Source organism: Falco peregrinus, chromosome 2, assembly GCF_023634155.1.
Source record: "Falco peregrinus isolate bFalPer1 chromosome 2, bFalPer1.pri, whole genome shotgun sequence".
NCBI classification, from domain to species: Eukaryota; Metazoa; Chordata; class Aves; order Falconiformes; family Falconidae; genus Falco; species Falco peregrinus.
The window spans coordinates 81,365,464-81,437,552 of record NC_073722.1 but is presented as its reverse complement, the minus strand read 5'-3'; the positions used below and the strand labels follow the sequence as shown (position 1 = coordinate 81,437,552).

The following is a 72,089-nucleotide window of genomic DNA, read 5'->3' as shown; positions in this document are numbered from 1 at the left end:
TCCCTGGCTACTGTGTGTTCAGTGTGTCAATAAGGAGAGCTAATATCTGTATGTCAGTTTTTCTTCCTCTTTTCTCCTTTATTTGTAGACCCACACAGAACCTTTTCCTTTTTTTTCTGTGAAACTATAGGTTTCATGATACTGACAGATGCCATTAGAGAACAAGGAAGCTGATAGCTCAGTGTGGTGAAAATAATTGCTTATGAGTCCATCAGGCCCATTTAGGGGAATAATTGTGTTTTCTCTGTTTATCAGTGCAGAATTCAGATGGGAAATATTCAGATACTCTTTGATTTTTTTAACTGAAAAGAAATGATTGATCTGATTATGAACACCAGGAACTTTCCCAAAGTTAACCACCCAAAATCAATATTTTGCACTGGTTTTGACAGAATGACACACTGTTTTTTAAAGTCTAAATAAAATAGCCATTGCTTTTCTTTCAAGGTTGATATTTCCATTTATTATTCTGTACCATAATCATATAGATAATTTCCTCACAAATCTTTTACTACTTAAACATACACACACACCCACAAAACCCTCTGAATGGAAAGCAACAAGAAGTTCATGACAGATACATGGGAAGTAGTAAATTGATAGCTGATCAGAGTTTAAAGAGAAGTTAAGATTTTGATCTAATAATGCATACCTTTTCTGTTTTCCCTAATTAATTTTCATTTAACATAAATTCCAATTAGAGTATTCAAGTAGTAAATTCAAAATCTTACATTTTTTAATTAATGGATTTATTAACATTCAGTTAGGAAAGGGTAGGAAAGTATACTCCCAATAATTTAATATAAAACCCCAAACAACCCCAGCTCTTTCACAGGGATTCCTTCCTACTTTAAGTTACAACTTTTCTAAGCTTGAATAACTTATAGGAAAGAGCAAAGCTGAATTTATGAAGGTAACATAACTGTCTCACCTACTTCCATCATAAATAGATTGCATTTATCTTAGCTGTCCTCTCTTTGATTACATTTCCTATTCGGAATTGTTATTATCCTTAATTATTTTCTATTTGAAGTATAGATCTTTCAAGTCATTCTGACAGGCATGCAACTCACTGAGGTGCCTGATTACTTTTTATACTGGAAGATACTGCTTGAAAAACATGTGCTTTCTAAACGTGGACTCATTCATACATAAGGAAACATCTTGACAAGATTATTTTTCAGAATGCAGCACAAGGTATGTAAGTGGTATGAGATCCGAGGGTTATGGAAGTGAAATCCCTGAGCACCCAACAATCTCCTGTTAGTCCTGTAGGAAAAAGCCTTCTATATTAGGACTGAGAATAAGTACTAGGTGTTTCAGAAAAAAGGGTAAGGATTTTATGTGCTGAGAGTGTGTTTTGCATGATCACCCCAGCTGGGACTGCAACCAACGCAGCTGAAGAGCCCACCAGACAACAATCCAAGGCAGTCTGAATAGAAACTACGTGGGAAGTATTATCCTTTGTATGTGCCTGTTCTACGAATGAAAACGAGAGTTCAGGTCCAGGACAGAAATATTTTTCAAGCATTTAGTTCATTTAACTCTGTTCACTGTTCCTGTTATCACTGAAAACCAGCCACTTGCCATTCAAAGTAAATGCTACAATAAATCTCGGTACCACCCCCTTCCTTTGCTGTTTGGAATAATTGTTTATAACAGCACAGCAAAATTAAAAGATGTGGTACATGCAGCCTTTTCTGTCATGCCTGTAGGCTAACATCAGAGAGGGCTGAGGTGCAAAATACATCAGCCCAAAAGCGGAGTTAAGCACAGGTTATTTATACCTCTGACGGATTTTTTTTTCTCATTCCCACATATGGAAGGGGCAAAAGGACCCAAAGAAGAGTGGGTCCAGAGCAACACAGGTTAGCCTGGGAAAGGCAGTGTATCTCCGGAAAAGAGCAGGCAGCCTTGACACAGATGCATCAGGTTCTTGTATTCTCTTGCAAAGAATCTTTAGTTCAAATCTCAGTCTTGTGTAATACCAAGAAAAATAAGTCTTAGTGATAATCGCTAGGAACACACTCCAGGTTATCTTTTACTCCAGCATGACCTAAATACCTTGTTAAACAGTATGTGTTTGTGGAATTAATTATATGAAACTCCTGATAACTTGCTTAAAAAAAGAAAAAAAGTTTTTGTTCTCTAAGCCTGTTCCCTTCTCATCACTAAACATCTTTGCACATTTGGTTTCTCATTAGAGTTTCTAGCATCCTAGTGGAAATAAATGTCATAAGATTGTTTTTCACGCTAAGTTAATATGCTGGTTTTGCAGACTGAAGGATGTTTTCTCAGCAGGGAAATAATTATTCTTAAAACAATGGATTTTTCTTAATGACATCTAAATCTTCATACAATACCCAGGGCTTCAAGCCAAACCATCCACAGCACGATTCTGCCTCTGTTTCGTCAGTGATTGTGTTAGTAACTATGCATTGACAATGATCTTCATTTTACTTACAGGTGTATAATTAGATACATCCAAGAGCTAGCACAATTAGTGTGTTGAAATTAACCCTTCCAGACACCTGTACCATACCCAGCACCAAGACATGCCAGTTCTAATAAATTCTCAAGATATTCTCACTATATTTTCACAAATTACAGTGTAACACTGTAACACTGCAGACTTTTGGTAGAATGAAAAGCTGCACAATTTTGTTGAATTTGTGAATAAAGGCTACATTAGTTTCCCCATTCAATAACTTTTTTTCCTCAAAATAAGCAGTTTCAGTATCAGAATGGCTGTTATAAACTTTCCTTGATTTAATTCCTCACCTCCACCCCTGCCCCACCCAATCTATCTTTACTGAGGTTTTAAGCAACTGCAAATGCACTAGCAAGGACATGAGGCTAACCCTACATCAGTCTCACTTAGGGAAGCCTGGTTTTTTGGGATGTGCTGATCTTCAGCAACTTGGTTCAAACCAAATTTGACCTGCATCAGTAGTTCAAACTAAGCTGCTGAAAACTTTGCAGTCTCGGATAACCAGCAGAATTGCACAAGTCTGTACCACTTGTGTGTGGGCCGCTCAGGCTGTGTGTGAGCCATGGCATCACTGCCTGGTAAGACTTGTGATGCAAGCCGTAGTGAACACGGCATTTTTCAGGTAGGAAAGTCATGTGGTGCTCTTACCTGTCATGCCTGCAGTTGTGAAGCTCACTGTGGATTAAGGCAGCGCCATCATCTGCACATCTCTTTGACTCAAGAAGCTGTGCTGTATGCCAGGAGACAAAACAAGTCAGAAAAATGCTATCTGACATTATAATTCTAGAAAATATACAACACGTAATAAATAGGGACTTTCAGTGAATTCTTCCCAACCTTTACAAATGCAAATAAATAACAGAAGTCTGTAATACAATTTAGCATTTTCTGTATAGAAGCTACTTCTGATCTCAGTCTTGCCTCATTTTAGCTTTCGGATGCTTCAACACCATTAACCAAAATGAGGTTGTGGTTTAATCCCAGCCAGTAACTAAGCACCACACAGCTGTTCACTCACCCCCCCCCCCCACCCCCCCAACCCGCACCCCCCGTCCCCCCACCCCCCACCCCCCCCCGTCCCCCACCCCCCCTGCTGCCAGTGGGGTGGGGAGGAGAATCGGAAAAAGGTAAGTCCTGTGCGTTGAGATAACAGTTTAATAATCGAAATAAAGTAAATGTGATACTAATACTGATACTGATAGTGAAACAGATCAAGGTCTTGAAAAGATTAGTCAGGATGAGTTTGGTACAATGCTCTGGGTGATGCTCAGTTTGTGTTGAGAAAGGAATGTACTCGGAATAATTAAAAAAGGTTCCACTGATGGTGTTAAAGGAATGTACCACTGACAATGTTAAAATAAAGGAATGTACTTGGAATAATTAGAAAAGATAGATGGGCACCTGAAGGAGATAAGGAGACCATGAGTCACGAAATCGTTGAACAAAGCAAGCTGAAAGGTTTACTCCACCTAGATCCCACCTATTATGAATGGAATGATTGGGTGTCAAAATCAAATGAATATGTATGTAAAGATGATGTAACTTCTCACGAAAACTGTATAAATTACCTGACTTTTCACTGAAAACTTTGGAGCTAGTTTGTCCGGTGCAAACCGGCCAGCTCCCCAACGTTGCACAAAAACGTTTAAGCACATTTGCTGCTTAAAGACAAAATTGGTCTCTGGGCAGTTACTCTGTGCCGTTTTGGCATCAATACTAATACTAATACTAATACTAATACTAATACTAATACTAATACTAATACTAATACTAATACTAATACTAATACTAATACTAATACTAATAATTGTAATGAAAAGGGAGATAGCAAAAAGAGAAAAATAAAACTCAAGGAAAAAAAGATAAAAAGAAAAAACCCCAAGCGATGCACAGTACAATTGCTCACCACCTGCTGACTGACACCCTGAGCAGCATTCCCCCCCTGGCCAGATCCCCCCAGTTTATATACTGAGCACGACATTGTATGATATGGAATATCCCTTTGGCCAGTTTGGGTCAGCTGTCCTGGCTGTGTCCTCTCCCAACTTATTGTGCTCCTCCAGCTTTCTTGCTGGCAGGGCATGAGAAGATGAAAAGTCCTTGATTTAGCATAAACACCACTTAGGAACAACTGAAAATATCAGTGTGTTACTGTCATGAATAAGTGGTTTAGGTTAAGTTGCTTAAAGAATAAAGTTGCCATCAAAGGTATGAGCAAAATAGTTTTAACAGGAATTTGTGGGGGTGTGACTTCACAGAGGTTGGTGGCAAGCTTCAGTCTTACTACATAGATAAATCACACAAAGAAGAATCAAATTAAAATTAATCTGGAATGATTTACACATAGATTAAAAATGTAAAAGGGGAAGGAAGACTTTCCCATTGAGCTATGAACTTCAGAGTGAACCCCGTTGTTTTCTAAACTCTTAATAGAGGTTAGGTGCGGCTAGATCCAGTCTTAGTCTCAGACTTGGTCAATGATTTATGTCTAAAGGAAATAAGGAATATTCACAGTTTAAGGCTGATCATAGGGTTTTACCAGCACTTAATCATTGATTAATTTATCATTTTCAAAGTGAAAAATTAAAGATAGTTTTTAATTGTTCTAAAATTTTACTTGATTTTTCTTATTCTACAGACTTCTGCTTTCTCCTTCACTCTCCGCTTGTTTTCCAAAGAAAGCTCAGAGAACTGTAATTCTTTATGAAAAACATAGAATTTGCAAAACTCCTTTTATTTCAGACTGTATTTTCTGCTAAGTCTTTCCTAAAAGTGGGCCCTTTGTTTCTTGAAAGGATCTATAATCAATATTTTGATAGCGTCTCATTGAACTGTTTCATTTAATAAGAAAAAGAATTGCTGAAAGCAAAGTAAATTGATTTTCAGGGGCCAAGGTTCCACAAAGAAATCTTATTTCATGTGAAAAATATTTTCCTGTGTACCTTGCTTGACAACAGAGAGCTCCCAGATAGGAATTGAAACAGACAATTAATTTAATTTAGGTTTATGTTATTTTAATTATGTAAAATTTATATAAAATACAAATAAATTTGAGAGTATTCCTCATTCTTCCATGGTTGCTAAACTGTGCTTTTCTGAAACAGCCGGCATATAGACAGAAGAATATAAAAGCATCCAGCTTTTTTATGCCCCTGTGAGCAAGCTGTTGCTTTTAACGCAGTTTAGCCTCACAAACATCTGGAAGTTTGGGTTCACGCTTAGCACAGCACAGTGTACCTAGCTAGTCTGTTTTGCAAAATGCCTTTAACTCAAGGTAGTGTGCACTTTTAACAGGTAGAAGGTAGAAAAACTTTTTAATATTATGTGCAATATACATCTGTAGAAAACCAATAATTTGACTGATGTACTGATGACTCATTTTAATTCGGTGTTTCAAAGTATCTGATGTCCCTGGACATTGTTGGTGTTCTGATGTGAGGCTCCAGAAAATAAGAATTTTTCAAGATTATGGAATCTCATGCCTTACCTCGCAGTCACTTATTCAAAGGGAATTCACCTTTTAAAGTTGGTCTAAGAAAATGTGTCTAATTTAATGCCACGGTCGACTAGATGAGTGTATATGTTCAAAGTTTTGGCATATTAATAGTAATCTCCACACAAAGAACTTTCTGAGCTGCACTTTTTTGGTTTTTTTGTTGTTCCTTAGTGCTAGAACACAGGTTAAGACACCTTTAGCTGTATTTCTGCCAAAGTCCAAGTTCCAGAACTGGAAGTAATAGTCACCTATTTAAATGGATATCTCTGTCATCATGTTTCCCTAGAAATCCCCCTCACCTGGTTTTTATGTTCATGGTATAAAGCACAGTAACAAAACCACAGCATACACAACAGAACAACAAAGCATAGCATTATCAATAGAAAATGTGCAAAAAAAACCCCAAACACACTTCTGAGGGTTTCAAAGAACCCTGCAGAGACAGCTTGTTGTAGGAAGCAACATAACAAACATAACGTAATTTACTGTTCAGAAAAGTTCCTCTTTTCCCTTCCTGCCTTTATCCAAGATGCAAATTCTTCCCAAATTGGATAACAGTGCAACATCTGGAAGCATTAATCTCTCTGTATTGCTTGAAATGATTGATAGTTGAGTTGTTTGGGGTTTTTTATATGCTCCTTATTTTACAGCGATGATGCTTCTAGAAGAACTGATAAAATATTGATGGGATTTGGGTCATATAAATCACAAGTGTCAAGCAATGCAATGTTTTTTCTCTAAACAAGGCAGCAGTGTTGCATATAGAGTAGTATCTCTAAATGTCTCTCTGGGGAAACTTCCAGGTTTTAAGATCTTACAGCTGAGCAATATTGCAACCTGCCAAAGAGATCTGCTGAGAAGTCTAATGTTTCAAATCTTGGACAATATGTCACACTAGTCCTTAGAGCATCTGCAGTGAGGTAGTCATCTTTAACAATGAAATACCTTTGCATCTGTCTTCTGGTTTCCCCAAACCTCGAAACTCAGAAGCCTTGTTAGTTTTTATTCAAAGATAGTCAACAGTTTCCCAATCCTGCTTAATTGATAGATGGCACTTTAAATGCAGTATGTCATCTGAATAATAGAATATATTCTGTAAAGTTATGCACCTTAAGTCTGTCTGGGAAGGGGAACTTTTCTCTCCATTAATCCCTCAAAATGCTTTTCAAGTTTGATGACTGTGGTGTCGATCTTACCTGAAAGTCTCTATGCGATACCACTGATCATCCATGGATAATGAGATCCGCAGTTCCCTGTTATTTGTAACATGCTGCTGGCTGATCTGTGCTCACTCTTCCAATAGCCTTATTGGACAGCATAGGAGAAAATGATGAAAACAGATCTATGTAAGAATCTAAAAACTGGACTTTTGGTAAGAGCTGCTTTTCCCTACCATTACTTTCTCTTGAAAAGGAATGAGAAGTGTAGCTGGGCAAATAATATACCGGCATGTCAGCATGCACCTATTTGAAATGTGTAATGAATTTCCTCATTTTGTACTTATCACTTTCACTTAAAATGACATTTGCAGGAACAAAGCCATGGTTTGAACCCAGAAGTTGAATGGTAGGCATTTAATGCTTGAAATAATAGAAACATACCTCAGTCTGGAGTGTTATAATCGCCTAGGCAGTTTGTGTTCATGAAAACTTTCAGTTGATGCTTATGAGAAAGAACATTTAAATTGTGTGTAGAACATTAAAATTTGTGTAACAAAGTGCCCACCCATTTTGTCTTTCTAACATAGCTTTACAGTGATGATCATGTCTATTCAAAGACTAAGTGGATCAAACTTTTGGTGGGTTTTTTTGTCCAGTCTACACACAGAATTTTTGTCATAAAGATTCCTGCAGAACTGACAGGAGGGTTCACTGAAACTTTTCTCTAAAATAGGTTTTACCTTAGTGTATGCAATTTTTCTTATGTAAAATAAAAGCCCCATGCCAAAATGCCAAGTCCTGAAATCCATGGCACTCCACAGTTATTTGCCTTTTCCCAGTATCTCGGGTAGCCTCCTACTAGTTTATCTGACTTTCGTTTATTAAACCAGAAATAGGACCAGCCAAATAACATGAACCCTCTCACACCAGTGGAGGCAACAGCCTCCTGCCAGGAACATGTATGAGAGGACTGGGTCTTGGTCTTTTTGCAGGTATTTTCACTTAAACACCATATTTCTCTTCTTCGTAGTATAAGAAGATGAAGTGAGGAAGTAAGTATACTGTGATTTTGAGGGGGAACATTGGGAGAGGAAACTTCAAGCCTCTCTTCACTCCCAATTCTTTTGGGAAAGAAGGCAGTCAGAATATCAAAACAGATAAAAATTCTCTGTGCTCTTCTCTGACACACTGCCAGAGAAGCCAGCAGAATTTCACGTTTTGGTAACTCAGCACATTTTCATGTCATAAAAGAAAGAGGCAGGTCCACTGCACTGGCTACATGTGTATCAACTGTTCAACCCCATTTTGAAAGAAACTTGAAAATCTGAAAAGTCAAGCAACTAAAGCATTCTGGGAGTGGCTGCTGAACCAGCATTTCCCATTATGTTATCATTCAGATCAGATTTGGCTTATAAATTGCCATATGAGACCGTATCACACTATATTATAAACTGATATTACAATCATATCATGTTATTAGGTATAATGCTTTCCTTAAATTTCAGACTTCACTTCTGAGTGTGAAGTATGACTCTGTATCTATCTATGTGGAATTTAGCAATCCATTATGTCTATGCTGACATGAAGTATCAATGTCATTACTTTGCTTAAGAAAAGATGAGATTCTCTTTCACAAAGCCAAAGATCAGTTCTTTTCTCGAGGGCTTTCCATGAGTCCTTCTACTCAGGAATAATTTCTTTGGTATCTAACATCTCACTCCTTTCTTCGTTTCTGTGATTTGACCACAAGTAGATGTCTAAAGACTGTGCACAGTGCAGTGTCATAAATTGTAGAGGAATGAAAGCAGTGGGTTGATCAGCATTGATAATCTGCAGCTGTGGCCTTGCCTCGGAGGCAGTGGGTTGGTTGACATGGACGATGTGCAGCTGTAGCTCATTCCTACTAAGTGGTTAAATAGCCCTGAGTATGGTGGGAGAGGGGGTTAGATGGAGGGAGTGTGAGGTGGTCTAGCCTCTGGAGGAAGGAGAAGCAGCTGGACAGCAGAATCTGACGGATGGTAAAAGCCTTGTTGCAGCCTACAAGTTTGATTATGCTGCAACAATTGGTGCCCCGTGTGAGGCCAGCTGAGTTGGGCTCTGACTACAAGTGGTGCCCAGCGTAGCTGAGACAAGTGGGAGAGCCTGCAGCCCATAACAGACACAGTGAGAGGTGAGCTGTTGACAACTAATCAATATGGGTATATTGCAATATTTGTTGTCCATCTTAACTCAAATTGCAACTATAATAGACAGAAGATTTTTTCATCTTGAGCAATGTGATTCTCTCAGGGCAAGCTCCATCAGCAAGGCTTGTTTAAAGCTGTGGGTATTTGAAATTCCACAGCAAGGAGCAAAGTGTAAGGCTTAGTCATACATTGTGGCAACTGCACAAAAACTAGCAGGTTATGCTGTTTCCAGGAATGAGAGGAAGGACAGGGGATAATATGTCAAAATTGTACCAACAGCAGCAGATGATTATCCCAGAATCCTCAGAATTTGTGAAGCCCTGCTTTCTTTTGTGCTATGAAAAATTAGGATATGAAAACATGTAAACAGTGGGTCTTCACTTCTCATATCAGCTGACATGCAAAATAAAATTCTAAGTTTCCTCTAATGAGTATTGTAGGAACAGAGACATTACCCCCTATTCATATTCACAAAAGAAAAGCAAGCGGAGCTGCATCTTCATGGAAGGTCTCTAACCTTCCACTTTCTATATCGCTTTAGGCCGTTTATACATCTCTTTTTACAAATGCACAGCTAAATCAGTCCAAAATGGAAATCTTGGGGCAAAAGCATCTATAAATGTTTCAGATTAGACACCCTGACAAGTGAAGGAAGTATGTGTATATTTGTGGTTGTAACAAAGAAACAAGGAATAACACATACCCTGCCACCCAGGGTGCCATGGTACTGGGAGGGTGGCAACCTCCCTCTGACAGCCCTTCCCCAGGACACCCCTGTGCTTGGCAGCTGGAGCCCCTCTCCCAGTGAAGGCCCTGCCCTCACCTGATCGCTGTACTTGTTTCAAAAAGGACAGCACCCTGGTGCACTTCTTTCCTTCTCCCAGTTTCAACTCCCCTCCTCACTTCCTACTAATTATAAAGTTTAATATCAAAATAAAGAAACCTTCACACATTTGATTTTTTTATGACTTAGGCAAAGACAGGGAAGACTTCTGAACTTAGTCTGTTACATAAAATATGTTAGGTGGTATGGGATTAAGATATTATATTCTCAGAGGTCATGAAAAGGAAGTTCTTTTTTTTTTTTAGTTTTACAAGTGAAAATGTAACACCTGTAAAACTTAAGACAAGCTCCATCTTCTCCTTGAATATGAATTAACTTAATGAGAATGAAATAATTTTATTTGCTAATTCAATAACCTCTAGTGAAATCAACCCACCTTGTGAAAATTTGCAAAATAACAAATAGCGTGTTTATCCCAGCAATCTCAGATCAAAGGAGAATTTGCAATTTCTTTGACAGATGTTATAGCTCATGAGTGGATTTTTGTACATTTGTTACTGTACCTTTATGAATTTGTGGCAATTCAAGCTTGGGTGAGGTCTGCTGTGGTGTCTGGGAGCACTTCAGCTACAAATGGCCCTTCTCAGCCCAGTTAGGCAGAGGAAAAGGGTGTGAAGTAGCCAGCAAGGTGTTAAGTGTCTCCAGTAACTTTCAAAAATTCACCCGTATTAATATTTCATATCACTTTCATATCACAGTTGCACCATACCTTCAATCTCAACACTGCCCGCTATGCTGCACCTAACAGTCTTCTACGAAACTGTCAGATTTTCATCCACCCACACTATAAGACCATCCTACTTTCCATACTGCATCTCAAAGACAAGCTATCAAAAAAACCAGCTGAAACCACCACTCCTACAGCAAAAATCCACTGCCAGCAGATTCCTGCACGAAAAATTCCAAACACTTTGTTAGAAACAAACTGCTGACAACTTCCAAAATACTCCTGAGAAAACAAGCACCACTACCTAGAAACAAAGACACCCTAAACCTACAGCAGTCAAAAAATGCCAGTGGTTGGGTCAAAGTTAAATTTAAATGTGAAGTGCAGTTCTGATGGCTAAATTAAAGGAGCATTAGGTCTGAAAGTTACTAGGTTACAAATTACTTTGCCATTTATTGAGGAATGAGTGTTCTCTTTGAAAACGAAGGGTAGACAGAGGTGATTTTCCAGTATTTTGATGTTAATGGTAGTCTCTGGTATATGTTTCAATGGGAAACATCTACTGGTTCTTTTAACTTCCAATGCTGAAAGAAGAAATTTAAGCTGGATTAAGATCTAGGGATTTCAGGACATGGTGAACTCAAGCCAGCACAGGGTCTGGAATTCTGATCCAGAAATTTGCCAAACTTTCCCTTTGAATGAGATGCTCGGTTCCCCAAAGCCAGTGCAGCAACCTAACTGCACAGGGGAAACCTCCTGAGGCAGAGTTCAGAAATGTGGTCTTTAAACTTAAGCAAGTACAAAAAACCTTAAAAGTTATTGATCCTGAAGAGCTGGAAGTCAGGAATTTGCATATGATTTCATGGAGGGATAGGAAGTTCCTAAATTTAGCAGACAAAAAAAGCAGGCACAGCTCTGCTACAGATCATGAAGAGACAGGTGCTTCTCGAGACACACAAAAAATCCACTCATACCCAGGCCTTTCACCACAGAAGTGATGACCTGAGGATGCCCACCCCACCTACCTCCCAATTGTGAGGCATATCTGTCAAAACTCACCAAATCCCCTGCTACCGAGTCATCTGTCCCTGGTGTAGGTGTTCCAGCATCCTGACTGAAGCTTGCACAGCACAGGGCCTGCAGGAGCTCTGGTGCTCTGGGCAGGTGGAGCTGGGCTTGGCAAGCAGTGGTGCCAGAGGCTTCTCCCTTGCTTTTGGGGGTCCCAATCCATGGCCTTCACATCATGATGCCAGCTACCCAGGGCTCAGCGAGGCCCCCACTTACAGGGTGGCTCTGGCACCCAGCAGCAAACCAGGCTGCTTCGCTCACAGCCAGGGGTGCTCTCTAAGGTGCACCCTGGCTATGGGCTGCTTACCCAAGCGGGTTGCCAGGGGACCTAGTGGCTGTGAAAGCTGCTCCCTGATGCCAGACAGGGTGACATCTAGGTGGGAAGCCTGAGCTCAGCCTCCACAGCAGCAGGAACAATTCTCAACAGCCAGGCAGTGGAGCACAATGGCAGAAGGTCCACTAGAGCCCGTGCTGCAGGGAGGGCCCTGCCTGTTCCACGCTCCTGGGATCCACACTTCTGACAGTCCGGGGCAGGAGGCACCCACCTGCCTGCAGGGCGTGTCTCCGAGCATGGAGGACATGTGGAGCTCTACCAACAGGCCAGCCCCCTGGCTACTCAGCATAAGAACCGAACAACCTCAAAGCGGGCAACACTGACTGACACCCTGCTTATGGGCTGGTCATGCTGCCTGGAGAACACCTGCTCTTTAGGAGCCCGTCCAGAGACCTCAACCCAAATGGTGGGGCAGGCCTGCCAGGGGGAAACCATAGCGAACAATCAACTGCCCCTTCAAGCAGAGCAGTTCCTCAACCTACCCTGGGGACAAGGAGCAGGGAGACATCATTCCTGTTTGCTGCCTAAAGCAGCAGCCTGCAGGAGCACAGGCACCTGAGCCCTGCTTACAGGGTGGCCTACCTGCTCCAGGTTACAAAGGGAACCACAGCTTGCGACACGCACCTGACTACTGGCTTATCATGCTGAGTGGGCTCCTTCAAGGACAGATAGCCAGGCCAGCAGCAGCCCAAGCCTTGCCTACCAGGGGGCCACACTGCCAGCCTTCCTTCCAAGCGGGCTAATGCTGTCTCAAAGTGAGAAGGAGCAAGTCTGAACGCTCCTTGGCGCTGGATAGGAGGCAGAATCTATCTGCAGGCATGTACAAGATTCGACTTCCAGGCCTGGGAAGTCCAACTAATATATACTGCAGTGATTTTGTTATAAGCCCCTCCCTCCAAAAAATCAACATGCATACCCACAGACACATCACACACAAGTGCAAAGACAAAAAAGGGAATTCCCAGAAGAGGAAGACCACCCCAGGTGCCAGCAATACATGTCCAAGCCGCCCAGACAGGCTGATGGAGGCCAGAGTTCTCAACATGCAAAGGGCCATCAGTTGCAGCAAGAGGCCACTGCTGGGACAAATCCCAATTACAGGCTTGTCACAGTGGCCATGGGACTAGCTAGTTGACAGAAAGCTGCCAGGTGAAGGGGGCCCTCCACTGCTTACATGGTGGGGCAAGGGCTTGGGGTGAGCCCAGGTTTCCCCACAAGTGAGGGGAGAGGGACTCTCATTCTCCTTACAGGGTCATCACGCTCCCCATGCAGCCAAAGGAGCAATGTGGTAAACAGCTCCCAATCCCCAGACCTCAGCCCTGTTTACAGGGAGGTCTCCCAGCTCTGAGGAAGAAAGGGGACCAAGAAGCCCCCTCTATAGGGATGCTCATGTGGGGCTGGAGCCCTCTGCCTAGAGTGCCTCTCCTCTTCCACCCTTCTCTGCTCTTCGTTGCCCATCCTTCTTCCTCACTATCTTCCCTCAGCCTTCCCAATCGTTATTCCTTCTTCTTGCTTCCCCAGTCTGCTCAAAGATACAAGGCATCAGTTAGGGATGGAGACACATGGACTTCCAGTGGGTAAACCAGTGGGTTTCCAGAGGGTAAACCTCTTTTTTCCTCTGAAATCCTCAAATTGCCACATCTAGGATACCTCAGCATTTCCCACCATAACTTTCTGCTGTCCCTGAGACAAACCTTGGCACTTCCCAACTCAGACTTGACAACCTCTCACCTGAATCAAGTCAGGTTTTACTACCCAAAACTGTTCATTCCACTTTCTGAGTCCTATTAGCACTTTTAACAAAATCCCACACTGTTCCTTCTCAGGTACCTCAGTGTTTCCCACTCACACATGAACATCACACTCTTCAGATATTTGGGGGTGGTTCTCGCACTCCCAAATTGCACTTCCACCTTGACCCATCTCAGCACTTCTTAGCCAGTTCCCCTTAAAATAGCTGAGTGCTCTTCACCCTCAAGAACCTCCTGTGTTCCCTCTGAGATACCTCAGCTTTTCTCCCCAAGATGGTCTCACCCTGATATACCTCAGCATTTCCTGCCACAAATCTCTACTGCCCAGCTCAGATGTACTGGGTTGGGTTGTGTCCCACCCCCACCACACACTGTTCCCTCTGAGGAAAATGTGTGACAAATCTCGCCCGAGACCTTCACCATCACAGCTTGCGTTTCCCACCCAAATTCTCCATTGCCTCTGCTGATGTGGAGCATTTCTTGCCCAAGTCCTCTGAAATACCGCAGTGTTTCCCACAGAATAACCTCTGCTCTCCCCAAAGATACACACCAGTTCTTCTGCCACCACTCAGGTACCTCAGCCTTTCCCACCCACAGACAGCCCGGTGCTGGTGGCTCAGAGGTACGCCCTTCCTTCCCGTCCTGCAGTGCTCTCCTCCCCTGAGGGAACTCGGTGCTTCTGTCTGACAGCCCCATGCTTTCTGCCCAAATACCTCCTCCAACCCCCCACCAACCACAGATAGAGGGGTATTGCGGACTTACTGAATTTTGATTAATAGAATTTTAATTAAATTCTTTTCGGCACTGCAAAATGAGCACCTGCTGAGGTACCTCAGTACATCCTGCACTGCTGCACCTCAGAGGCGTGTTGGAACATAATCTATACAAAATATAGTTAAGACATCTATAATGGCCAATAAGATCAACTCTAAAGCTTGTCTGGATCCTCTGTAAAATCAGCCCCATCAGAACTGTTGTTCCAAATTGCCAGTTTGCTTACCAAGCAGTCATGGCTGATCTGAAGTAGATCGTACCCAGAGAATCATCACAAATTCTGAGAAGCACTGGAAGAAAATGTTCCATCAGAGAAACTTTGTCCACAAATTATTTTTAAAAAAAGGTATGGGGTTGAGTAGGTGCCTTTGATGCATAATATCAACACTTCTGATGGCAAAGAGATCAAGAAGCCTGTTTACAGAGATTAAGATGCCATTTACATTCTTTGAGGGTTCAGGATGTAAAATTTTAGAAGTAGATATTAACATTCTTGGTCTAACCCATTTTCTGCGACATATAACAAGAGGAATATTGAACTTTGAAACAAATAGGCGAGTTTTCTCATTGTAACACATAAAAGACCTCCTACAGATATCAGTGAGTCTAACATTATACTCACGTGCTTGTGTAGAAATTCCTAGTATTTATGCTTATCCTAAGTATGAGTATTCTGCTTAAAAACAATCAACTGTTAGGACCACCAAATCCTCCTGTGCCAGTGTAAAACATCCAGAAGGATTTGGATCTGCTGTTTGTGTAACTGGACAGGAGGTAATGGATCTCCAGTCCACAACTGACTCCAAAGACAACTCCATACTGGGGCATAAGCAGACTAGGAATTGCTCGCCTCGTTACTTCACCTTTTATTTTCAGCTGAATGGCAATGAATATGTGACTGAAGTATACATTTTGATTTCTTGGACACTGAGAAGACTTCTTGGCCAGTTTTCATATCTCTCAAACTGAAATGTCCAGGAAACACAGTATTTGAAAAATCTGGAAAATATATCAATATATAAATATTGCCTTTCTTCAAAAGGAGATGAGCTGGTGCAAATTTATTTAGATTATACATTAAATAAATGGAGATCAGAAAATGAAACACTTTATCTGTGAAAACATTTTTATTCAGAACAAGTAAATGTAATTGGTGAACTTGTCTTCTGAACATGATTCAGATAGGACTGTACCATCTGGAATTATCAGCAATTTGATGAAATGCCAAATTTCCAGTTTTTAATTCACTGATATTACTGTGATATATTTGATTTTTTTTTTATTTTGGATCCATGACTAACATCACAATGTAGTTTTTGCAGAACAAAAATTAAAAATTGCCTAACAAAACCACCTAGCTATTTCTATTTTTTATATTCTTATTTTGTAATTAAGAAGCATCTAGGAATATTTAGCTGAGTAATCACTGCATTACCTAAACAAACTCTTTTGCAACATAGTAAGGGCTTTGTTAATATTATTTCTGGTCCTGGTCAGCTTCAAGGAAGGACACTAGCCCCCAGAAACGCATTTTATTGAATACGTAATAAAAATATACAAATAAATACAAATCACTGAGTAGTTTTACTAAATTGCATAACAACAGATGACAAAGAAGGAGTTGAGTGAAGATTACATGCATGTGCCAATAAATAAAGCAAAGAAAGAGCATGCTTTTTATTTGTTTTAGTAATTGTCCTTCAAGCACATTGTATTTGATTTTCTTATTTGCGTACAAGCTACTAAGAGTAAGTGCAATAGAAATAGATTTTTAAAAGATTAAAAAAGGGGATAAACACTCAAATAATGTAGTTGCAGAATTTCTGCTTTACCTCCATACTTCAAACCCTGCCCCCATACTCAGGCTAGCTTTGATGTTTTAAATTTGACATTACTATGGCTGTGTGAACCACTAAAAATCATTCTACTGCTTGATCATTACCCTCCTAAATACTCTAATATTATTCTCCTCTTCTCTTGTATATTATGTTTTCAAAAATAGTTTATTAGATAGCTTGCAGTTAGTTTGTCCAGAAATTAGGGCTTGTCAATATCACACACTTCACAACATCACAGTCTAACCACTAACACTCCTGGATTACCTTCTCGTTCACAGTTACTGCTTCTCTTTCAACTTCTATGGGTAGCCAGATTTCCTCTTGCTACCATAGGCATTGTCTTGTTCCAGTGTTAGATGTTCTAGCATCACAAGGCTAATGTTTTTCTCTATGGAAATAATTGTTGTTTTGCCGTTTCATTTCTCTCAATCTTCTTAAATCAGTGTTTTCACCAGCTTGTTTGCCACAAAGGCTGACTTGTGCCTTATCAGTAATTCCTCTCATTACAATTCAATCAGTTCTCTCTGGCACTACATTAATCGATTTCTTGATGATAGTGTGACCTCTGGTCTGATATAATTTGTACTTACCATTTGTACTTTCCCACTTTTGTATTGAACTCTTCAAAGTACAATGGGATTCCTACGACATTGCCAGACAGAAAAGATGTGTCAATACCACTACTAAGTTAAGGTACTCTGTTTTAGAGAATGGAAAGATAAGAAATCAAATCAGAAAAACTGTCTGCCTGAATGAATAAGATGTAAGTTGAAGATACAAGGAAGTGAATCTGAGGAAATGGCTTCACTTATAAACTTGCCATCTGAAGTTTCTATTCTTTTTCATCTGCAACTCTGTCTTCTACTTTGACACTGAACAAACAGGATGGTTACCCCAGAAGGCTAAAAAAGCAGGGATGCACAGCTGGCTTATTTTGTGTGTGCTTATGTAGCCATTTTGTGTATACATGATTTCAGTTTTGTGGGAATAAGGAGCTAAATCATTTACGACAAACAGGCATTTTCAGATGAATGGAGAACAAATGAGGATCTCTGGATTGTATTTCTTTTTAATATATTGAGTTGCCTGAGTAAGCAAATCGATCTTACTTTCACCAGAAAGTGCCATGATGGTTTAAAGTTCTAGAGTAATTTTCTGGACACAAGATGAAGGATGCCTTTCTCACTGATTAAATTAAGCTCCAATTATTTATCAAGGAGTTCACCACAGGGTGCGAAATCAGATGTCAAGTCTCTCTAATGTTTTGCTAATATTTTGTTTCTGTACTCCAAATGTTTGGTTTTTTTACAGTGTTCTGCTTTTGGAGCAGCTTCTTCCTCATTTCTTTCTTTTCTTGCCCCCAAAGAAAACAGGACAAAGTCGTCCAGTTTCTAATATGCAGCAAAATATGATCTTGGATAGGGGCAGTACACATTGGTTTGCAATGAACTCATTGCTTCTGAGTGGGAATTCTAGCGAATTTTTGCTGCCTTTTCCACACTGCCTCAGGACTGTGTTTCTGATGAAGTATGCCAGCTTATATGGAGGTATGGAGGCTTTCATCCCTAAAATAAGGTGATGATAGAAGATGTATTTATATCTATAAGGAAGACAAAGTCCTAGAATATCTACATTCACAATAACAGCTTGGTAGAAAACAGAATATGAAGAAAAAAGACATGGCCTGAAAGTATGAAATCTCCCAGCTGCAGACTTACTGCATACAGATGGTAGATGAGAATAAATCTGTTCAATTGTAACTTTTTCTAGCATATGACCTTTTTTCTTAGCTTAATCAGTAAAGTACCCAATACTTCTCCAGTTTTCTCTGAATCCATCTTGAACAGTAAAAACAATTTGTGTACTGCATATCTCCAAAATTCAGAAAGCAAACCTCAAATACTGACTGACAAATAGGATTCTGAGATATTTTAATTAATCTAAGCAATTAGAAAAATAAGATTATTAAGGGGCATATGACAATTTCTGAAATAAACTGAAATCCAATCTGAACGTACTAGTTAATGTGTCTCATAGCACACTTGGTTTTTGTGAGAGCATCCATTAATTATCATCATGAAAATATAACATGGAATGCAGATACTGCATTCCTTTTTTCAGTAAAATTGCTTTGTGCTTTAGAGTGCCATATTGTGATTGAAATCAACTTTTTGACTAGGAATAGTAAACCATTTCTGAAATGCATGATTTTATTTTTATTGTCGGCTAAGATGCCAATATGCCTCTTGGGAAAATTCTGTGCGGAAATAAGAGTAAATACACCATGCAGCACATGTATTATGTCTGTCTCCTAGGCAACAGCAAACCAATTGTGTATATATTAATAAGTAGGCTGATAAGTAGTGTGCACAATAACTCAGAGCATCCATTCTGTGTGTGACTTAGAGTATGTAAGCAGATCGGGCAGAGAGTTCCTACACAGTTGCCATTGTTTCAGGAGTTCTGAATGTTAGGATGTCTCAGGGCAATCAGGCACTCAGGAATTACTGCTCTGAGAAAACACAAAAACATCTGCATTGGTTTAGGCCAAAGACTCATCTAGCTGAACATCCTGTCTGCAGCAATAGATGATGGTGCTTGTCATAATTAACAAAGCTAGCGTAGGTGCTCCTAGCCTGCAGCAATCTGTGGCTCAGGAACCTTCTGAGGCAGTGATGTTTTCTTTACAATTAACAAAAATTTCTGATATCCAAAACGTTATCTGGAAAGGAGTTCCATAGCTCAATTATATGTGTTGTATAAGGACCATCTTTCTCTTTTTTTCATTTTGACCTGCCTCATGAAGGTTTTAATGTTTTAATGCCTCTTGTTCTTGTCAAGTGTTGTTTCTTATATATGCCTCATAAATATCTCTGTCAGTATATTTTTGCAGACTGAGGAAGGCTGTCTATCTAGTACAGAATCTTCCCTACACTTGTTCCAATTCTACTATATCCTCTGACACGAGGGACTGCATACAGTATTCAACATGCAGAAGCACAGTCGATTTATTCTGCAGCATAATATTTTTTCTGGTTTCTTCTCTGTTGATTTTTTCCTTTTTTTCTTTCTCCTTCCATCTTTGTTCTTCTCTTTTTCATTTTCTGGATCCTTAGTGAGTGCTCAGGTGCTCAGATAATGTTTATATAGACCTATTGGTTACAGTCCTAAGGCGTCTTTCAAGATTTGTAGTAAACAGGTCAGAATCTATTATAGTATCCTTTATAGTATCTATTATATTATCCATTTTGTGATGTGGAGACTGGATATTTTTCTAGTGCTTCTTTACCAAACATGAATCTCATGATTGTCTGAGATTGCAGAAGACTGGATATGATGAGACATATCTCTTCCAAATCTCTGTTCCTCGGTTCTCAAGAACCTTGTATTTACAACAACAGATTACTACTAAAAAAAGAGGCAAGATTAAGTCAAACAAACAAAAAAGAAACAGAAAGGAACATGGCATGGTAAGAAAAAAAAGGGCATTTAAAACTCCTTGGACAGACAGAGGGGTAGTGTGAAACACAAGTTCCCTGGATGGGAAACTGGAAGTTGAGAGGGAAATCAGAGGCAAGGAGTTTTAGGAAGTCCTGTGTAACATATTCAGTCTAGTCTTTCGTTCCACTTTCTTTAGATCATTTTGGCACACTGGGTACAATTCTGCATGTAATGTGAAATGTGCTTGCCTTGTCTTTCTAATGACTATTATTTCAGAATAATTAAGTCATCTCAACTGTGTTTATTTCCATGTGCGTCTTGCTGGTGATGTTATGAGAGGCCTCAATCTACCAGATTCTCACTGAGCTCATAGTCACTATACCTCTCAGGACTGAATGTCATATTTCATCAGGTGGGTTTCCAAAAAGAACCCTTTCTGCAGATATAAGTTTTACTTGTGAGGATTGCGATTCACTTGTAGTGTGATGCAGATCTTGCATATCAGTGAGGAATCAGTAACAAGGGTTGAGCACTAGGGCAATGTGCTTTCAGTAGCTATTTTTTCTAGGAGAAAAACTTCTGTTTACTGAGATATTTTCATTTTTGTAAAGTTTTGCTGTTGTTTTGTTTGTTTGTGCTTTTTTTAGGGGCAGAAAATTATAGTCGAGGTAGAAGTCAAATGTACATTGACTCCCTGTGGTTAAGTCTGAATTCAATGGAAATATCACCATGTTCCAGCCAAACAAATGAAAAAAATCAGTGTATTTTGTGGGAGGAACTCCCTGAGTACCAAAAGAAATGCGAAGACCAAATGAGTATGCATAAAATTACTGAGGATATAAGGATTTCCCAAAAGCTATTCAACAATGAGTGTAAATATTCAACTTTCTCACATGTTAGTCTCCTAAACCTTCTTGTTAGGTTAGACTTAGGTATTCTTCAGATACTTCAAAGAAATGGTTTCCCATACAAACCAGTTTTTGTTTCAAAGCGACTTCTTAAGATTTTTCATAGCCCTTTTGTTATTCTGTTTCTTAGCACTGGTCTTTTGGAAAAAGAATTAAAAAACCCCGACTAGTTCTTCCTCATGACTGAGAGGTAAAACTTTCAGTGCTAGGAGCTTCTGTCATAGAATCATAGAATGGTTTGGGTTGGGAGGTTCCTAAAGATCATCTAGTTCTAACTCCCTAACTCTGAAACACCTTAGCTCCTGGGTCTTGACATCTCACACCCTACAGCCCATTTATGCTGGTGCTAGCATTTGCAGGGCTACACAGTGAAATGTGGGATCTGGGACTGATCTGGCTAAAAACTAACCTGGAGGGGGGTAGCGGTGATTTGATTTTTACTGGATTTCCCTAGCCTGACTCACTTATGTCTCCATGAACACTACTGCTGGCACAAGGAACAGGAGAGAAAATGAGGAGTGAGGGAATGGCAAAACTGTCTATTTTTCTGGCAGTGCCAGTTTACACTGCATTGAAGTTATGAAACTACGATGTAAGAAATACAATCTGAGATGTCAAGTGTGAAGAAGTCTACAGCAAAGCATCTGATTACAGGGAGAAAGATCTTTTAGATTCAATTATTATGTAAGTGGATTAAAAATTACATTCTTTAATTTCTTCACGGATTTCATGCCTAATGCCTGTCATATATTGACACTTTAATGAGTGCCTGTCTACCCAAAACATTATTGCAAGCACAGAAAGAATGCTAGGCTGTGCAGCCAAAATGAGATGGGTTTGTTGAAAGCATGTGTCAGGACGGAAAGAAAGGTCTTCCAGGTTCCAGAGGCAGTTGGTAAAGTGCTCTGATAGCCACAAAAGCTTCACACAAGGTTGTGGGAGAAATGTCTGAACCACAAGGATTTTATGATAATCAAATGATCAGTTTATTGAAACTTACTCTTTTTATTATATTGAGATCATCGTAGGGAAGCCACACTCAATTTTACAGAGTATATTACTCTCTCCAAGCGTGACTCCCTACAAACTCCAATACACTGATTTCAGCTATGCAGACATTTGAAATTTCTGAGATATTTATACTTACCAGAATAATTCACATTTGTAGGTACAGCTTGGACGCAGTTGGTTTGCCAACTAACCAAATTATGCTTATATTGGTGTAATTTAAAATATTGGACTGAAATCATATCTAGAAAAATAATATAATAGACTCTAATAAAATAGTTACTAAATTAATTGTACAAACTCTTACAATAACTGGAGGTGAACCAGTCCGTCCATCAGTGAAAGGGTTTAGATTCCTATTGATGAAATTGGCTATGGGCAGCTCAATTATCAGAAAATTACTGGCTATATTTAGAAGAATAAAGTAAAAGAAGAATATGGGACTATAAGATAAATTTGTGTATTTTTCCATATTTAAAAATATTTTAGGGGGAAAAGTCTTTTTCCTTAGAAGTCATATTGCTTCTTTTCATCTTGTGTAAATTGCCAAACTCTTTATACAAAGAAAGATCTAAGCAATTTGTGTAATTTAACTCTGTACAGTAATCTGAAGCTTTGAAATGAGTAAAACATTCTGTATTGTAGCTACTTTAATCTTGTTTCAGAACTAGATAACTTAGCAGTGCAAGATACAATATTGATTCATCTGGGTGGCATGAAATATGACTAGCAATAGCGATACAGGAAATTATGTTGATCTGATTTCCTCTCCCTCCCACTGCTCCTGACCATGAATACCTTAAACTCCAATAGTTCAGTTGATGAGTGGGGAAAAAAAAGTCTCGGAAATAGAAGCATTAATTTCAAAACTGTTGCAAATTTAATTCCATATTTTCCCCTTAAGACTGGACTAAATGTAAGGAACGAAAGAAATTTATAATATCAGGGGAAACCACAGTCATCACCACCACTGTACGATGCATATCCCACCTACCATATGAGCATCCAAGCATCCTTGGACAAATTGGCATACAGGCGTATTAATATGGATGTATCACCAAGGATTGTCTAATACAAGAGAAGCGTTGATAATTTTCATTTTTTCCTGACCTTGTTTAGTAAGGGATGTGATAAGGCAGTCTCTTTCTATTCTATTTCTATTTCAATGGGTAGCGCTGACATGCAGTTTTAGGCTACCTTGCATACAGCAAAAAATTGGTTTTCTGAAGAGATTTTTTGAGTCTGCAAATGGAACCCAACATTCAAAGAAAGTTGCAAAGTGATTTGTTCAATTCCTTGGAGTAATTATGTTAGAGTGACAGTTCAGATGTCAGCATTCTAACATTGCTGGTCGTTTTAGAAGACACATTCAGCTCATGTACTTATCGATTTTTGTAGGTCAAAATGAAAGCAATTTGGGGGACCATAACAGAAACTTTCTTTCCTTCATCAATTTAAAAAGTGAAGTATTGTGAGGAGTGATGTGAATTGCCATCCTTTTGCTCTGTGTCTCTTGTAGCAAGTCTACACTAGAAACTTGAAGCAAGCAAAGGCACATAGGGTGTTGTGATTTAACCCCAGATGGCAATTAAAATACCACATCAGCCACTCATTCCCCCCCCTGCTGTGGTGGGATGGGGAGGAGAATCAGAAAAGGTTACCCTCCATGGGCTGAGATAAGAACAGTTTAAGATGAAGTAAAATACTAATACTAATGATAATGATAAGGAAAAGAGAGAGCAGAATAAAACCCAAGAAAGACAAGTGATGCACAGTACAGTTGCTCACCACCCACTGACTGATGCCCAGCCAGTCCCCAAGCAGTGATCAGCAGCCCCCAGCCAACTTCCCCTCAGTTTATATACTAAGCATGATGTTCTAATGTATGGAATATCCCTCTGGCTTGTTTAGGTCAGCTGTCCTGCCTCTGCTTCCTCCCGGCTTCTTGTGTACCTCCTCCCTGGAAGGGCATGGGAAAGTGAAAAGTCTTTGATTTAGAGTAAGCACTGCTCAGCAACAACTAAAACATCAGTGTGTTATCAACATTATTCTCATCCTAAATCCAAACCACAGCATTGTACCAGCTACTAGGAAAAAACCTCTGTCCATCAAAACCAGGACATAGGAACATGATTTTTTGCTATCACTATGATGGCAAAAAGCCCTACTGTAATTGCAGTTTTATGTGTTTTAGATGCTTTTTCCAGTACCATTATTCCAGTATTCATCAAATCCATACATTTTCTCTTTCTTATCTCTATTTACAGGAAAAGGACTGGTGCAGATCTGAGCTGAAGAGCTAACCAGCTGTATAACTGTACCCACATCATATGAAGTAGTAGACGAAACAACAATTAATTTTATTGTAAACTTCTCTAATCTGTGTCAGGAGGAACAAGTGTCTTGGCATGTTCTTATTCCTATGAAAGATTCAAAAGAGAGAGAGAGAGAGAGAGAGAGAGGAAGGGAAGAAGGAGAGAAAACAGAAAGATGGGATCATCACCCTTGGATCCAGTGATGTCTCCTTGGCTGGTGAGTCTGGGCTCCAGAGTAGTGGTGCACCCACACGGCTGTAAAAGCAAGTCACGTTTTATAGGGTTGGAATCTCTTGGGATCCTCCCACAGGTGGGGACTCATTTGTGTGCTTGCACATGAGTTGCAGTGTCACCAAAAACAGGAGTAAACCTCTTAACACCAATGAGGCATTAAGAAGCAAGCATTCTCTATTTACAGCACTGAATGCACAGGGGATTGCTCTGCCCAACATGCACGCTAAGTTACTTGAGGGCACACATTATATACAGTAGAGTACATGCACATTTATAGCATGCGACATATTCGTTTTCATTCACATACAGGATAGGTACAAGTTTCTTGCTTCTAATGTAAATTAGTATGCATCCTCGGATAGCACTACTGAAGTTTTTTAACTACGCATGCTCCCCAAGCCAGGGTTTACCCTCTTTCGGTGGGGCCATTTGAGTTGAAGGTCACACTCTCCCACCGCCACCATTACCCTTGCCCTACTTTCAATCAACTTCCTGTGGATTGCAACACTTTATCAACTTGTCTCCCCTTGCAGCCAGAATTTCCTCACTCGCAGGGTTCTTTCTGTGTAACTTATAATGGTGTGCTTTTCACCATCCATTCTTTGTTCCCCGTCCCTCCTGAGGCTGCCTCCCTTGATTAGAGGTCCCTTCATTTGTCACTTTTAACACTTTAGAGAGTCAGCTTCGCCTAAATTTTGTGCACAGATTTGTTTAACATATAGCTAAACACAATATCAGAGTTTGGCAATTCAGGAGTTTAAACAACAGCAGCAGTTCTGGAATGTTCCAGACAGTGGTGGGTGTTTCGGGTGCTTGACAGGCACACCTGCAATGTTACGTAATGCTGTCTCTAGGCAGTTTTGCATCCCCCGCCTCCATGGATCACGACCTTCTGTTCTGTCTCCCTGATATCTGCCCAAGTGAAGACAAACTGCTCACCACAGAAAGCTGCCTAAAATCACAGTCTCTCAAGTAAAAGTATCCTTCAGTTCCTTCCGCCTCTTGAGTTGTTTTGAGACAAAAAAAAAATAGCCTTTCAAGATGGTCAGCCATCACAAGATCTAAGTAGCTGACATTTTTCTGATTGACAGGATACCAAGCAAAAATAATTTCCAAATCAAATATAAGAATAAATACAGTTTATTATATTACAATATAATAAAGGAAAACAGTATACAATATGGTAAAAGGAAACAGTACTAGTTATGCACAATATGATAAAAGAGCAATAGCAGCAAAGCATCAAATCGTTACTGCAGAGCATTACAGAGACTAAGAAAAGGAGTCATCATGAATTACCACCTTAACACTGTAGAGGCCCACACTTTGGCTGGGCAGCCCCGTTGCAGGCAGTGCCAGAAGTCTCTTAGTAACTGGGAAAATTCCTGCACAGTGCATCCACCCATAGGTGAGGCTTCCGGTCCACCGCTGGTGCTTGCCCACCTTTATACTCAGTGAAAAACAAAAATAGTTTACACACCTAGTGTAAGTAAACTTTTAAGTTCAGACTAAGTGCAGGTGTGCAGTATCCCATGATCCGTAAGGTTCACACAAGCCAGGGACGCTGGCCAGATGCCCAAGCATGGTGGAGTTGCCATCGTGACCCAACTGCACACAATACTTAATGTCTGGATGGTCCTGCTCATATCTTGGTTGTTTAGGGGGCTCAAGACAAACACCGCCTGCTCATAAAAGTTGTCCTTGAGCAATCTGAGCTCCCTGTTCAAGTTAAGCAATCCCTAAAGACAAAGACTTTTTCATAAGCTGTAATCAATTTCATAAATTTTCACCACAACTGACCGTACTGATGAAACACTGAAATTGGTTACACACAAAAATACCTAAATAAACCTACCTGAAATTTAAGAAAAAATGTTTTCAGAAGTGTATTTTTCAAATCTACCATGTTACTTCTATTAATGAAAGTGCACCATTCTTATACTGCCCATAAATCTCTGATATCACTGTGTATAATCACTAGAATATGAAAGCATAAAAAGTATAAATGATAAATGTCACAATACTATTTGTTTTCATATTTCAAATATATTAGGAAACATGACTTCCTTTCTTATTCATGCCTTTTCCTCTAAAGATCTAAAAAGCAGCATGCCGAAATCTCCAAGCGATTTTCCACCTTCAATTTCAGGAGAGATATCAGAATGAAACTATGTTTTTCAACACATTCTTCTATTGCATCCAAAGAAATTCAATAAAACATTGTAATAATAGTCTGAATGGTGTCATTTTAGCTTTAAAAGTATGATGGGAACAATTACACACACCTGTCTTAGCAGCAGGAATAGAAAAAATAGATGTAGAAAACAACACCTCCGGAGACCTCCATCAAAGAAATTGCAGGCAGAAAACAGGCCTACAATTGCTTTTAGCCTCGCCTTGACAGCTGACGTTGGATTCCAGTCCCAGCAGTGACATTTCTTAAGTGTTCAGACCTTGAAAAGAAGCATTAGAACTACCGTGATTCAAGTGTTCATCAAATTACGCTTTTCCTAGAACATTTTTGTGCTTGTGCTGCTGCTTTGCAGATCACTTAAAAATGCCCTGGCTGAATGGATGATGATGTTTACTACACATCATGCCTCTCACTATCCTCATTCTAAGAGAAACACTATCTTACATGCTAAAGGCTAACCTGCAGTGTTCAGATGAAATAAAGTATCTTCTTTTTTGAAAGATACTGCCAGTTCTGCACAAACATAGAGGAAACTGTCAAAACACAATCTAGGTGCCAGAGTACTGCTACAAAACACTTCGTAAAATCCTTTAAAAAGCAGGAAAGACATGACTCATGAGACACTTGAAGAATTTTACTTACATAAGTGCAAGGCAGGGACTCTAATATGCTTTTACATTTCTAAGAGGTTTATATTCAGTAAATAAAATTAATTGCCATTTCCTCATCATTCAACTAATTCAGTTCTACATTATGACATCAATTATTTTACCTTTTGTTAGGATAGGATTTGGCTGATACAAGGGCTTTGTCTGCTTTGGGGAAATTATTCCCTCCCTGGTCACACCGATCAACTTTCTCACACAAAGTCACAGATCTTTTATTATCATGCATTTCAGGTACATCTCAAGTCCCAGCTCTGAAAATCAAACAAATAAATTAAAAAACCCTCAAAGTAATAATAATCTCTCCTTGCTTAATTTTAAAATGAAACCTGGTTTTGCAGGATTTGTTTTTGCAGGATTGGGTTTCCTCCGCTTACTCTTTAATTGGATGCATATCTCATTTCTGTCGCTTCACTAGGAATTAAAACATATTTGCCAGTGAGATTCAGTGTAAATGATTTTTATGATTGTTCCAAATTTAATCTCTGTGCAATTGGCATCTAATTGTTGTTGACTTTTAATTGCATTAATATCTGAAGATCCCTTTCGTTAAAGAGGTTGCAGTACAGGTCAGTAATATTCAGTCCATGTGCCCCACATACCCTCACTTCAGGATCCCAGTGTTGTCACGGGGGAGAAGATGATTTCCAGCCTAGGTGTTGTGAGTAACTGCGCAGTGAGAGTTTACTTCTGCTCTTTGTACAGAGAGCCTATATAGGCTCCTCACTTAAGATTGCAAAAAATACCTGATGCCTGTAATGTGCCTATTCTGCTTGATTAATACAAAATTTCAGATCAATGTAAAAAAGAATATTGCTGAATTATGTTCGATCCACATTTGTATATATTTAATTTTCTAATAAGTAAGTTCTGCTGATTGCAACTGCTATGCCATGTTGCAAATGAAGAATGGAACTACCAGAGAAAGACATATTCTGCCTGTTTTTCAACATAGCCTGGACATTCTGGAGAATAATGAAATATTTTGGGTGCCCTTTGAGCTGAGAGCACACAGCTCTCTCAGAGCTGGAGGGGATGTTTATTACATGGAAAAAGTATTATACACTCCTCTGCTCTCATCAGATACTCAAGTCCTAGTCCTCTTTGGCACTCTCAGCATTATCACATGTAACTTTTTCTCATATTTATTGATGGGGTTCCTCCTCAGGCCTATGTTGCACTCTGCTGCTCACCTTGTGGCCTGGGAGCAAAGAAAGCCTTAGCTCTTCATTTGGAAGCAAGTCCAAAGGCTGGCGTGGCGGAGCTCTGTGGTGGTCAGGAGCACAGAGCGCTGGCCCAGGAGCACATCTGTCAGGCTGCAGTTAGGAGCTGGTGTTAAAGGGGCTTGTCTGTAGGCTCACAGCCACAGCCACCTCCTGATGTTGCTTGTCTTCTGCACATCTGTTGGGTTTTTCCATGGATAGATTGAGTTTAAGCAAAGATGTGTCTTTTCTCCTGAGTCACTGCCATGGGGAAAACCTTTAAGTCCCCAAGCAAACAGAGGCTGGGGAGAGCTGGGGGAATTCCTCCCTTCTCTCCTACAGGAGAGCACACTACCTACGCCAGATCCCTGGATGCCAAGAGAGAAGACTGAGACACCAACAGGCCCCATACAAAGTTGTGTGAGAACTGGACAGACACCCAAACCCTTCCAGTTCCCAACCAGCACGTAGTTATGGTGATCATGGAACATACATGGATGTTACGTTGTGGTGAGTTTTGTTGATTGGAAGGACGTGGTTAAGATTGGCAGAGGTAGGTATTATTATCGGGTGACTGCAGTAGGGCTAGGTGTTACTCTAGTAATTTAGTATTACACAGCCTTTTTTAACTGGGCATTTTTTAGTTTTTTTTTAGTTTTAATTACAGGAATCTTTTTCGTTTTGTCAGCGTATTTATAAAATACCAAAACTAATTTATCCCAATAGGTCCTCGGTCAGTGTAGCAATGACCTCTAGCTTTGGCTTTAAGGCAAGCCTCGTAACAGGAAAACTTTGGCACACAATTTAAATTAACCATAAAATCTACTCAGCATTAAGACTTAAGTGAACAAATAATGGGAACACCAATTTCTATTACTTCCCATCAGTTCTTAAGAGAATAGCTTATCTTAAGAAAGGCCCCAGACTAACCAAACGTAAAACACGGACTCAGGCCCCCACCGCCCCGCCAAAATCCGGCGCGTCACAGGAGGCCCCGCCCCTGCCGTGGCCCGCGCATGCGCTCTGACCTCACCGCGCCCAGACAAACCCGTCCGCCGGCGCGCGGGGCAGCCGGAAATAGCGTGCGGCTGGGGGAGGGGTCAGCCCTCGTGCCGCTTGCGCTGGGATGGAGGTGGTGGCGCAGATGGGGAGGCTGGCGTTCGAGCCCGCAGCCGCGCCGCCGCCGGGCGAGGACGGGGCGCCGGGCGAGGACGGGGCGCCGGGCGAGGACGGGGCGCCGGGCGAGGACGGGGCGCCGGGCGAGGACGGGGCGCCGGGCGAGGACGGGGCGCCGGGCGAGGACGGGGCGCCGGGCGAGGACGGGGCGCCGGGCGAGGACGGGGCGCCGGGCGAGGACGGGGCGCCGGGCGAGGACGGGGCGCCGGGCGAGGACGGGGCGCCGGGCGAGGACGGGGCGCCGGGCGAGGACGGGGCGCCGGGCGAGGAGCGGCCGGCGAGCATGGAGACCGAGTCGGCGGCGGGTCCCAGCGGGCCTCATGCCGGCGACCCCTCGTCGGACTCGGACAGGTGGGTGCCGCCGGGCCGGGCCGCGCTCCGCGGGCCGCTCGTTCCCTCTGAGGCGGCGGCGCGCGCGGCCGCGCGGGGCGGGTCACGCGGCTGGGCGCCATGCGAGCGGCCCGTGCCCGCCCTGTACCCCGCCTCCCCTCGCCCTCTGACCTTCCCCCCGCGGGCCCCCTCCCCCTGTCCCGCTTCGGTAGCTTTCCCTTGGCCATTGAAGGTGACACTCGCAGCTGAGGTTTGGTGCTGAATGAGTGAACTTCCAAAGCCATGGCAGTGAGGCGTAGTGTTAGTAAAAGCACGCGTTTGGTGGCCTGTAGAGCGTCACTGTTGGGCCACCGTGACCGTTTGAATGTTTTGTTTGACATGGTCCTCACAGAGTGTGCGTGCATTACTTGTCACAAGACACCTGCGGTATTACTGCTGAAAAAAAGTGACTACAGGATTCAAGGTATAGAGTTTGCAGATCTTAACTCATGCTCTATTGTTGGCATCTCGGTGGAAAAGCTCGTTCTTGAGCTGTATGGTTTTTATAAAAGGTTCCATCTTCTGCTTGAACCTGCGCTTTGGTGCTCAGTATACTCGGTGCAAGGTAACTAACCGGTCAGATGTGGGCTCTGGCTCACCCTTGGAATCCTGCGCGTGTTGGCAGTTTCAGTGAGTTTGGTGTTTTCTCTGGGGCTATTGCAGCAAGATGGGTGTGTGCTCCTGCTAATTAGTGGAGGCTGAAATGAAGTCTAAGGATTTCTTAAAAAAGAAAATCCTGAGCTTCAATAACAGTTAATGAGTTAAAGCTTGTCACTGGAAATACTCGTTTGCTTCCTTCAGAGTTTTCCTAGAACATTATGTAGTGAATGGAGAGTCAGATTCCTGACCTATGGCAGGGTTTTCACCTGTAGTCGTCTTTTGCTTTCAAAATCTGTTGTGTTGATGTTCAGATGGATATTTAAGATAAAATTCTGATAGCTTTAACTTACTAGCTGTCTACAAATATCTCAAAGTTTTGTGGTCTCCCGCCGTGCCCCACCTCGAGGTATGTCTCTGGTAGTCTGATTTTTGTTTTTCTGCTGTGTTGATTTTATTGCAAGAAGTCCATATTTGGCTTTTTTCAAAAGGTTTATTTGGAGTTGTGCTTTTATTTGTTGTCTTTCCCATCACTTTTGTTGGGGAAAAAAATAATTCAGCAACAGTTAATTGAAAGCCATTCATTTGCTTGTGAAGGAGAAATAAAGCAGCTCTTGTGGGAGGGAGAGTTTTTTGTATTTTATTTATCACTTAGAACCGAAGTGCTGCTTTATTAATAGCCAGATCAGATAAGAAAGGATAGATGCAATTTTACAAAAGTTTGGTTGTCTTTGTATTTTTGTGTAAGACTTGTAATGTGGGTTTTTTTCAGTCACCAGGATCAGTTACTCCATGTGTTTGTTTCTTCCACCAACTCCTGAAGAACATAGACTTTTGCTAGAATGAGCATGTTGACATGAATAAGAATTGGTTTCTTACTGTGCTTTTTATTTGAAATACTAAGAGTCTAAGACAATAAACATCTACTGTGCATGCGCCAATGAGAAATACGGAATTACTAATCTGTGTGAATATGTATTGGGGGAATTCAGGCATGCCATGAATTATGAAACTAACCCCTTTTATTTGCAAACATTAGAATTATTTTGTTTTAAACCTTCATAGTGCCAGATGCATTGCTTGGACTGAGTATTTTCTTGACTTTCACTTAGCTTTATGCTAATGTTGGGATTGTACAAGGGGAGTGACTGAGCTGTAGAAGGTACTTTAACGTATTATCTTTGAAAATTTTTTGTGCTCAGTTACATCAAGTGTGTTGCTGGATACTAGGAGTTTAAGTGGTGCATAAAATGGAAGTATGCTGGTAGTGCGCAGACATGGTTCTGACTTTGCAGTATTTTTCTAGGTATTGTACTGAAGTGGTCATCCTGTGACTAATGTTGCATTTCACTTGCAGACCAATGAAATGTAGGTCCTAAATTGTGACTATCATGTACATCTGACAGGGAGTTAGCTGATGTTGGACTCCTGCTTGGGCTTGAAGGTTGTTGTTGTCATGCCACATGCACCACTCAACAGTGAAACAGTGGGAACCCAAATGAGCCATTGTAGTTAGCATTTGCTCTGAAGTGCTAAAGCTGCTACTCTGCTGAGACTTTTTTATGATCTTGTCCAGTGGCTTGTAGGTTCAGGAAAGATTGCTGCTCTTCTGTATACAAAGGTATACATTTAAGAAGCATATCTGGTAACCAAAGGTATTTGAGTACTCTATAATCTAGCTATTCTTTTTTATCTGTGATGTAGAAGTCTATATTCTAACTCCCGTGTTTGTTTTATTCAGTGATACGGATTCAGATAGTTCATCAGATACATCAACCTCTTCATCTTCTCCTTCAACAGTATCTGATGAAGATGATCATCCACATGGGAAGGGTAACAGGTCTTACTATGTTAAAACAAAAGATGAGTTGCCTATTGATGTAAGTACAATGTGGTATTTTTAAAATATTAAATACATTTTTAATATTTTTCTATTAAATATTTTTAAATATTATATATATTAAGGTATATATTAAACCTTTTACTAGTAACTTCAACTTAAAATACTGAACTCTAAGCAGTACCTAGTGATTGAACATAAGTTTTTACATTAGTTCAGGTATAGCACGGTTAATAACTTAAAATGTCTTTTCAGTATATTAAAACCACTCTGAAGTGAGATTGACAGCTCATTTTAGGTTCATATTTTTATAAAAATCACAGTTGTAATCAATGAAAACAAATTTATGGATAAAATGGATATTTTAGTATATTTTTGTTGTTTGTACATTAGAGGCTTTCATCAGTCTTTCTCTATGTGAGACACTTGAAGGTTTGATGTTTTACAGACATATTTCAAATATGTTTACCCTTGAGGGAGAAATTTTGAATGTTTTATTAAGCCTCCCAGAGATTCAGATTGCATTGCTTCTACTCACAAAAGCAAAATTGAGTGTGGTTTGCATTTGTTTTATTCTGCAATTTTTTGTTATAGCACTGTTTTATGTATTGAAATTTGGAACCATAATTTGCATCAAGATACTCTTCTCGTTTTGGTTCTTATAAATAATACACTCATTAAGTATTGCTTCCGCCATTCCTCATTATCTCAAAATTAAGAGGTTTAAAGGAATGAGTTTTAGTAATAATCTGCTAACAAATGATTAGCTATGCATCATTTGTAATGGATTGAAAACAAAAGGATAATATAACACTGTAATGTCAATTTATATTAATGGTATAGGGCTATCTGCTATTCTGTTAGATCTCTCCCTTCATAGAAAAGGCTTTCTGCAATAAGAAACAAGTCTAGTGAGGGTTACAAGAAATTTTTAGAAAGGTAGAGTAAAAAAACCAAAGAGCAGATACATTTGGACAGATTTACCTTTGCTTCCGTTCTGTAAGTTTGCAGTCAAGTGCTAGATGACTTGGCTGGAAAGGCTGAGGCTTTGATATGCATTAGTAGTAGCAACAACAGGAGGTAAAAGTATGTTGCTAGTTCTTAAACTGTTGTTCTAGAGATGCTTCGAGTAAAGCAAAGCTCTTTGAATGTTCTTTTATTCCTGAAATTAATGAAAGACTGGGACACACGCATAACATTGTGTTCTGAAGGAGTAAAACATCAGAGCAAGTACTGATTCCATGCACTTAGTTTTGAAGTGTGATTAATAGTAGAGCTATTATAAGTGCTTCTATGACAGCATTTTTTTTTTTAAGAGCACTGGACTCTAAATAAAAATCAAATACACGTACCTGTCAGGTTTTAGTTACCTTTATCTCAGTTATTTATTAAAATTCATGGTAGTCTGAAAATGCTTGGTTGATACGCTCTTTTGTCTCATTAGCTTACTACTTCAAGTACAAATCTTTATGAAATATCTTCTTTTTAAGTACTGGCCTGACTAATTTCATTGGTTCAGCAAACCTGTAGCTTTTTGCCAGTGATAGTTAATCAGAACCAAAGTTCTAGCAACTACATTATTTGCTAAGCCATTCTACAGTAATAGAGTTCATGTAAAAATGTTGATTGTAAAAATTGATTGTAAAAATCTGAGGGAATACAATTTGAAAGTTAAAATGTATTTGTTAAAAATGAACTATGATTTGTCTTTTACCCAAAAGTCCCCAATAATAGCTAACTTGCTAAAGCATGGGTCGAAGATGAAATAAAAGATTAAAGGAAGTATCTTGATTGGAATATGTGCTTAGGATAAAAAACCTGCACATATTAAGGAGCGTCAGCGCAACTATTTGAGAAACCTGCTTTGAAGTGTAGGATTGGCAGATATCGTATATAGTATGACAGATGGTACAGTTTACCAATTTGAGGTTGATGTTCAGAATTTTAGCATTCTTCCTTCTGGTCTGTGGCCTTTGAATTGCTCTGGCATCCATGACTACTGAGTCTTAGCAGTGAAGTTGGTTTAACATTGGGAAAATTCACTGTTTGTAGAAGGGTGTTTCTCTCTGAATTTGCATCTTGACTTTAATGCTGTATTATATGATCTGAGGAAGTCTTGGCCTCAAAGTCTTTTGAGTTGCTCTAGAAGCCTTTGCCAAGCACTTAGGTTAAGAATGAAGATTAACAGGTGAAGTTTTGATAAGACAGGGTAAGATTCTTCTATTGTAGAAGTAGAAGGATTTTATTTCTGGTGATAGCGTTTAAAAGTGCAGTTCAGTGACAAGATTTGGATTCTAACTCCAAATTCAGAAGATGTTGAATTTGAAGATAATTCTTACTCCAGTTGCTCTTGCCTTGTGTGCCATATAGTCCATGTTGAATTTGCAGCATTATAGTATATACGTAGAAATCTTAGTGCCTGAGTAAATTGGAGGTAGATGATGAGTTCAGTGTTAAATCAGCCTTTGCTAGTAGATCTTGGTGCTTACATTTGCAGAAATAGTTTTAATTTGGATATTGTTCATGCAGTATTCATTTGTGTATCTGCAGTTCGGTGTTTTTTTGAAAGCGTTCTCTATGATTATCCTCTTGTACCAAAAAATAATTTTCTTTGTATAGGTTGTTGTGATCTTTAGATCTTCTGTAACGATCTGAGTTACGGCATAAATGGACAGACATAATTTTGTCAAATAAGTTCATACATACCTGGAATATTTCATACTGTTTTACCTCTTGCTGTGTACATTTTTCTTCTGTCAGGCATTGAATGTGTTTACAAGTTTTCTGATTCTTGATTTCTGTTTATCTAATTATTGTGGTTTACATTAAACTTATCTAACTTGAAAGTTCAAGAGAAAGAACAAAACATCTATCTGTTGTTGGTCTTCTCCAGTTGAAAATTGTCTTGTGCTTTAGTTGCAATAGAAATATGTAGTATCTCGATAGAAAAGGTGTCTTCAAAAGTGACATTCCCCCAAGATGTGTTCATTTAGAATTATACTGGAAGAGACAAGTGAAGCTAGACTTCTTTATTAAATCTTCAAAATGCTAGGAGGTTTTTCTGATTGTCAAATTTATGCAGCAACCAAGTGATGAATGTCTTGGTGTGACAAGATTATATTCTGAGCATTGACTTGATATTTTCAGGAACTGCCTCCTGTTGAAGAATTATCAATAATTCTGCCTGATGATGTTGAACTGGAGCTCTTTGGGACAGTCTCCAGCATCATTGAGCAGCTAGGTAGGCAAGATATGTTTGCTTTGTTTTTAATTCAAATAATCTCTGTATATCTCTGCATTAATTGTGTGCTTAGCTGTTCTTTCAAAGTGTCAGTACTGCAGCATTCTATTTCAGGGGATAGTGGGTTGCTGAATGAGAACTTGGACTAGCAAATAACATTTGTGTTGAATTCCTTTTTTAGCTGGCTTACATCTTCTAAAGATTAAGCTACTATGACTATTATACATGTGTTTCTTTAGCTTTCATATTCTAATTTTTTCATTTAAAAGCCTTTTTTCACTGTGTATTATGGTCCTTATATTAATTCTGGTGACAATGAGATGAAACTTGCAGTATTTTAAGAAAATTGTGGGGTTGTGCATGCTGTATTTGAATTATTTCTGAAGATACAGCAAGTGTGTAACTGAAGGCACAGATGCAGTACAATGCATTCTCAAGTGCTTGCTTGTTAATATATGAGGACAGGAAAAAGACTTGTTTCTTTAACAGTACAAATCTTTTTATGGTGGTTTTCTTTTTAATCCTACTTCTGGCACCTTGACCAAATGCAAGCTGCCAGTGTCAGCAGTCACAGGACAGCATGACTAACATGATTTGTAGGTGCTGGAGGGTAAGCTTAATGGAATTGAGACATACAGTGAATGTAAGCTTAACTGCAGGTGATGCTAGGGATCTTTTTGGATCTACCTGGGACCTCAGGTTTTGATATATGAAATCAAAGTTTTGCTGAAGCTGATAAAACATCACTGGTGTATTTCTATTTAAACGTATTTCAAGTGTTTCATTCTGCTTGAACTGCTATCAAAGCAATTTGCTTATGAAGATTAGAAATTAACTTAAATTTTGAAGTGGAAATATTTATGTTGAGTGGGGTATGAAAGAATTCAAGCAAATAGCTTTTGCTATTGAATTTTATTTTATTGTAAAAGACTCCTGGTAATATAGGCAATTCCTTTGCAGTGTTTTTGTTGTTGGTGTAGGTTTAGAGTTAGATTTAATTTCACTCATGTGCAGGAAGCTGGGTTGAGAGTGTAGATGGTAGTAAACTGGTCATTGTCCTTTTGTTCTACTTTGCTCTTGTTTATTGATAATAATGGGGACTTGAAGGTAGTTTTCAGCAAAAATAATGGTTTGAAAATAAGTTAAAAGAGAAGCTGCTGAATCATAGTTGCTATTAGACTTTAGTTTTGAGAACTGGCCTTAGCTTCTAATTCTCCTTAGTGAGTATAACCCTTTCAAATCCTGTCAATTTACTGATAGGTGAATTCTTCAGTCTTCATCTTCCTTTTATGCAACTGGAAAATGTGAAGGGTTGAATTTAGATTAGTTGGTGAAAGTTAGACTAATAATCATATATGAAATAAAGCCATAAAAATGGAATAAACCCCAAGATAGCTGTTATTTTTCTGCTTTTACTACCTTGCTTTATGACTTTGTCTTTGTACATATTTTCCTTTTTTTCCCATTCTTCTGGAAATGTGTCTGAGCGGCCTCAGTTTGAATTGATTTGTAGCCATATTAGGGACTCTGCCAGGTAATTATGGGTTGGTTTTTGATTTTTGAACTAACTTGATAACTGTATACCAGGTTTGTATCTAGTATGAGGGGAGCTGAGGTCTCTTTTGGAAACCACAAATACTATTTTGGTCCAACAGTCGGTATTCTGAACACTTTCTGTCCCTTTTGATGTGTCAGAAATCTCTGCTGTTCTCTGTAGCAAGGTTCCAAGTTCCTTCCTCAGTCTGCAGTGTGTAATACCTGTAAGTTGGCTATTTCATACTACAGAGTGAATTGAAGGCTAGAACAATATAGGTTCCTGCTTGCTTCACACTAGCTAGAAGCAAGATGACAGTACTTTCTGTGAACATCCGGTCAGCCTAGGAGAACTTTTGCTGTGTTTAGTTTCCAAGGTACTTGGAGAAGAGAAAAATTCAGTGTGGGTCGTAGCCTGGAAAGTAGACAGCTTTGGTGTAGATGAGAAACCTGCCCTGGGACTGCATTTTGGGCCCTGGAACAGTAGAAGCTGAGGATGTTGGGTGGGTTGGGGCAGGGGAAGCTGTAAGTCAAATAGACTGTAGGTCATAGTGTTTCACCTGACTTTCATGGGACTGGCATGACTTAGGTTTCCAGAATATTTTCCTTAGCCTGCTGGAAGACTGGGGGCTATGTGTGATGAATCATTTTCTGAAGAGTTTCTGGTGTGGATTTTTTGTGTGTGTTGTTTTGGGTTTTTGTTGGCAGTTTTTGGTTGGTTGTTTGGCTAAGGTGTATTTCTCATGAGAGTGAAGTCACACGCTGGGTTCTATCACTGTATATCTTATAGGTAGGCACAAATTAAACTGATATCCCCAATTCTCTTGAAATTTGGAGAACTATTAAGCCTGTAGCATTGTCACAGGCATGCTTAGTAAGGTGTTTGCAGATTGAAATAGTAGCAAAGCTTGAGTTAGCTTGATGAGATGTTTATTGCTTTGTCCTGTTAGGTAAGTTTACTGGGGATAATCTTGTTTTTGTTAGAGCCTGAGTGACAATAAGTGCTTGAGTAACTTTATTTGATGATGGAGGGGCACTGAGGATGCTTAATTGAGTGTTCTATTGTTTTAGAGGTACAAAATACTACCTTCAGAATGGGAATTTTTGTGTTTAATGCTGCTAGGCAGCTGTATTGACAGCTTTAAGCATAATTCCTGCTGAATGTAAAGGAAGACCCACTATTTCTGTAGACTAAAGGAGCAGATGTGAAGGAACTACTGCCAAAGAAGAGTTAAGTACTCTAAAAATTACAGCAAAGGATAATCTCTTTTATCTCCGAATATGGAAGACCTAAAAATGAAGTAGACTGTATATCAAATGTATTTAACATAACAGGAAGACCGTGCTTCTGTGTCCATTTTTAAGTGTTCAGATTTCATATTTTTAGCTGCTAGAATGACTTGCTTACTTTGATCACTCATACAATCACTGATCACAGATCAAGGCCTAAATGTAGTATGAAACTTACATATCTGCAATTTAACATCATATAATTCAAATTGTGTGTCTGCATACATAAATGACACCACCAGTTGCTTGTGTGCCTGGACTGCCAGACATCTTTTGTGTTCTGGTCCTATTCTTATGACTTACTAGTGGAAGCTATGTTGAATAGCCATCTCCATTCTTTTTTCCAAGGATAATTTAATTTGGAATATTAAGATGACAATGTATATGTGCATCTGCACTCAAAGAAATAGATTATTTCTACTATGCACTTGATTAAGAAACATCCTGAGTAAATAGAGCTATATATACACATTCATATCTGAGACTTCTCTGTTGTATCTATAATCCGGTCTCCTTTCTTCGTTTACCCCAGAGAACAACAATTCTTTAAACAAATGTAAATCTTACCACTTGTATATAACTGGTGAATGGGTGTATGACTGTAAGTAGTTTTGTGTGTGCACAAGAATTTTCAGATGAAGCTCTATGAGCTTTAGTAGACAAATAATGGTGTGGCTTGATAAGGTTCTTTGCAATTAACTACAGGCTGCTGTTGATACATAAAGTTCTAATTGATTTTTTTTTTCCATTTTAGTAATAATTGAATCACTGAGGGGCCTACCTGCAGTAAATGAGGAAAGCATAATTTTTAAAGAAGATCGGCAAGCAGCAGGAAAGGTGTGTGTAAAGCATAAAACCCTGCTATTGTAACATAAAATTCAAAGTGTTCTTTTATGTTCCAGCAAGTAGTGTTGAAGTCAACTAAATGAAAAATGTTTCCTTGATGAGTAGTTTGTGGTGGTTTGTTTTTGACTCTTGCTATAATCAGCTATTTTTTTAATCTCAAGAGTTTTTAACTTGGAATCCTTACAGAATTACAATGTGTGGTGAGTTTTTGCTATTTTATGAGTGTGCTTGTGGAGAGGGAGACCTTGCTTTCAGGTGTATGAAGGCTTGAATAGCAGGCTGTGCTCTTATTACCAGGAGTTGGGGGCAAAGATTGATAAGTTAGAGTCAAGTTTCAGGAAAAATGGGGAATGTTTACATATGTAAGCTCTGCTGTTGCAGTTTAAGGTCAATGTGTGCTTTGTGCAGTATAATGAAGAATGTTTGCTAAGAAGAGTGTTGCAGTGAATTTTTTATGTTTTCTGGGGAAGGAAAGCCATCATCTAGAATGGCTACTACTGCGATATCTTTGAATGCTAGATGTGAGTGAAGTAAAAAAACCCTCAGCCTGAAATTGCAGATGTTCTGTACAACACCTCAGAATTCTCTTGCTCTTAGTGGAACTGGGTAACAGGCAGGGACAGTGACGTAAAGGTGTCTTGAAAAGGTGAACTTTGAGGAATAAATGATTAGGACAATGGGCAGAGAATAGAGATTCGACAAAAAGGAAGATGGCTGAAGGGGAGGAAGCAAGCAGTGAAAGCAGTGTAGTTGGGTGGGCAAAGGCAATGTCGACCTATGAGAACTTACTTTTCCATACTACATACTATACTGGAGAAATACACTGTCAGACAAAATTTGGTAATAAAACTAAAGCATTTAAGTAACTTTATTTGATGCTACATTTTTTCCAAGTGTGTCAAACTTCTTAAATACAAAACATCTTAAAGCTTTATGGTTGTCTACAATGAAACGAGCTGTCTACTTTTGGTGGTTTATTTAAACATTTTCATTTTGTTTGTGTTTCAGATATTTGAGATATTTGGTCCTGTGTTACATCCCTTTTATGTGTTAAGATTTAACAGCTCTGAACATATCAAAGAAAAAGGTATTAATGTGCATGATAGTATGTATTTTGTTCCATCAGTGGAGGACTTCACACAGTATATATTTGCAGAGAAACTAAAACAGTGAGTCCAATTTCTTTTCTAATTTGGTTATAATGTATTTTTTAATAGAGCTAGAAATGCTGGATTAAGGCTCAACCTTGAGTGAGAAACTGTAGGACTAAGCTTGACACTACAACTTTTTTTTAGGTATTCTCAACTGTGTTTTAATAACAAGGTGCCTTTCAGAACAGTACAGAGTAGCTTTAAACAACAAGCTTCTGAAGTGTTATAATCACTGAAGTTTAGTAGTTTCTTACTCAATATATTAAGTTTGCTTTCTTTTCACTAAAATACCATAATGAGAAAAAATTATTTGATAATTCCCTCCCCCACACCTTCTTGCACACATACACATGCGCTGGTTTTACAAGCTGAACTTCCCAGATGTTGTTGTTCCTCAGATTCTTTTTAGTTTCATAATTTATAATAAACTCGGTTGAATTCTGAACAAGTTTGTATTTATTATTTTTATTTTGTGTTACAACCCCAGAACTGAAATTTAGTCTATTGCACAGTTGGAAAACAATTCTTTATGAAAATTACTGGTTGTAAATTTAGGAGAGGGGAGGGATTTGAGTAACAATGTAGTATAATATTCAGAAACTTCTGAAAAGTGTTTGTGTATCCCAGTCTGTCTGAGGAAAGCAGTATGTATGAATAGGACTTGTTGCCATTTAAAATAAAGTGCACTTAAAAGATACAGAATAATAAAGTACAGTAAATGACTGCTAGACATTAGTGTTCTAATTATTGATGACTAATTGTCTGAAATAACTGTAGGTTAAAAAAAATCCTTTGTCATACAAGTGCCTTAGTCTCTGTTTAGTAGGATTAGATCTCATCTGACATGCAAATTTTTTGTGACTATAGCAAATAATATTGGTGTCTGCATTAATTGCACCTCTGCCAGTATTCATACTGAGTAATTGTTTTCTTTAGTTATGCATGTGTGGCCAGCCCTGCAGGAGTCTTTTGGTTTTTTTGGTGGTTTTTTTTTTTGTTTTAGTTTACCTCCATGTCTGTGGAAGCAACAAGCATCTTCCCCCCCCCCCCCCCCCCCCCCCCCCTTCAGTGAAGACCAAAATAGATCACTTTCTTACTCTGCTGCTTGTTTTGGTGCAGCTGGTCTTTGATTTGTGCCATTAAACTTTGCTGTTTAGCACAGTAACTGCACAGACTCTGATAATCTGCTTGCTACATCAGTAACTGTGCCCTACTCAGCATCTGAGATGAGGCTCATGTTTTCATTTGTTACGTGCTTTGCAAGTAGTTTCAGGAACTGTTTGTCTTTGTAGTACTCCACTATTGTATGTGGCCCAAAATTGAACACTAGGTAAGATGTTTCACACTTTCATGACTTAGAAGCGCAGCTGAACAGTGCATCAGACATTATTCCTTGCCCTGCATTAAAATGAGCAGGGTGAACACCTGTTACTCTGACATAAAATGTAATTTCTGAATAATGTGATTTAAGTAAATTTCACTGAAAAATTTTATTCTTGAGTATTGTAGTAAAGTTTTTAAGCTTTGGTGAGGCAATTGGTACTATTTGTTGAAGTTGCCTTTTCACAAAGTAGGTGTCACTGAAAAAGGATAAAGAATTGTGATTTCTGACCTGTGCTGTTTTGTCTGTATAAAGAAACCAAGATGGCATGCCGTGCTTCACAAGAAGGCTTTGAGACTGTAGCAGATTGCAAACTTGGTGACCAATGATTTTTATTTTCTGCTTTTTGTTAGTTTGTGTGCAGACTACCTTGTAGGGTATTACAGACTTGAAGTCTTAGAGCTGCTACTCAAAACTAATGATACTTTGAAGAGGAAAGGAATCAGGATTGAGATCTGAAAGAAACCTTAAGTTTGAAGCTTTCACTGAAATCTGGAATGCGATCTGCTTGCATTGTGTGAAGTTGCAGTGCTATGAATAAGCATTAGACTTTATAGCAAAGTAAATACAAGTGTAGTGTAAAACTTCATGAATGCAAAATAATTTGTTACTAAAAAGAGATTTGTGTTGTATTTCCTGAAACACAAAGTAATTCTAAAGAAGCCCATGTATTTTCATGATTCCTGAGTCACCTTTTGTTAGACTTCGAGCTCTTACAGTATCTGAGTTCAGAAATCAAAGAATTACAATCTTAATCTTCTGCAAAGAACATTAAGTTATCTCAGAGCATGAAAAGTGTTTTGTTGAAAAGGGGAAGGCTGCCTTGGGAGAGTGAGAGAAGCTTCCTGAAGAACCTACAAGGTTTAAATTTTGCAGTCAGTGGTACTACATACTGCCTAATGACCACAGGTCTTGTAGTTTGTGAGCTCTGGTGTTTCTGGCAGGCGTGTATTGCTCCAAAATAGCAAGATGAGAGGGAAAAACAAAGAATTTGGTTCACAATTTAAAGTCACTTTTCATCTCTGAGTAGGTAGTTTTCTGCAGCTGAGAAATTACTCATATAGAGTCCTTACCGTCCTTTCCTCCCTGTAACATTTTCTTCTAATTGAATTTTAAAATGGCTTGCTAATACAATTTGCTCCTAATCAGAAAGTGGTGTGTCTTTATGTTTTTCTAGTGATATGTAGAGCCTGAGCTTCAGTTTGATGGTTAGGGATTAAGGCACAAAGTACCTCCAGATGAATTGCCAGCCTTCTCATGGGCAGCCTTTGACTAAGGGCCTCTTAAGTCCAGGCTCCCTAGAGCCAATGGTTATGTACTTTGATGTAACTATTGTTGCTTGATTTTGCTGACTTGAATATGTAAAGAAGCCCTTGGTTATTAGAGCACTGATTGAAGACATTTCACACTGAACACATTGATCACTGATGTTTTTAACTGTATGGTTCCATTTTGCAAATAACAATTTTTGGTATTGCATTATTTCATGTAGTTTGTCTATGTAGATAAGGATTGTGCTTTGATGTTCCAGACCAAAACATATTAAATTTGCGAGCAGTGTGGAAAAACCTTCCACAGACTTTTAACAGCATGATTAAAATTTGTTCCACAAAATTGTTGTTAATCAAAGAAATGACTTGATTTTTAGTGAAGTTCCTAGTGGTGAGTGAAACACATGATACCACTTAAATAATTTTGGTGCTTGTCAGGCAAGACAATTGAGTTTTTGCTTTAAGTGTCTTTTGCCTTTTTAATTTTATATTTGGAACAAAATAGAAGATGAAACCTAATTATCTAACTAACACTGTCCTAACAGACTTGTAAGCCAGTCTGAGAGTTTTGGGGTTTTTTTGCCAGATTCACTAAATTGTAGTTATACTTAAAGCCTGTGTCCTACTAGTTAGTTCATTGTCCTTTTCAAGTGGAAATATGTATTCTGAAACCAGAAGTATATAAAAGCTTGTGACTGTAGTGAGAAGTTAGCATATGAAAGTTGTAGTGAGCTACCTCAATTCAGGTTCAAAAGGATGTTTTGAGAGAATATTGCTCAAAGCTTAATATTAGCTGTGTGAGATGTTCAGTCTTCACTCAAAATAGGAGGATTTTTCAAGGGACATATATAGTGAAGTCCTAAGTTGACACATACATTACTATTCACTTAAAAACAACATAAAAACATACACCTCGTTTAAAACAGGCAACTTCTGGCATAGGAGATTTGATACCTTGAAGAAAGTGTTACCCTGTTTGCTATAGTACAGTTCCTGCAAATGACTTCTAACCTGGAATATGTTGCTACTATGTGACTCAAAGATGTTTCATATCTCCTTACATCATCGTCTTCCTTCACCTTGATTGTCTAATTTGGTGGTTTGGTTTTTTTTTTCCTTTTAGGGAAAAAGGTTCAGATGCATCTTGGAAGAATGACCAAGAGCCACCACCTGAAGTAACTATAGTTTTTTTGGTGTTTTTTATTTAATGTTTTTGATTACACAAGGCATATGTAGAAATCTTTTTTTATGTAGCGTAACTAGTTAGCAAGCTTATTGTTTGACGCCGACCGGAGTTAGATGTACCTCTGTTAGTCACTGGGAAGAAGATCATGCTTTTCTTGAAGAGGTGTCACAGTCAGTGTAGAGAGTGCTGGCTGTTGTCTTCTATTTGCTTTTTGCAGTTGGAAAAACATGTATCCTTTTACCTTCAGTTCTTCTAGTCTTTCGGGAACTTGTTTGGCAACTTTGAGTAGCAGTGCTTTAACTGTGCCTAATAGTGTTGCTTGAGCTAGAGAATTCTTGTCCTTGCTGTGCTTTCACTGCAGCTTTTTCTTTTACCTTACCAGAAGCAATTGTTTGTCTTGAAAGGCCTGCTAATGTGCAAACTGTACTACTTGGGTGTTTAAGCTGACTGCTCTGTTCCATTAATTTAGACACCACCTGTGTTGCGCTTCTTAGTAAGGTTTCCCTAGTGTTTGCTATTACGAAACACTAGTTTAATGACAGGAGATGAGCTTCTTCCATACAAAGGCGGTAGTACGGGATTGTGTAGAAGTGAGAGCTCTTCACTACCATGGACATCATTTAGTGTAGGATCTGTAAAGATTTCTTCAGTGATACCCAGGCTTCCTGTCCAGTTCTCCTTAATTTAACCATACTTCTCATGACTATTCTCTTCTTCAATAAAAATTGAAAGGCTGGTAGTTGTTTTGAGGTGTTTTCATGAGATTTGTTTTCTAGCTCAATGCTTGAGTCACACTTAAAGTAGAAATCACAAGAAAAAAAAGTATCTTAGACAAAATAGTTGAAATTTGTAGAAGCCTTGTGTCTCCTGGAGTATCCCAAAGACATCTGTCTGTCCGTTTTGAATCTTGCGAAAGCTTGCATGGTTAGCATAGTTCTGTGCTATGTAGTATGTACTTTTCATGATTAAGTAGGAAGTGTGTTTTTTGTGGTGGTTCTTTTTCTAGTTCTACCCAATTTTATAGACTAGAATAGACATATGTCAGTTGGCAGGGAGCTACGGTGATCATCTAGTCCAACTGCCTCACCAATTCAGTGCTAACCGTAAGCCAAAAGTGTGTTAAGGGCATTGCCCAAATGCCTATTAAACACTGACAGGCTTGGGGTATCGACCACCTCTCTAGGAAGCCTGTTCCAGTGTTTGACCACTGTCTTGGTGAAGAAATGCTTCCTGATGTCTGTCCAGTGTAAACCTCTCCTGGAGCAGCTTTGAACAATTGCCATGCATCCCATCCCTGGGTACCAGGGAGAAGAACTCAGCACCTCCCTCTCCCCTTCCTCTCCTCAGGGAGCTGCAGAGAGCAACGAGGTTGCCCCTCAGCTTCCTTTTCTGCAAACCAGACAAACCTATAGTCCTTAGCCGCTCCTCATAAGACATTCTTTCCAGCCCTTTCACCAGCTACTTCACCCTCCTCTGGATCCATTCAAGGATCTTCACTTCCTCCTTAAACTGTGGGGCCCAGAACTGCACTTAGTAATCAAGGGGAGGCCACGTCAACACTGGATGCAGTGGGATGATCACCACATTTGACTGACTGGTTACGCTGTGTTTGATGCACCCCAGGGTGCGGTTTGCCCTCTTGGCTGCCAGGGCACCCTGCTGGCTCGTACTGAGCCTGCTGCTGACCAGCTCCCCCAGCTGCCTTTCTGCAGGGCTGTTCTCCGGATTTATAGTTGTGCCAGGCAATCCTTGGTCCTAAGTGCAGAATCCAGCATTTGGATTTGTTACATTTCATTGCGTTTATCATTGCCCAGTGCTCCAGTCTGTTTAGATCCCTGTGCAAGACTTCTTGTCCCTCAAGACAGTGAACAGCATTCCCATTTTGGTATCATTAATAATGGTGCATTCAACTTGTGCATGCAGATCATTGGTAAATAGATTGAACAGAACTGGCCCTAGAATTGAATCCTGAGGACCACCACTGGTGACCAGTTGCCAGCCAGACGTAGCCTCGTTCACTACAACCTGTTGAGCTCTACCCTTCAGCCAGTTCTTCACCCAGCACACCGTGAACCCGCTGATCCCACAGTTGGACAGCTTGTCCAGTAGGATATGCTGTGAGGGCCAGTATCAATTTTTGCGTTCACAGTCCTTATCCCAGGCCAGCTCCTCTGGCTCAAAGGAGAGATGTTGTGACGTGGGCTTTTCTGTGCCTGAAGATAGGTCCTGTAACGATGTGTCCGCCTGTCAGCTGTGAATGTTGCTTTTTCTGCTACAGTAAGGATGATGTGTTTTGAAATACTGTCTTATCTTTTCTTCCCACAAACTGAACTGAGCTGAGCGGTGTTAGCTTCTCTCAACGAACGCTCATCTATCAGTTCAGAGTGTGAATTGCCTTCCTTTCTTGAGGAGACGTCATCACTTAAGAATTAGAATTGTTGTATAGAATTGGACTGTAGGTATGTGATCAATAGAGCTTTGAAAGACTGTATACGTAAAAACTTTTGGCTAGTCTTAGCTTTATTTCATCAAACAATTTTCTAGTGATGATAAAAAATGCTGGCAGATTTCCTTCCTGTTCACTAATAACTTTTCCTCATTCTGAACATAAGCTAGGATTTGAAAGGTAAAAAACCCTCATGTAACAGGAACAAAATGTTGCAGTGACATTGAATCTATTGTAAAAGATAACATTCTCCCAAGCTGAAAATTCCTTTGGACTAACGTTGCTATTGCAAGTTTAATGGGAACAGTGTTATTAAATATAAATAATAAATATAAATACAGAAAATTCCAATTTAGTGACAATTCTAGCTTGGAGATATTTATTTAATGTAGTTTAACGGTGCTGAGTTAAGTATTGGTCACCACATGAATCTTTATGCATTTTAAAAATCCGTATTTTAATTCCCCTAGTCTGCAGTTTGGCTTCAAAAGCTTTTTCTTGGCAATAATTAGCCAGCTCCCTCAGTCCCAGCTTTTCTGTTACGAATGTCTAGGCAATCAAAAATTTGTGTTCAGTGCTTGAATGTTGCTGTTCTTAGGAAAATTAGAAAGAGTAACTGAGTATTGTATAATTATCTTATGAGAAATTTGTGGAATGCTAATTTTTTGGTGTGACAAGCCAGCTGAACACACAACAGCTCTTTGAATGCAAAATAGGCAAGTGCAGCTTTAATATTCTTCTAAGCTGACAGAAGGATGGATTGTTTTCTAAATAATGATTTATTGCTAGAACTGAATTTCTCTGCAGTCTTTATATGGCTTTGTTCTCTCCTTTTTTTTCCTTTTTTTTTTTTTTTTTTTTTAAACCAGGCCTTGGATTTCAGTGATGATGAAAAAGAAAGAGAGGCAAAACAGAAGAAAAAGAAGCCTCAAAGTCAAGGAAGGAAGAAATTAAAATCAGAAACAAATGTGTCAAGTGAGTGAATGCTATGGGAGAGTGCTTTTATCTGTGAAACTGAGTTTGAAATATACAGTGTTGTCTATCTTAATGATTGAGCTTTCATACAGTTAATCAGTACTTCTGTGCTTTTCAAAGTTATTTTAATGAATTTGTGGCTATGTTCCTTTTTTTTTTAAAGGAGAAAGAACGTTTTTTCCATTAAATTGTGGTGGTAGTATAGGAGCAGGACAGTTGTCAGAGGAGATTGAAAGGCTCCTTACAACAATGTCAGCTGACACACCATGAGAATATAGAACAGATGCTGCCTTTTGGAGTTCAGAGCTTGCTTATTGCAGGGGTTGTTGGGGCCCAAATGCAGCTTAAGCCTTTGAGTGCAGGGAGAAGATAGAGGGCCGTGTGCAGTTTTTAGAAACCCTTTTTTTGACAATTGGGGAGAAGACTCAGGCCTTGGGTGGGGAATTTATTCTTCTATCTAAAAAGGAAGTTCTTCTCACTCTGGCATATAAATGCTCCTTTGAAATAACTGTTACTTCTGTAGCCCACTAAGAACTTGTTTACCGAACACAGTGATTAGATAAGCCTACAGTAGTTTAATAAGCTGTGTAGAGTTTTTCATAATATACATAGCTTTCTTCACCTTCTTTTCTCCTGCTGTTGAGAGACCTGTTCCAGGTATATTTTTGCAGCACTGCTCTGTTTGCAATAACCAGATTTTCCTGTCTGTCTTCTGTCATGCCTTTCTACTGACAAAAATTTTTGCTTTTTTTTGTTGCCATTTTGGTTGACTAACTTAAATTGCATCCTTCTTTCTCTGTTCTCACTGGTCTACTTCTGTTGCATGCTTTTTGTACCATTCTTAAATATTACTCCCATCACCTTACCTCTTTTGACCACTTATGTATCGGGTTGCTTCAGCTGTCTGCAGCACAGTGCTTCTTGTCCATGATTTTCTTGGGCTTCCTTCCATGAGTTTGCTGCTCTTTCTCTGTAAAGCTGCTAGACGTTGCACCCCACTGAATACCTTTTCTCTTGATCTGGGAAGTCAGTAACTGTCCTTTTAACCCTTGTACTCCATGTGCAGTACATCTTTCTCTTGTACCCTTTAAATGAAGCTGTGCTCTTTCTTGGACTGGCTTTTGCCCTATGGTTTTGTAGTTTTCCCTTAAGGGAAGGATCTGAATTGTGCCATACTCTTCCCTCATTGCTCATGGTTATTTTCTCTCCTGGTTTCTGCTTACCTAGCATATGGTGTTTTCCGTCATACCCTTATTCTGCCAGCTTATTGCAGACTTGCCTTTGCCTGGGGTTTGCTGAGGCTGTTACTGAACCATGTTCCATAACAGAACACGACAGGAGGAACTGTCACAGTTTGTCAAGGGAGTATGGCTTATGGTTCACTGTGTTTTTCTGTAAATAACATGGTATGAATTGACATTATGTGCAATTTAGTTTGGCTATGGAGTTCAACAACAAGGATATCTGGCAAACTGAGGCACAAACAGTGTCAGCTGGAGCTTTGCCTGGTTGCATCTTCATAAAACTCCTGAGTATATTAAAATTGGCTCATTGTTACAGTCTTTGATAGGAGAACAACAAAAATATTCACTCAAGTACCAAGTACTTTCACTTCACTGCCTTTGAGAGGCCTACATGCACCAAAGGAGTCTTAAGTCTTAATCCCCCATGAAAATGAGTAGGAATTTTGGTATCCAACTACTGTTCCAGACTTAGCTTTTCAAAGATGAACATGCTTTTACATAGTCTAATGCCAAGGGTTAAGTCCACGTAGGTTCTTGAAATTCAGTGATTTTATGTGGTGTTATGTCCCCAAATACCTTTTTGCTTCTAGCCTTGAAATCCTCTAGAGATCGTGTTTCAGTTTAATTTTATAACCTTTCGGTGCTCTTAATTTTATAGCTTAATGCTCTTAGGATATTTATATAAAGTGGCAATATATTGGTTATGAACCTTAAGTATATGCTTACAGTGACCTGTACAGGGAAAAATTCATCTTAGAAAGATGAATGCTGAAAGCTAATTGGCTAAAGGTACAGGCTGCCTTTTTTTCTGATAGAGTAAAATCATTTAAATCATTTGAGTTTGAATAATTTGTGTCCTGTGTTTGTGCTATAATACTAACTCAGGTCTGAAAGCTGTATACCACTTCTGTGTAATGCAATACTGATCTGTTTTCAGTTTTAGAATCTGTTGCTTTTGGAAGCTTTGGCTTAAAATGAGATTTAAAATACATAAGTTTGAGTGTTCTTGTGACTCATTAATGTAAATGAAAATGCCTGGAGGCAAAGTGAAATTTCTTTTTTAATGACTGCATTTCCAACCCTCAGGATCATCCGTTCTATATTACTCTAATAAATCAAGATGCGTTACTAAACAGTAGGCTTGCCAGTATTACTTTGTTGTTTATGTATTATTTGCAAGTGTTATTTGTTGATAAGATTACTTTTCAAATTTCCTTGACTTCACCTTGAAAGATTTGCCAGGACTAACCTTAATCTTTCCAAAATAATATTGTAATTGGTTTTTTTGTTGTTTGTTTTCAAGGTGATAATGAAGGACTTCATCAGTCAATGCAGCAGCCTGCTTCAAGTTATTCAAGGGGATACCGTGGCAGAGGGTTCTCCAGGGGCCCATATCCTCCTCTGTCAGGCCCTCCACGTTTTTTGAGGATGCAAGTAAGACCACCACAGGTATACTCTTCAGACAACAGAATGCATCAGGAATCTGCAGTGTTTCCACAACCTCATAGAAAAGAAAATCCAACGATGCAACAGTATCCCTCGCCTCCTCCAGTTTTTGGTTCTTTTAATGATGTGAATCAATTCCACTTTATGCCTTCAAATCTGAATATGATTTGGACAGGCCCAAACATGTACAACACATCATACCCATTTTTGCCACCTCCACCTCCTCCACCTCCTCCCGATAGCCCTCTTCCTCAGTTTAGGCCTTACTAGGTTTCCACAAATGTACATACAGAACATTGCAATTTAAAAGGAAGAACAGGCTGCCAAGACTGTATTCCCTTATTTCCCTTGTTTTGGAGATGCTTAGTTTTCCTCCAACAGTAGAACACATACAGAGTTTGATGCTTTGTGGGATATACATAGAAAACTTTTTTCTATATGTGTTTTCTGTATGATAAAAATACCTGAATGTTAAGAAATGTTTTATTTTTATAATATCTACTAGTTTTGGATGATAAATAAAAGTTTTTGGAGACTGGTATGTAGCGGTGGATATCTGTTATGTAATTAAGAATCTAGGTAACTACAATCTATAATAATGATGAGGAAGTGTCACGTAGGTGGTGTTTTAATACTTTTAAAGTGGTCATATACTGCGAATTAAGCTCTGCAGGTGGTCCTTAAGCTTTTACTCTAATGCCAGGTAAGAGTGAAGGAAAAATTTAATGCACAGAGGGAGAGACTGAACTAGAATTTAATTTCAGACTCATAAAGTTTTCTGTAATATACCTAAGTAATTCTATTCTCTAATACATCTAAAACATTTCATAGGTGTGCAACTGAGAAGCTTATATAGATCTGAAATTTTATGGCAAACAGGTACTGTACAGTGGCAACAAACTGTTTCAGACAATGTTTAACTTGGTTGCAGGTTTTTGTTGCTTTATTTTTTTGTAGTAAAATGTCAAATTCTTGTCTGTTGTACACGTTTACATTTTTGGAGGAAAGGAGAAGGGGATGATTCCTGGCTATCTAAGCTGTAGCCCGGCTATTACTATTGCTAGTGATAAGTCAAAGGTGTGAGTAAATGCACTGCAGCCTCATGACTGAGGCTTAGCAATTTGCTTTCTGAGTTGTCTTTTTATTTGGTTTAGCTATAACAGCAACTTGTTAATGACCACTTGGGTCTGATAAATTAGTTTTACATGTACTTTTTTTTTAGTGTGTATACATACAGGTTTTTAGGTAGATGGTGGTGGTAAGTAGTTATTCTGTGCAGAATGGGGTACTTCTGGGTTTGATGGTAGTAGTAGACTACTTGTCTACTTGTAGTAGACTACAGTAAGACAGTGTAGAGCAGGGGTCCTCAAACTTTAACCAGGGGGCTGGCATGCGGATGAAGTGGCAGGCAGTCATCTGTGGCTGCTTGGTTTCCCCCCCCCCAACCCCCAGCGGGGTGGGTGGGTTCTGTAAATACTGGGGGCTGGATTGAGGACCCTGGGGGGCTGTATCCGGCCCGTGGGCCGTAGTTTGAGGACCCCTGGTGTAGAGGAATGGAGTCCTGGTATGGTAACAGAAGCCTCAAGTGGCAGCACAGGATGCAGTGTAGAGGAGTACCTGGGATGTCAAGATATTGTAGGGCTGGCACTGGAAGCCTGCTTTGCAAATACTTCCTTTGCTCAGTTGAAGAAATGCAATTCTGGCTCTAAGACAAAAACAGTTTTGAGTATAATGGAAAGGAAAAAGTATATAACACATGCAAAAAGCACAAAGTGCAGTAAAATCAGATGTAATTGGGAACATGCAGGCAGGTGAAGAACAAGCAAGTTGTTACAAGTGTGTTATTAAACCTAAAAGTGATTCCATGTTGATTAGATGAAGGAGGAAGAAACTGTCAATGTCATACTCGGACTCGGGGTGCTGATGACGTGCCGTATGTCCTTGGCACGAACAGACATAATCAGCCTTGAGATCCAGAGGAGCACTTGAAGGGTAAGCGTAACACCAGGAAAAGGAGTGAGGTAACAGGAAGTGTATGTACAACAATTTTAACTCTTACTACTATTAAGACCTTTTCTTACGTATAGTAATGTTCACTTTCTACAATATTGGATTTGAACTAATAGGTAATTCTTTGATTAGGCAGTTAAGATTACACTGAACACTAAGGTGTATCCTCTTCTCCCATAACAACATTTTGCATATAACAAAACCCAATATAGAATCAGATTACAGAATGTAGTTTGACAAAAATATGTTATGGTCTCAGCTATTTTATTAATGCTTGGTAATTAACTGCAATATGGTTTTTTGTGCACTTGCCTGTTTTTTTGATGTTGAAGCAAATTTTGCAGGTGTGCTGCATTTAGTGAGTACAGGTCACAGGCTTGCAATCAACTTTAATTCTTTGTTACAAAATTACTTGATGGCTAGGTATGATTAGTGAGTTTAAAATATTTTGAGGATTTATTTCCTTGTCCCAAAATAGTGTGTTACATACAATGTCCCTTTCACTGAAGAATAAGCTTTGCTATGGATTACTAGAGTAGCACCATCTTAATTTGGAAATAGAGCTAATGTAATGGTTTGGGTTTTCTTGGGTTTTTTAGCTGTGTGTTTGTTTTTGTTTTTTTTTTTTTTAATGCACACCTTCCTCCCAAACTTACCTGCCTCCAGGGTACTACTACACCTTGCTCGGTATGTAATACCAATCAGTAAGAAAAATATGCATGACTAGAGTTGCTCAGGCTCCACCTAAGTATAAAGAAAATGGACTGGTCTTGGACTGAAATAAGTCCAGAGCAGGGGGAATTGTCTAAACTCCTGAATTACCACACACTGTTTCTTTGTTTTTCTAAAGTTGTTATGAATGAAGTGACTTCTAGTTAAGGGATTCAGCTTTGGGAAGGATGGGAAACAAAGAAGGGATGGTGAAAAGAACAGAGTTATCGTAAGTTATGCAGAAAGAAGCCTCCAAGTGAGCCAAGTGAGGAAGTTCTGGCTGCAAGGGGAGACAAGTTGATAAAGTGTTGCAATCCACAGGAAGTTGATGGAAAGTAGGGCAAGGGTAATGGTGGCGGTGGGAGATTGTGACCTTCAACTCAAATAGTCCCTTCAAAGGAGGGTAAACCCCAGCTTGGGGAGCATGCGTAGTTAAAAAGCTTCAGTAGTGCTATCCGAGGACATGTCTAACTTACATTAGAAGCAAGAAACTTGTAACCAGTCCTGTGTGTGATAAATGAATATACAATGTACTATGAAGTATAAAAAGTAGACAAATGAGGAGAGAAGTTGGGGAAGACTCTATTGGAACCGCGGGGATCAGTCGATGGGCTGAACCTGTCTTCTCCCACGTAGGGATGCCTATTAGGTAAGAACTTTATCCTCTGGCTAGCTCATGCTAGCTGTTCAGTGTGTTGGTTTTAAGTTTGTTTTGCAGTTGGTGTATTGTTACTGGCAATCCTCAAACCTTACTCTGTCACAAAATTGTAGAAAAAAATCTTCAGCTGAAGGTAAATCTCTGGAGATTTATACAAAGTTGAGTAGTTACAAGGGATTTGACTCGGTGCTGTTAGGGAGGGTCCCTGGAGGGGTTAGTTGAATCATCCTCTGATACATAGGCTGGCAAAACACAAGTAGTGGCCAGGCTGGTCAGGCACAAGGGTCTCATCCTCCTTGGGAAACTGACAGGCTGATAAAGGGTTTGAGAAAGTATTTAAACTTTAAACCCTCCGTCTTAAGGTGACACAGCTTTTTGTGGTCAGTAGTGTTGCACAGACACTGTCAGACCCTGGTTCAGTGTGCTGATCGCTTGCTATTGAGAAAGCAGTATAAACTTGCAGTAATTTCGGGAGGTAAGAACCTCAGGTGTTTGCAAGTTAAGCTGTTTGGGGAAGGAAAATAAAACTGGATACACTTGATAGAAAAATGAATGTTGTGGTTTCTTTTGTATCTTTAACTCCTTGAAACATGTCCCATAGGGCTTTAGAGCCTTAACTGTAAAGCTTGGGATAACTGGCCTGACAATTTTCATGGTAAGAATAGCTGGTTTAGGTTGGCCTCTGCTCTTTTTGTCAAGCTGTTTTATAGAAATCTGTGTTACTGTGTTACATTAAACATGTTATTACGTTAATGTGTTAAAGCAGTATGCTGTAATGGGATTGCAGTAACTCACCTGCTGAACTGCACCCTCTTGCATCTGGGACCGAACTGGTGTCCCAGGCACAAGAGGGCAGAACCATGGTAAATGAAGCATTTAGGCCATCTTCCTTTTTCTTTGCTGGTGACAGTTAAGCAGTAACGCACACCATTCTGGGTCAGTGCTACTTAGGAGCAGGCTGAGCTTTTTAATCTGAAATTGGTATGTAATGCACCCTCTTTAGGGACAGTCCAAATTCAAAAAGCCATCCAGCCAGAAAACAGAGGCCATGAAAAGTGAATTGTGCAGGCATCAGGTCCTCAGTGCCAACAGTTTCTCTGCAGGTTTTCTCTAGCTGGTCCATACTACTTCCTAACACAGGTGTAATTTAAATGTTCAGCATGTACTGCTGTAAACTTTATTTTTTGTAGATACTACTTGGGTGTTACTGTAGTTAATGTTTCTAATACAGGTACGTAAAGGCCGAAGGCTTAAAAATCCCTGTTCCTTCTGGCTGTCGGTAGCGTTCAGTCCTGATGCCAGTTGAAAATACAAGCAAACACCCATTGCTAGGAGTTTCACTAGGGCCTATGTCTCAGCAGTTGGCAGGTTGCTGGATTAGCACACTGATACCAGAAAAGGTATTGAAGTCTGTTTTATTGTGTAAAATGATTGGAATATATCTGATATGTCGTGTTTAAAAACAAAACCATTCAGCAATCCCCTCTTCCCCTACCTCCCAAAACCTGAAAAGCCTAAACCCCATGCTAAATTTTTGAAGCAGGTTTATGTGATGATGTATTCAGCTGTGAGGGAAAACAAGGCAGTTACTTGAATACATTTCACATTAGGCCTTATGTTTAAAAAAAAAAAACGCCAACCAAACAAACCCCAACCCAACTAACTCTAGAATCTGATCTTCCATGTGTATAGATACCAGTCTTAAATTCTGTTGTTCTGCTGGGTAGTCACCCTGTTTTGAATAAAAGAAATTCAAAATTACACTGTTTAGTGCTCAAAGATGAATGTGACTGGAGGAAAAATGCCATCATGTCTTATCCTTCCCTGTGGAGTAACTTCACATGTGAATTAATTATATTATTCCTTCAATTAACCAACCTAATTCCCTGCTTACATCTGAATACTGACTGTTTTTTCCAAATAAATCTATTTGGTGTGGGAATCCCACAATGGCATGTTTATGAAATTTCTTGTGCCTTACTGAGTTCTTAAGATTTACTAAATTGTTTGGAGATTGGAACTTTACAATAGTTTTCTTTCTTTCAGTGAGATGTAGTTGGGAAGTCTGTAAAAGCCTCAAAAGGAGAGCATTTCTTACTTTGTTGTGGTGAGTAAAGCAATGTCAACATCAGAGAAGTTGTGAGTTTGGGACAGAATTTGCCGAGGTGACTCCCAGCAGCCGCCCTCCTCTGCCAAAAGTAGCAGGGGTGGCTAGGCTCTGGGCTCCGTTGGGTCACATGCAAGTTTTCAGTAAAGTAATATTTTCTGGTAGGTCAATATTTCTCTTATTTATGACTTTTCAGGTTCAGCCTAGAGAGCTGCAATAGAGTGCTGTCACTTCTGTAACATTTTTAGTTATCCCCCCATGGGATTTAATGTTTCTTCGTGGGCTGCTTTCCAGAGAAGGCTTAAGGCATGGAATGAGTGAAAAGCCAGAGGGACTTGAGGAGAGATCGGCTATAACTTCCTAAAAGGCTGAGATTTATAAATAGAAGTATGGATGCGGTAAACTATTGGACTGTGTAAAGGATTGTGAACTATGGTAACATGGGAAAATGAAAATTGTAATCACTTGACAACATTCCTTTTCAAATTTATAAACAAACATTGGTACTTCTGCTGGCTTTTAACTTCAGTTTGGACAAGAGTCAGACAAGAGAACGGTTGAACTGTTGCTGGAGGTAAACAGCAAAAGGGCAGACAAGTTTCTTAACGGAAAATTCTGGCAGGCAGTGTGGGGGGAGGAGGAAGTTCACGCTGCCACAGGTTGCTCTGGGAGGTAGTGGCATCTACAGTCTTGGGAGGGATTCTGAAGTGTACTTCGGATGACCACCTGTGTGATGTAATGCCCAAGTCAGTCTGACTTTGAGTGGAGAGGTGGACCAGACTCTGGTAAAAGCCATCCCAACCTAAACTGCCGTCATTCTTCTGGAGCGCTGTCTTCTCACCAGAGTTTCATCTCTATATGCTGAAAGGTATAGATAGCCTAGCCTGGGTTACTGGTGTTCAGGAAGCCTGGCTTTTCATTTATACCGTTGTGTGCTCTTTCATAATCTTACAAATTTTTATATCTAAAATATCCATGCTGTGCTAAAAGTTGGACTTGCTGTGGAAGATAATGACTGCTTCCATTTCACTGGATGTAAGATGATATGACAAATTACTCTTTTAATAGTTGTTTGGCAACTAATGCTAATGAAAGTCTCAGTTGCTGTCACTTTCCCTTAGGTGGTAAAACATTTTGTATTGTACAATTTATTTTGAGAATGATATAATGAATGACAGTACCCAAAAAATTTTTTTTAAAAAAACAACAAAACACAAACAAAACCCCCCTGAGAATTAATTTTAACAAATATTCTCTAAAGAAGGGATTTTTGCCTTTGTGGAGACCTTTTGAATCACACTGGGCACTCATGCCAGGATGCATATTAGTGTCACACACATGAAAGCTAGAAATAAGCAGTTTGTAGGTTATATTTAGCTATTTCCAGGTTCTGTGTTTTGTTTCTTTGCAAGTCAAAGGTATAGTCGGTTATTCTTGTCTACTGAATTTAGTGATGCAAGTAGTCTGACTTAAGGCTGCTGAATCTGCACAGAACAGTTGGTAATAGAATTTTCTAGTGACAGGTGAAAATATGGAAAGCACTGCTAAGGATGACAAGGCAAATAAAAGTATCACTGTAGGCATAGCACCAGGGGTTTACAGAACAGTGTACCTTTCAGGACAAATACATAATTTTGGAAAGCATGCGTAATGGTCTTTATCTTGATCACTTGAATGTTTACTCGCCATTATTGAATGTGGGGTAGTCTTCATTTGGTATAAATTAAATCTGTGGTGACTATGGAGGAATATTATTGCTGGTGCTTTTAATTTTTAGGTAATGATTTGTGAGAACACTTTATTAACATTTTCTGTGTGACTTTTGAAGTCTGAACTAGATGGAAATTATGCGTAATGCTGCCATTTGTTGGCACAGAGCCAGCCACCTATACACAAAGACAGCAGTGAGCAGCAGTCACACGTTCCACCTCTGAACTTGAAAACAGAATTATTTTTTCTCTGTGGCTCTTCTGTGCCCACCTGAGTAGTGTGAGTACACAAACATAAAATAACTTACTCCAAGTGCTGAAACTAATATGGCAATGGTGATGGCTATCACAGAACAGTCAGGGTTGGCAGGGACCTGTGGAGATCATCTAGTACAAACCCCACTAAAGCAGGCTCTCCTAGAGCAGGAGAGCCACAAGTTGCGGAGTATCTAAGTTTGCTTATAGTAAGTCTCAAAGGCTATTGCTTGCATTGTGTTCTGAACAGGAGCATTTCACTCTGCAAGTTTCCTGCTGTGGAAAGTAGGGAACAACAATCTGGGGATTTCTTAATCATCAAGAGTGAGCTGCTACTTAATCTCAGACTAAGTTGTCATGGAGGTCTGTCTTTTGGAAGTGGTACAGGTAAGATTTTATTTAAGAGGAGAATGTCATTACGTATATTAATTTAATGATATCGACTCTTATTTTTAATATGTAAATTAACATCTTAGTTGGTGACACAAACAGTGGGATTGAGTGCAGGTTTGCCAAGGACACCAAGCTGTGTGGAACAGTTGACATGCTGGAGGGAATGGATGCCATCCCGAGGGACCTTGACACCCTTGAGAGGTGAACCTGTGTGAACCTTATGAAGTTGAACAAGGCCAAGTGCGACGTCTTGCACCTGGATCAGGGCAATCCCAAGCACAGATACCGGCTGGGTGGAGAGTGGGTTGGAGCAGCTTTGAGGAGAAGAATTTGCAGATGCTGGTGGGTGAGAAGCTCGGCATGGCACAGCAATGTGTGCTTGCAGTCCAGAAAGCCAACCGTGTCCTGGGCCGCATCTAAAGTGTGGTCTGTAGGTCAGAGGAGGTGATTCTCTCCGTCCACTGTCATGAGACCCACCCTGAGTACTGTGTGCAGCTCTGGGGCCATCAACATGGACCTGTTAGAGCAAGCCAAGAGGAGGGATGGGAAGCTGATCAGAGGCTGGAGCACCTCTCCTGTGAAGACAGGCTGAGAGTCTTGGGGGTGTTCAGCCTGGAGGTGGCTCCTGGGAGACCTTTTTGAAGACTGCCAGTACCTAACGGGGGCTTATATAAGGAAGGCCCTGCTGAAAAGTCCATCCCTGTTGCAATAGGACAATAGGACAATTGAGATTAGGTGTTGGGAAGAATTTCTTTCCTGTGAGGGTGCTGAGGCACCGGCCCAGGCTGCCCAGAGCAGCTGTGGGTGCCCCATCCCTGGCAGGGCTCAGGGCCAGGCTGGATGGGGCTGGGGGCAGCCTGGGCTGGTGGGGGGGTCCCTGCCAGTGGTGGGGGGTGGAATTCAGTGGTCTTTAGGGTTCTTTCCAACCCAAACCATTCTATGATATTATGAAACTAGGTGATGCTAAACCTGTTTTGTGAAGTTTGCATGTACAGGAGGTATGAAAAGACCAAAATATTTTCTTCAACCAAAGAAACCAAAGAAAAGAGTACATTTTTGTGTTTTCAGCTGAATCTTTTAGCAGAATGTTTGACCAAAAGTAGACTTTCTACAGTATTCAATTTAAAGTGCAAAGCATACCTAGACTATAAAGCCCTGTTTAACCTTTCTATTGCATTTTCACACTGTTGATTCCACCATTCCTGGGTTGTCCTGGGTAACGGTATGCCCCCTTATATCCAAGCAAATTTTATTAAAAGTTTAAAGAGAAGGCATTGTTTTGAATACTTCACTCAGAAATAGTGGTCAGTGTTTGGTTTCTTGGTTACGCTTTTCACTGTGGTGCGTTTATTTCACAGATATTTCTACATTTATTTATGATACCCTGCAGTCCTCAGTCCCCACAGCTTTATTTTGCCACATGGCAATGTGCTTGGTCCTTGGTCTTGGTTAACACATCCTGCAAGGTAGAGAGCACGCAGATATGTTGCAGCTTTTCCCTACTTCTTGACATTCCACAACACTCATGTCTTCCTCTGTTATATCAAAAAGAGGTGTAGTACTACTTGCATTGATACTCTGCTTTTGGTGACGGGCTGTTTTTTCTTTTGCAGTGTTTTTTTCCCTTGTAGTGTATACACCCTTTATGTCCTTTCTCTATTTATGGTGTACCTGTTTTTTTTTCTCTCAGTACAATTCTGATCCTGAAATTGCTCAGGCATTAGAGATTTCCATCCCTCCAACATAAGGTGATGAAGTGCTGATACCAGAGTTTGAGACAGTAAAAATTACCGTACTCTAGACGAAAATACAGCCTTGAGTAAGTTATGTAGGTCATGATGCTCTTTTGTCTGTGAGCAGGGAATCCTGTTTGCTTTTCCTTTTACTGTTCCAGTGTAGTGAAACAAGAAAGACTTGGTGACCTTAGCAGGATGGGGGTTATATCCCCCAAAACTGAGGTGTGTCTGGGCATGATAGTGTAGTACATTCAGATAATTATATTGTTACCCTCAATTAATTAAGCAAATCGACCATTTCTTCCATTGGAAAAGCAGGAGGGGAAAACCAGCAAAAAGTTGTGGCATTTGTCAAGTTTTGGGGTTCCTATGCAAATAGTTCCTATTAAGTTCAAGTATTAAGTTGGTGGATACATAACACATTGGAAGATGACTTTATTATAGACATAGAGGAAGTGTCCTTTTAGAGAAGAGGTGGTTCTAGTTTATCACAAGTTAGGTCACTGTCTCCTGCACCATGTAACTGGTTTGGAGATTCCATTTAAAAAGCAATTTCAGGCAGAATCAGTCTGGCTAGTGTGGACATCTGGGAAACATTAAACTTCGGATCCTGAGAGGAATTCAGTTTGCATTTCAGAGAGCACTCAAGGTCAGATACTAGGTTTCTCTTGTCCCATGCTCATGTATCTAAACTAGTTAGAAACTTTTAAAGACCCATCTTTATGCATTTGGTGACATAAGGATAGCATAGGAACAACTGTAAAAAATGCCTTAATTTAGTGTATTTTTTTTTGTTATTTCTGCACATCATTTGATTAGTGTAATCCTGAAAATGTAATGTAATCTTGAAAAAGGTTTACTTTGAGTTTAACCTATAGGACACATATAAATAAAAACTGTATGGTGTCAGTAAGAAAATATATTTTGTTTCAAGCAGCTACAGACAAATAGGAAGACAAAGACGTGTTGCAGCAATTTAATGTTACTTTGTTGGGTATGATAATATAGCTGTGATAAATACTGAAAATAACAACATCCTCAAGTGTTCCACAAATAAGCAACCCAAAACCCAAACAATCACTTTTCGGGGTTTTACAGTTAAGTGTCTTTACAACTGAACATCTAATGTCTGTATTAATGTTTGCTTTAGTTTGACTAGACTAACTCATATTTCTGATTTGGACATTTCTTGACATTTACTTTTAATTTATTCTGTGGTGTTAAGAAAACTTAAAATGTTGAACATGGGAGGTGTGTGAGGCAAAGCAACAGAAGGCAGAAATTGACGTACTGCTGATACGGTGAGTGTCAAGAAGGTATTTCAGGCCTGAGAAAAGCAAATTAGCTCAGCATTTTTAAAGTGTAAGGGATTTAAATTTATGTCTTCCTGAAGGGTTAATGTGAAATGTGTCCAAATGCCATGACTTTCTCTTCCCATAGTCCTCTAGAAATGTTAAGCTAAAATTGCTTTGAGATAAGATTGACCTAAAAACCCCTAAAATGCTAGAAGAATCTGATGTTTTCCTACTTATTTTGATAATAAGAGTAAAATAAAATTATTTACATTGAATACTGATGTATACAAGACTTTAACATATAGGATTTGTTTATATACAGAATATTGATTTCACTTTTCAGGGAATGAATGCCTTTTTGAAAATTACAGACTAATCACAGCATGGTCATGGTTGGAAGGTACCTCTGGAGACCATCTAGTTCAACCCCTGGCTAAAGCAGGGTCACGCAGAGCAGGTTGCACAGAGCTGCATACAGGCAGGTTTGAATGTCTCCAGAGAAGAAGACTCCACAGCCTCCCTGGGCAGCCTGTCCTGGTGCTCTGTCACCCTCGAGGCAGAGAAGTTCTGCCTCATGTTCAGATGGAACGGCCTGTGCTGCAGTTTGTGCCCATTGCCCCTTGTCTTGTCGCTGGGCACTTCTGAAAAGAGCCTGGCCCCATTCTCTCAACACTTGCCCTTAAGATATGTGTAGACACTGATAAGATCCCTCTCAGCCTTCTCCAGGCTGAGCAGGCCCAGCTTTCTCAGCCTTTCCCCATAAGGGGGATGCCCCAGTCTCCTCATCGCCCTCACAGCCTCCGCTGGGCCCTCTCCAGTAGTTCCCTGTCTCTCTGGAACTGGGGAGCCCAGCACTGGACACAGCTCCAGGTGTGGCCTCACCAGGGCAGAGCAGAGGGACAGGACAACCTCCCTCGACCTGGTGGCCACGCTCCTCCTAATGCACCCCAGGGTCCCCTTGGCCACCAGGGCACCCTGCTGGCTCATGGGCAACTTGCTGCCCACCAGATCCCCTAGGTCCTTCCCCTCAGAGCTGCCCCCCAGCAGGTCAGCCCCAGTCTGTACTGGTGTGTGGGTTGTTCCTCCCCAGGTGCAGGCCTTACACTTGCCTTTGTTGAACTTGATGAGGTTCCTCTCCACCCAGCTCTCCAGCCCATCCAGGTCTCGCCGAGTGGCAGCGCAGCCTGCAGGGGTATCAGCCGCTCCTCCCAGTTGTGTATCATCAGCAACCTTGCTGAGGGTCCCTTCAGCCAGATCAGTGATGAATAACTACTGATCCCAGTACTGACCCCTGGGGAACACCAGTAGCTACAGGCCTCTAACTCGACCCTGCGCCACTGACCACAACCCTCTGAGCTCTGCCATCAGCCAGTTCTCGATCCACTGCACTATCACCCATCTAGTCCACACCTCCTGAGCTTACCTGTGAGGATACTATGGACACAGTGTCAAAAGCCTTGCTGAGGTCAAGGCAGACAACATCCACCATTCCCCTTTTATCTACCCAGTCAGTCATTCCATCACAGAAGGCTGTCAGGCTGGTTAGGCATGATTTTCCCCTTGGTGAATCCATGTTGACTACTCATAATAACTTTCTTTTCCCCCCCATGCTTGGAGATGACCTCAGGATGGGCTGTTCCATCACCTTTCCAGGGATGGAGGTGAGGCTGACTGGCCTGTATTTTCCCAGGTTGTCCTCCTTGCTCTTTGTGAAGACTGGAGTGACATCAGCTCTCCTCCAGTCCCCAGGTGCTTCTCCTGTTCTCCATGACTTTTCAGAGATGGAGTGGCTTAGCAATAACATCTGCCAGCTCCCTCAGCACTCTGGGATGCATCTCATCAGGGCCCATGGATGTGCGGGTGTCAGGTTTGCTTAAATGATTTCTTAATGTGATTTGCCTTGACCAAGGGCAAGTCCTTCCTTTCTCCAGACTTCCTCTTGCCTCCAGCATCTGGGCTGGCCTTGGCAGGAAAGACTGAAGCAAAGAGGGCATTTATAATCTGATTTCTCTTTTTTTTAATCAGGATTAAGGTACTAGGTGTGTTGTTGATTACTCAAGCCTTTGCATGATGTACTTCGTACACAGAATCTGTGTTGCTACTGCATGGTATTGCTTTTAAGAATCTTATGAGTAGGGCTTCTGCGTCTTCACTCCAAAAACTATTTAAATGCCATCTTATATTTTTTTTCTTCTGTGGTTGAAAAAGTGTATATCTGTAAAGATACACTTAATCTTGGGTATTTCTGGATTTTGAATGCTCAGCTGTCTAGTGATGATGAAATTCTTTAAAGGTTAAATTTTTTCATAATTGGTGATTACAACTTAGTAAATCTAAAAGTAAAACTATTGTAAATGCATCTAATAAGACACAGAGGGACTTGAAAATAAGAACTCTAACCTATTTCTGGAGGTAAAAGCTTAAACTCTCAATAGGCATCTGAAGACTTTTGAGTGGAATATTTTAGCACTAATTTGGGATTTTAAGCCCTGGGAAAATGCAGTTTTGGAAACATCAGTGTTGGATGCTTACTGTCTTGGATGCAGATGTCTTACTTTCAAACTGTTGCCCAGCATTGCAGCCATTACCAGAAAGCATTATTTATTTCTTTGTCAGCTTTCTGGGCCTATCCACGGGGGCTTTTTAATTGTGAGCCTTTTTTCTTTAAAGCCCAAAACCTACAAAAGTGGCTGAGTTTTTACAGGTGATCAATCACTAATCCAGTTAAGGTGTGGTGTTCTGCTTCAGTCTCAGATAGAGAACATAAGTAGGTAAACAAAGAATAATCATGACTAACTCTGAACTAGCTTATAATGTAATAAAAGAGGAGACGTAGAAAATCTTTGAAGTTGTGTTTTATGTTTATCTTAGAATCTTAGTTTTCAGCTGTAATCTTGGAAGCAAATGCTCTTTTTGTCAAGGAACATTTTTTTGTGATAGGGTTGGTCTTAAGTATCATCTAATGTTTTATTTCCAGTAAACAGTTATTGATATAAAGAAGTGATTTGCATGTATTTATAATATAATAATTATATTATATGCACTTTAAAATACAAATACTAAATTATCATTACTAATTATATATGTATAAACAAATAGGTTTTAGCTCTTCTGAACTAATGTAACTTAGCCTGCCTCATGCTAAGTTTTAGCAGCAGACAGAAAATTGTGTGTTACTGAGTTAGTGCTGCTTAACTAGTTCCTGCAAGGCTGCGGAATCAAATTGACTGAGCATGTTAATACTCTTACTCCATTGCATTGGATAGAGTAAAATGTTAATTTAAATTGTCACTTGAGACAAAGAAAACACTGCTTTTTTTTGGGAGAATCTGTTAACATTTTCCTCACTTTACCTGTGGTCACTAGGATGGCTGTGCCCTGTGTTTTCCCTGTGCAGGTGACTGACTGGAGGGATCCATGCTCCTCTCAAGTCACTTGCTGTGGTGGTTCTGTGTCCTGCTCCGCATGGTATGTCTGCAGAGCAGGGCTTTGCTGCAATATGAGAGCTGTGCCTTGTGCCTTTAATTTTCTTCTGTTTGTTTGTTTTGTTTTCAGGGTATTGTCTCATGAGGATGTAAAAATACACTGACAAGGTGGTCATGTCCTCTCTGTTGTGTTCTTGTCTGTTTCTTCTGAGAATAACAGTGCTCCTCTTTCAGTGGCATGTTTTCTGAGTCAGCTGAAGAGTGAACCTAACAGTAAGACAAAAGATCTTAAGGAGATGTGAATGATGATGTAGCTTGCCATACTGTCTCAAAAGACAAAGACATGTTGGAGCAGGTTCGGAGGAGTGCCACAAAGATGTTGAGAGGCAAGAAACACCTCTCCTGGGAGGAAAGGCTGAGAGTTAGGGTGGTTCAACCTGGAGAAGTGGCCTTTCAGTATTGAAAGGGGGCTTGTAAGAAAGATGGGGACAGATTTCTTGTAGGGCCTGCAGTGATAGAACAAGGGGTAAATTGTTTTAAACTTTAAAAAAAAAAAAAGGTAGATTCAGACTAAATATAAGGAAGAAATTTTTTATGATGAGGTTGGTGAAACACTGGAGCAAGATGCCTCTGGAGAGGTGGTAGATGCCCCATCCCTGGCAACATTCAAGGTCAAGGTGGATGGGTCTTTGAGCAACCTTATCTAATTGAAGAAGTCCCTGCTCACTGCAGGAGGGTTGGACTATTGCATCTTTAAATGTCACATTCAGCCTAAACCATTCTATGATTCCATCAAAGTGGATGGTCTTCTATGTTGTTTTGGAAGCTTTCAGCGTCAATGTGTCTTTATGATGAAACTATAATTTCCTTGCAGTAGTATATACTTTTTTTTTTTAGATTGTTGGCGCTGTCAAGCTGTCAGTGATTAAAAAAAATAATAATCTGGAGCTTAACTTTAATGCTACACCTTTGAAGTGATTAATTTGATTTCCATATCACAACTTGTTTCCTATATTCAATTCTATTGGCATGTATTATTGCATTTCAAATTCCATTAAATTTGTGATTAGCAAAGAGGCTAGTTTTTTAAACTCAAGAAGCAATTTAATAGCTTCCAGATGTAATTACAGTACCTCTTGATGATCAAGTAATCTTGATGATTAAAACCACTGCTTGACAAGTGTTTTCTTATTTTCACTTAAAACATCATGCAGAAACAAAAGACAGCAAGTAAAACAGATACTTTATAATATGTAAGTAGGTGCACTTAAATTTCAACATGGAAAGAGAACTATTTTTATTCCCAAAGACAAAAAACATTTTTTCATGATGTTGTTCGTTACTTAGGATGAAATTTTGCATCCCTGTAATATTTATTAGTTTGCTTTGTGTGCAGCAGAAACAGAAGCAAACCTGACTTTTTTTCTTTAAAGAAGTTGTTCTTCCTTCATTCCTGGTATGGAAATAGTTTTCTGAAACAGTAGCACATGAGGTACAAACATAAGATGCAAAGAGAGAGTTCTCTTTTTATCCAAAAGAACTAACAGAATTTGTAGACAGGCTTTCTGAACAAGGCCTAAGGATGCCAAGTACGTCTTGGAGAGATCAGATACTTGTACTGCTTTGAATGTAATAAAAAAGAAAAACAACTGCCAAAACATAACTCTGATCAATCTTTATTTGGTAGTATCTTCTGAATTCTTACTTGTATAGGCTAATTAATAGTGCTACACTACAAATATTTTGTGTGCAAATGTCTTGTACAGAAGACAAGGAAATGGAAATGGGCTTTGAACAGAGCACGTTAGAGAGCTAGTCAGCTCATAAGCACGATAACCAGCAGTCAACACTGAGGTTTTAAAATTGGTATTTATACTCACAAATTGTCCTGCTATATAATGGGATCTAGCTTTTAAGACTTAATCCTGAGCAATTTTGCTATGTGTCTAAACAGAAAGCACTGTGGTATGTTACAGCATAATGGCAGAAAAATATCACTTAGAGTTTTCAAATGTACTGGCTACAGATCACCTTCATCTCTCAAGGATGACACTTGGAAGCATCATCATTATATGATCATTATGAATAAATGCTTCAGAATACACTTGAGCTGAAAAATGATGCATAGAAAATTGATCACATGGTTTATTACTGAAAAAAGTGCTGTACAGTTTTTCATATATTACAAGGCTTGTATTGGTAGGCAATCCTCTCATTCATGTTTGCCTCATCTCTGCTATTTCCTTTTTAATGGGTAGAATAATTAGGATGGCATGCTTTTTGGTTCACAATCTGAAGGAATAACCCTTCAGAAAGGGAAAAGCCTGCATAGTCTCACTAATGTGATGCACTGAAAAAAATACTTGTGACTGCAGTCCAGTTTAAATATTGTGGCAGCTCAGCATGGACCACTGTTTTCCTGTAACAAAAAAATGATCAAGTTGAAATGATATCTAAGCTGGGTTTTCAGTAAGTAGACAGGTGTTCATACTGGACAGGTATTTGTTTTTAGATTGATAAACTCACTAGTCTAGTTTACTACTTAGTATTCCTGTGGACACAAGAAGAGGTCAAGAACATAGGGATGAGTAAGGTCACCTTGATGACAAAATGTCTTAAGCTTCCTGGGAGATCTCGCCCTCGGTCTTGTTTAGCAATGTTGATGTCAATGTAGATTTTCCTGGATGAAGAGTTGCATACCTAGTGTTAGGAAACTTGCGTCTTAGTTGTCTTTGTAGGAAGCCCAAATGAATTTGTCTATCTACCCCTCCTTTGATTCCTGCTTTCTCCCTTCAAATTAGAGCATGATAGCACCTTGGATATAATACTACTACTGTCTGAGATAGGTCATTTAAAGTACTGGGATTTAAATATGTTGTGCTCTTTTGGGAGCATGACCAAGGTGAAAAGGGATGTTGTTAATGGGTCTTAGTCAGTTGAATCATTGGATGGTTGTTTAAGTACATTGATCCTCTGGTAGTAGTTGTAAAGAGGGCAGGACACTTCTTGCTGCCCCTCTCTGCCTCTTGCCAAACTTCTTTCATTTTCCTGCTCCCAAAGTCTAGGTTTTTATTTATAGATTACTCATAATGATGGGTATGTTAGAACAGACACAAAAGCAGAAACTGCTGAAAACTTCAGTATGTTACCAGCTTGGAATATCAGACTGCTGTGCCAGGGAGTACTGCTAGGGTAGGCTCACGCATTTTTCCAAAGCTGGGCTTTGAAAGGGCAGAGTCAAATGACTTTTTCCAGACCATATCGCAGGAACACATTTCTTTCCAGTGCAATGAATCAACAGTAGGGATTTAGCCTTTAGTGCAGATCGTGCAAAAATGGATGCGCTGGTGTAAGTCTGTAATCACAGGATAATTCAAAAGGATCCTTTAATATCTGCATAACCTTACTGTTTCATCTCCTCCAAAAAGTAGTGATGTAACATCTTGGATGTAACCATTTCAGACAAATTGTAGAAGTGAGGGAGAGATCATAGAGGGAAATGGGGTTCGTATGCACGGCTCCTGAGATAGGAGGAAATTGCACAAGGGTGTGATTTGTAGCCTTTGGGGCAGGAGGAGAATGATACAAAGTCCCCAGTGCATGCAGTAACCTTGGCCAGCAGAATTCAACGTGTGCAGTCTTTTAAGTGCTTTATTTCTTGTAGCATTTGACCATTTCTCTCCCATATACTTTGCCTTTATATTTGAAAACAGTGGCCTGGTTGTCACTCACGAATGTTTAAATGCCTGACTTCTGACTAGAAGATTTATGTTAGGTAGTACTTAGTCGTATTTACATGTGTATGTGATCACGCACACAAACATTTTTCTGATTTGCAAGGATGCCTAAGTTTTTTGTTTTAGATAAAGGAAACAGTCTAAAAGCTTACATTTAAAGCAGACATTTAAAACTGGAGATTACTGTTGTGCATTTGAAAATATCAATTGAAATGGAAACATCTCTTGAAAAAGTATCAATTAGCAAAATTCCTGTGGCAATATTCTGAAAGGTAGCTTGTAAGTTCTGGAAACAGTGTTTGCTGCTCTGAAGTCATTGTGTGACCAAGGATGGAACAGAGGAGGTGGCAGGCTCTAAGGCAGCTGTGTGACAAAGGTGCCTGGCTCCAGCAGAGGTCCCTGGAAGCTTATGCGAAGATTTTCAATGTTGATTAGTTGGAAAATTCTGGTTCAGGGAATATTTTGGATTTTTTCTGAAATGTTCTGCCTAATAGTTTGACATGCTTTGTGTGTGCTGGATTTGTGCAAGGTTTCCTCTGTGTGGCACGTGTCCTCTTTCTTGCCTTCATTGGCACATGGTTACATGGAAAGCAGAGTTCTTCCACACTGCAAAAAGCAGCAGCAGCGCTGAGGCCAGACTGCTTTGGGGGGAGTGGGGGTATGCACTGTCTGCTTGTGCTGAGATTAAAGGAGTGGATGATGGTTACTTGGGTTAACTTTTTAACAAATACCTGTTTCATCCTACCTGGGGTTATCTGTTGTTCCTTAAACATTCTACTTCTCCCAACTCCTAGCTGGGGCTCCAGCAGTTTGTGGTTGAAGGTCTGGTGTGGTGCTGCAGGGCAATGTGATGTTGTCTTGGCTCTATTCAGAAAATTACTAAAATGTGGGTTATTTTAATCCTGAAAGTATTAAAGAGGAAGAACACAGATAGGAAAAGATATTAAACTGTAAGAGAAAAAGTAGATAATTAGAAGCTGATGACTCAGTGAGGCTGAGAATTATCCTGTTCTGAGGGGCAATAGAGATCAGTTGTTTTCCGCTGAGTGATGACTGCCACAAGAGCAGAGAGCACATTAACATCTGGATACTGCTCATCATGCCTAGGCATCTCTCGTGTGTATTCACAATAACTGCTGTGTACTTCTGAACTTTGTATATCCTGCTCCGTGGTGTCTCTTGGCACTTGGTAGAAGCTGCTGAACAAGGTGACCCCGAGAAGGTGGATTATGGTGCTAACACTGAAGCAGGCTGTGTGCAAGTATCAGTAAACTTGAAAATGCCCGTAGGCAAGGTTTTGGTCTAAATAAAACCACAGACCTAGTTAAAACACCAACAAAGCAAGCCATAAAAAAAATTAAAGTTAAACAAAAAAACCCACCAACCTTGGGTGCTCTTCTAGGATGAAATTTGGCCCATAGCTTCTTTGGGGCAATATCAATTTAAGCAGGCTAATTTCTTCTGCTAGATGTATTTTTCAACTTATTAGTGCCCCAGTCTGACCTGTACATAAGGGTATGAATGCTTGTTCTGGCCTAGCAGGGCAAGAAGCAGGAAAGCATCAATGCATATATGGTTAGAGCTGGAAAACCGGAAAGAATTATTGGAGTCAGATGTAGAGGTAAGAAGTAATGAAAACAGACTACATTTTTTTTTATCTTGACATATGGCTCTCTGGAGTGACAGCTTTAGAGATTTCTAAACACTGAAACTGCATCTTTGATTGTAGATATGACCTTCTGGGAAATAAGATTGCATATGTTGTTGTTGTTACTATTCCTCAGTGTGGAAGAAATACTATGCTGTTATTTTTATTATCTTGTTTAGAAGTAAGATTATACTAAGTAATATGCTTGACTCAGTATTTAATTTTGCTTTCTACTGCAAAGGAACTGGGTTTGCATATTAGCTCTCTGCTTGAACTACAGGGAGTAATACAGAAAAAATGTACTAGGTGTAGTGGAAAAAGTGTTAACTCTACTACTCAATACAGAAAAGACTAGGAACTATGTAACTTCAAGTGATGGGAAGAGAAGAAAAACTGGATTAAATAAATACATTTTTAAAAATATATATTGACATCTAACGTTCCTATTGTATTCAGTGATTAAATATCAAAAGCAAGAGAACAATCAGACCAGGAAGTGGATATTGGCATCTAGAGGAAAACAAAGAAAATAAGCTACTACTTCTAGCTAGCTTAAACACCTTTTGTGTTTTCATGCAATATTGAAGACTTAGACTTCTTACCTTATTATCTTATGATAATGCTCTAAGAAGATGCAATATGTGCTGGTGACTGATTGTAAAAAGCATTTCTGCTGCTTCCATTTCCTCTGCTGTTACTCTTTGGTGAAGGCAAATGCTGAGTGCAGTCAGCATCCCTCTGGCATGAGCGCAAGACGTACCAAATTGGGTTTTGTCAAGAATGGTCAGTACCTTGATGGGTTTAAAAAAATTAAGATTTTATTCGAAAAATGAGCATGTTTATACCTTTGTAAATGAAGTGAAAGTAATGGAATGATATCTTGCTTAATCTGTTTGGAAATGACATCATTTACAGCAGTGAGATGCAGAGACAGGTGATCTCAGAGGATCTTTGTCAGGGGAAGCTATGCCAAAGCTGAGCAAAACACCCCCACAGAAACCCCCTCCTGCCCACGGAAGACATCTGTAGATGTAAAACGAGCAAAAGATCGAAGGGACAAAGAGCAGCAGAAGGCTACTGAAGAAAGCTCTTAAAGGGGAAAAAAAAGATAGAGGCCTTACTTGAGAAGACAGCAATATATCTGAAAAGCAGAGAATTACTGTAATGTGCTGCAGTGTAACAGAAGAACAGTAAAAGGTAAGAAAAATTAATTTGGCACCTTGCACAGGTACCAAGAGATGTTAGAATAATTAAAAATAATAAAGAGAAACTGGCAGGTGCTAAATAAGCCACTCCTGGGCATTTGCAGAAAAGGAGCTGCACACGATGGAAGTACCCAGTGAAGCTGCACAGCTAACAACTGAACATCCTGCCCATAATAATCTCAGCTGCTTTCTAGAGGTCAGTGATAACCTCAGAAGTTATTAGAGAAATAATTTTAAAGACTAACCATAAATATTGTAGATTTTTATGGTTTAGGATACCTGTAAGATGGGACTTTGCCAGAGCAGGGGGCTTTCTGGTGAGGTGGTTTAAAAACAGATTTGTGTTACTAAGAAGTTTAAACCATAAAGGGCTTGAAATAAGTTAATAATATAAATAGTTATATTTTTCCAAGAAAAGTTTTTAATCCTACTGAGAGAATTCCTCCCCCCCTTCCCTTTACAGAGTCCAATTCAGTGATGAAGGCTTTTGTTCTCTCAGCTTCTTAATCCATGACTTCTGTCTTTTCTTTTTTATCGTGCTCGCTATGCAGATAACACCCTGCTGCTATTCGAGCTCATCTATAAGTTCATTAATTGAATCTTTGTGTATCAGTTTTATTGTGCTACCTCCA

At 39.7% G+C, this 72,089-nt stretch overlaps 1 protein-coding gene across 1 annotated transcript; it reads left to right on the top strand.

The window, feature by feature from the left end:
- Positions 1–29,683: 29,683 nt before the first annotated feature.
- NAF1 (nuclear assembly factor 1 ribonucleoprotein) lies at positions 29,684–51,109 on the top strand. Its single transcript, XM_055796369.1, has 8 exons — positions 29,684–30,103; positions 32,460–32,598; positions 35,706–35,799; positions 39,377–39,459; positions 40,477–40,637; positions 44,395–44,446; positions 47,773–47,878; positions 50,426–51,109. Exons 1-8 carry the CDS (start codon positions 29,703–29,705, stop codon positions 50,836–50,838), a joined length of 1,449 nt encoding a protein of 482 aa, XP_055652344.1. The 5' UTR covers positions 29,684–29,702; the 3' UTR covers positions 50,839–51,109.
- The last annotated feature ends 20,980 nt before the right edge of the window (positions 51,110–72,089 follow it).

Bases quoted from the DNA above. Each gene is read 5' to 3' on its own strand.
- NAF1 (XM_055796369.1), top strand. From the start codon at position 29,703: ATGGAGGTGGTGGCGCAGATGGGGAGGCTGGCGTTCGAGCCCGCAGCC. The intron at 32,599-35,705 runs GTAAGTACAATG...TGATATTTTCAG, and splicing joins AAGATGAGTTGCCTATTGAT to GAACTGCCTCCTGTTGAAGA. The intron at 47,879-50,425 runs GTGAGTGAATGC...TTTGTTTTCAAG, and splicing joins ATCAGAAACAAATGTGTCAA to GTGATAATGAAGGACTTCAT.